This window comes from Populus trichocarpa, chromosome 5, assembly GCF_000002775.5.
Source record: "Populus trichocarpa isolate Nisqually-1 chromosome 5, P.trichocarpa_v4.1, whole genome shotgun sequence".
Taxonomy (NCBI): domain Eukaryota; kingdom Viridiplantae; phylum Streptophyta; class Magnoliopsida; order Malpighiales; family Salicaceae; genus Populus; species Populus trichocarpa.
In genome coordinates, this window is record NC_037289.2 from 10009628 (window position 1) to 10081494 (window position 71867).

At 31.5% G+C, this 71867-nt stretch overlaps 5 protein-coding genes, 1 long non-coding RNA gene and 3 other non-coding genes across 25 annotated transcripts in view; 1 reads left to right on the forward strand and 8 right to left on the reverse strand.

The window, feature by feature from the left end:
* LOC7480481 (oxygen-evolving enhancer protein 1, chloroplastic) overlaps positions 1-905 on the reverse strand; it is a 1743-nt gene extending 838 nt beyond the window's left edge. Inside the window, exons 1-2 of the mRNA XM_002307198.4 lie at positions 562-905; positions 1-43 (exon numbers count right to left, since the gene is read on the reverse strand). The exon at positions 1-43 is cut by the window's left edge and continues 838 nt beyond it. Coding sequence (XP_002307234.1) covers positions 1-43; positions 562-801 — 283 coding nt within the window. The 5' untranslated portion in view covers positions 802-905. The remainder of the gene's footprint in view (positions 44-561) is intronic.
* Positions 906-1093: 188 nt separating this feature from the next.
* TRNAI-AAU (transfer RNA isoleucine (anticodon AAU)) lies at positions 1094-1167 on the reverse strand. Its single transcript has one exon. It is a non-coding gene; the product is annotated as a tRNA-Ile (tRNA).
* A 1701-nt stretch (positions 1168-2868) lies between these two features.
* On the forward strand, positions 2869-26687 carry LOC18099352 (uncharacterized). Of its 12 annotated transcripts, none has more exons than XR_008059174.1 (6): positions 2869-3032; positions 3128-3218; positions 3901-3959; positions 25388-25486; positions 25565-26027; positions 26108-26687. XR_008059174.1 is itself a non-coding variant. In XM_024601026.2 (4 exons), exons 3-4 carry the CDS (start codon positions 13209-13211, stop codon positions 13997-13999), a joined length of 504 nt encoding a protein of 167 aa, XP_024456794.2. In that variant the 5' UTR covers positions 2869-3032; positions 3128-3218; positions 13207-13208; the 3' UTR covers positions 14000-14310. The 12 variants fall into 12 exon arrangements, 1 of the variants encoding a protein (XP_024456794.2); XR_008059175.1 differs by lacking the exons at positions 25388-25486; positions 25565-26027; positions 26108-26687 and adding exons at positions 12222-12447; positions 13207-13355; positions 13643-14310; XR_008059173.1 differs by lacking the exons at positions 25388-25486; positions 25565-26027; positions 26108-26687 and adding exons at positions 12222-12447; positions 13207-13239; positions 13643-14310.
* Positions 3331-3399, reverse strand: LOC112327665 (small nucleolar RNA Z105). The gene has a single exon (XR_002982089.1). It is a non-coding gene; the product is annotated as a small nucleolar RNA Z105 (small nucleolar RNA).
* LOC112327705 (small nucleolar RNA SNOR75) lies at positions 3507-3597 on the reverse strand. Its single transcript, XR_002982126.1, has one exon. It is a non-coding gene; the product is annotated as a small nucleolar RNA SNOR75 (small nucleolar RNA).
* A 4684-nt stretch (positions 26688-31371) lies between the features above and the next one.
* On the reverse strand, positions 31372-34875 carry LOC7492143 (BTB/POZ domain-containing protein At5g66560). Of its 3 annotated transcripts, none has more exons than XM_024600563.2 (5): positions 34274-34875; positions 34108-34177; positions 32713-34017; positions 31853-32451; positions 31372-31694 (listed from the first exon to the last, which is right to left on the reverse strand). In XM_024600563.2, the coding sequence occupies exons 1-4, from the start codon at positions 34309-34311 to the stop codon at positions 31861-31863; spliced, it is 2004 nt and encodes a 667-aa protein (XP_024456331.2). In that variant the 5' UTR covers positions 34312-34875; the 3' UTR covers positions 31372-31694; positions 31853-31860. The 3 variants fall into 3 exon arrangements, with proteins under 3 accessions (XP_024456331.2, XP_024456330.2, XP_024456329.2); XM_024600562.2 differs by having other exon boundaries at positions 31841-32451; XM_024600561.2 differs by having other exon boundaries at positions 31494-32451; positions 34274-34873.
* Positions 34876-40246: 5371 nt separating this feature from the next.
* LOC18099355 (uncharacterized) lies at positions 40247-42127 on the reverse strand. Its single transcript, XR_002981654.2, has 2 exons — positions 41528-42127; positions 40247-40399 (listed from the first exon to the last, which is right to left on the reverse strand). It is a non-coding gene; the product is annotated as an uncharacterized LOC18099355 (long non-coding RNA).
* Positions 42128-43150: 1023 nt separating this feature from the next.
* On the reverse strand, positions 43151-46990 carry LOC7480483 (uncharacterized). Of its 3 annotated transcripts, none has more exons than XM_024601882.2 (7): positions 46614-46990; positions 45747-46003; positions 44777-44989; positions 44482-44572; positions 44018-44288; positions 43584-43937; positions 43151-43424 (listed from the first exon to the last, which is right to left on the reverse strand). In XM_024601882.2, exons 1-6 carry the CDS (start codon positions 46880-46882, stop codon positions 43602-43604), a joined length of 1437 nt encoding a protein of 478 aa, XP_024457650.2. In that variant the 5' UTR covers positions 46883-46990; the 3' UTR covers positions 43151-43424; positions 43584-43601. The 3 variants fall into 3 exon arrangements, with proteins under 3 accessions (XP_024457650.2, XP_024457649.2, XP_024457648.2); XM_024601881.2 differs by having other exon boundaries at positions 43553-43937; positions 46614-46989; XM_024601880.2 differs by having other exon boundaries at positions 43151-43937.
* Positions 46991-53551: 6561 nt separating this feature from the next.
* Positions 53552-57821, reverse strand: LOC7480484 (wall-associated receptor kinase-like 14). 2 transcript variants are annotated; one of them, XM_024602117.2, is made up of 4 exons: positions 57653-57821; positions 56554-57351; positions 55346-55420; positions 53552-55052 (listed from the first exon to the last, which is right to left on the reverse strand). In XM_024602117.2, the coding sequence occupies exons 2-4, from the start codon at positions 57311-57313 to the stop codon at positions 53779-53781; spliced, it is 2109 nt and encodes a 702-aa protein (XP_024457885.1). In that variant the 5' UTR covers positions 57314-57351; positions 57653-57821; the 3' UTR covers positions 53552-53778. The 2 variants fall into 2 exon arrangements, with proteins under 2 accessions (XP_024457885.1, XP_024457886.1); XM_024602118.2 differs by having other exon boundaries at positions 56554-57821.
* Between the last annotated feature and the right edge of the window lie 14046 nt (positions 57822-71867).

Here is a 71867-nt window from a genome sequence, read left to right on the forward strand (position 1 = left end):
CATCATAGGTCAGCCTCTTTGGGACTCCTTCAGCACTTGCTCCCTAAAATATGAAAAGAAAAGAAATAAAAATATCATACCTGGGTTCGGATTTAATCCTCAATGTAACATTGAAACCTTAAATATAAATCTGCAGCAAAGGGATGGTCTCTAATAATCAATCCACACTGACTAATTACGGTGATCTTACCATGTGATTGCTTCCCTTCCCGTTGAGCAAGTACTTTATACGGCTCAAAATCTCTAATGCCATTGTAATGCTATTAAAATGTCAGGGCCAAAGTAAGATGGACATGAGCAATTTTGGGAACCTGGCCTTAAATCTCTCCTATCGAGTTCTCAACAGTTAATCATGCTGTTGAACCACGTACTTTAACAGTTTATGAACAAAAAAACACGCAAAGAAACAGGACAGGGTCAGCTTAATATATCATCATGCATGATATTGATATAGCAGGGCAATCATATTATAGTCCTGGTAGTCTAATATGAATATGATAAACTCTAAATTATATACCCGTTAGAAGTTTAAAAATATCTGATTAAGACATTCATACGTACCGAGACAACAAGAGCAGAAGTAGCAAGAGCAAAGCCAGCGATCTTGCTAGCATCTACACACTTTCGAGCCAAGTCTTTAAGGTCAGATTGCAAAGAGCAGGAAATCCTAGCACTAGCTGGTTCGAAGCCAAAAGCCTTGGAAACACTCTGAGAAGACCTGAGTTGAAGGCTGGTCCTAGAAGGCACACCCACCTTGGTGGGTTGCATCAGTGTAGCTGCTGCTTGTAGTGAGGCAGCCATTTAGTTCCGACTGCTGTCTGTCTGTCTAGCTTGGAACTGTGTATTCAAAAGAAAAAAGAAAAAAACAGAGCGAGTGATCACAAGAAGAAGAAGTGCTTTGTGCTGGTTAAGGTGGTTGGTTTTGGTGTGGGTAAGATAAAGAGATAGGATAAGGCCTTCTCCTATTGGTTGATTGAAGGTAATGCCTCTGGTTTTTTAGTTTGCCACGTGGCAAGTATCAGGTTTGGGATTACTCTTGAGTCTTGACTGGATGGCGATGTTTGTGATTAATCTAAAAGAAAAATATTTAGATTGGCCCATGCAGGTTTCGAACCTGCGACCTTCGCGTTATTAGCACGACGCTCTAACCAGCTGAGCTAATAGGCCTATTTATTAGCTTGTTTCAATATACTCTATTTGATATATTTACCTGTAGCTGAACTTACCTTATATCACTGCAGAGTCCTGGCAAAGCTTTAAAATATGAGCAAGTTCTATACTCTAGTGTTTCAATCCGACCCGAGTTTTAAAATTTTTTTAGGTATTTTAGTTTTAATTAATATTTTTAAATTTTTTTAATATATTAATATCAAAAATAAATTTTAAAAATCAATCATCATCATTATTCTAAATACTTTTTTATAATTATCTTTTTGTGTTCTCAAATTCAATACCTTAACATACTTATCATCATGTCAATCCATAAACAAAACTTCACAAGTAAATCTAAGGTTGTCAATTTCAATCTGCTCCATTTAGAATTACCAATATATCTCGTTTTAATTTAAAAAATAAAACAAACTGAAATAAATTTTATCTCGTTCATAATCTTGATCCATTCCAGAAATTCTGGCTAGAAGTTCTGTTTAAATAGTTTTTTTTTTAATATATACTTTTACTTTAATTTCATCTTTCAACACTTGGTTTATTGGAGATAAGATTTCATAATTTATTGTGGTTTACTTTTTTATGGTTATCCTAGTCTCATGACTCATGTCACGGGTTTGGCGGTTTAACTCAATTAACTCGAGTTTTTTTAATTTATTTTTTAATCGACTTTTTTTTTTCAATTTTTGCATTCAACTTTTTTTTACATTTAGTTAGTTGATTATGAATTATATTTTATCATTTGTTTTGATTTGTTTTTTATAAAATTATTTTAATCTCATGACTCGAACAACGAGTTTTGTGAGTTGACCCGAGTAGACTTAGATCATTTTATAATCTCTTGATCCAAGTGAATCTAATTTGTTGTCGTCTCAATATTTTTTTAATAAAACAATGTTTTTTTTTTTGTGAAACTATAATTTTATCGATGTAAATTATTTTTTAACCCATCAAGTTAATTAAGACAATTCTATTTAAGTTAATTTATCTTTGAATTTCAATTGAAATTATCTTTTTTTGAATTAATATTTTGATTATATATATATGGCACACACTCCATCTTCTGAGAAATATTTATGTTTTGAAAAAAAAAAAAAAAAAAACAGAGTCTTTGTATAAAGAAATGCATGAAAAGGGACATATTTATAAACCTTTCAAATGAGAACGTGCTAAAATATTTCAAAATAAAAACACATTTTTTCAATTAAAAACAAACATAATTCCAACGGAAAAAAAAATCTATAACAACTCAAGAAGGGTTTTACTATCTTGGTGCAACAACAATATTTTGTTCGGAGTTTAAGTAATATTTGAAAACATTATTGAAATTATATTTTTAAAAAATTTAAAATTATTTTTGTTTAAAATTATATTTTTAAATTATTTTAATTTTAATATATTGCTATTAAAAATAAATATTTTTAAAAATAACCATTGCAAAACTTTTTTAATATATTGTTAATTTAATATATTTACTGTTATCAGTAAATTAAAAACCCTGATTTTATTTTTCTTTAACCAGTTTTTTTTTGTATTTTAAAATTTTTTTTGAAAAAATTAAATTTTTATTTATTTAAAATTAATATTTTTTAATATTTTCAAATCATTTTATATAATAATATTAAAATAATTTTTAAAAATTAAAAAAAATATTATTTATAATTCACTTTAAAAAATAACCACAGTAACCACACTACTCTCACTCTCAGACATGCTGTAATATGTAATGCTTTCTCATCTGATAGACAATCTATAATGCTTTACCATCTGATTGTAATTGACTTCATTTCGAAGAAACCATTGCTTTCTCGTCTCTTGCAGCAGAAAACTAGGAAAACCGAATCTGCTTCAAAACATTTTCTCAGGTAAATCACAAAATGATCGCAACAATTTATTTTTCTCCCATGGTCTTGTTTCGGTCTCATCAATTTCAATATCCAAACTCAATATTTTTTTCCAGACTGGAAAAAAACCAGTTTCATCAGCTGAAGGGGGAAGCAGTCACAAGGAGAAGGAAAGCCAGCTCAAAAGTGCTTGAAATGCAATCATAGGTAAAAACCCTCACTGCTTATGAGAGATTAAGATTGCTTTTTCATCATAGCTGCATCATCCTTCCCTCAAGGGATGCAAGAACTAACACAAAATCAAAGGAAAAGCTGGCATTCAGAATGAGTAGGAGGTGTTGAATCATCATACATATAAGATAATTTAAATCTTTCATCATTATTGCCTGCCCTTCATCCTTTCAAACAGAAATATCTCAACCAAAGAAGCAAGATTGGACATTTAGGTAACTATATTAGTAAATTGTTTTCAATAAGAAAAAGAATAAAAATGATTCCTCTCAGACAAATGCCTCGAATTGTCCTCACAATTTGAAAGAATGGAAAAATGATCAGACTCGTCATCTATGTTTCTTCATCACCGAGAAATCATTGAAAAGAAAAGTGTAAACAATAATTAAAAAAAAACAAATGATGATTACAATCGTTAAAAAGAGAAGGAGAGAAAAACGAAGGAAATATGATTGATGGGAAAACGAAGATACGAGGAGGATAAGCTGGCTCCATCACTATGCTCCATCACTATTGGTGGCCTTCGCTTTGTTTTTATAGCTGAAAGAGTACTAGGGTTAGGGTTTTCTTGTTACTTCCTCTTCATCATCTGCTCAAATTACCAGGCTGCCCTCCCAACTTCATCCGTTTGACAAGTCGGTTATGTTTTTCTTTTCAGCAACTTGGCTTGTTAAGTTGCTAGAGAAAAAACAAGGACGCACACACAAGCTATATAAGGTTAGTTTTTTCACATTTCACATTATTTTTTATTTTTATAAATATTAATTAAAATCACTTTGTAAAGTCATATTGATAAAATATAATAAGTGATGCACACAATCTTTATTGATAATTAGTATTAGAGTTTTTACAATAAGAAGTTATTTATATTAGAATTTTTATAAAAGACAATGAATTGTTATAAATCTAAAAAAAATTCTATGTAGTTGGGAAAAAAGAAAATGGTCTTCAATTTTTTTTTCTTTTACTGATGTGATCAATTTATGTTTTATTAACACTAGTTTGTATTTACAGTAATGATTTTCAAAATTCCTATTTTGTTTAGTCTACATAAAACATCTCATTTTATTAGTTAAATTTAGACTTGTTTGTTTGATAGAAAGTAATTTTTTTTTGAAAAATAAATTCCGGGAAAGTGAATTCCTGAAAAGTGAATTATTTTTTGATATTTGATAGTGTCATGAAAAATAAATTGAAAAACACTTTCCAGTATTTGGTTATATCATGAAAAATGAGCTGGAAAATAACTTATTAATGTTTTAATATTTTATTTTAAAAAAAATTATGTAACATATATAGAATATTTAATATAAATATTTAATCACTTACAATAAAAGAATGAGATCTAAAAAGTATAATGATGATTTTTTTATTATATCATATATATATATATATATAGCTTATTTTATAAAATATAACTATATATGTAATATAAATATTTTAAATATAATATTATAAATATATAACCTTGTGAAATATTTCTTAAATAAAACCTATTAATATATTTTTCATTTGTAAACGCTTAAAATAATTTTCTGGCAGCATTAAGAAAGCCAAATTAGTTAATGGTATTAAATAAGAGTTATATATTTAGGTTTTTTTGGTATAAATATTTTTTTTAGAGATAAATAGATACAAAAATATTTTGATGAGTTTTTTGGATAATTTTTTTTTTAAAAAAGAGTATGGACAATTATCCATTTAATATATATCAATTAAGCATTAGGAAATAAATATACACATCTTACATCAAACATTGTCATGCATAAATATTGAGTTTTGATGCTATACACATACATATTAGTTCAAATTAACAATTATAAACATACTAAACCAAGTAAAATAGGTAAACATACTTATCAAATAACAAACATAGATTTTCTTGTCATAGTAAAATCATCTTAGCAATCAGGCCTGTAGTAGTGTTAGTTCACAAAATTTTGAACCCAAATTTTCCTCAAATTATCATATTTTTTCATAAATGCTTTTGCTAACATTTTATTTTGGACCAAGTGATCAAAAGCATCACCAAGAGCGATCTCCTCGAAACCTTTAATTTTCATCACTTCTATATATAGCTCATTAACATTAAGTTGATTTTTTCTTAGGCTTTGAATTACAAACGCTACATCTCCAATTTTTGTAGATAACTTTTCAACACTATCATCTTCATACATTCGATTTCTCTTCTTATGTTGCCTCTTTTGTGCACTTGAGGAAGATGTCTCTTTACCTCTTGAAGTTTCTTCATATTCCCCTTCATTTTCAATTGAAATAGATTGCACTTCAGTGTTCTCTTTCAGGTTGATATCAGCATATGATTTGATATAATTTCTGGTTACCATGTTTTTTCCAACAACAATTATCATTGCTTCATACATATCAAGTTTTTTGTTGAGATACTTGTCATGATTGAGATGTGCCTATTTATAAAGATTAGAATATACAATTTTCAATTCCTTGTATAAAGTTTTGGAAACAAAAGTAAATGTAAAAATTACATAGAATATACTATTTATCATACCTTTACTTCTTCATCATATACATCTTTCGAAACCGTAATCATCTTTAAACAATCATCCCAACCAAAACCACTTTTATTTTTAAGTTTGGTTATTATTCCCAATTCTTTTTTCACAATTTTGAGATGATTGTCCATATGCTTAGGTTCGCATTGCACGTTAAACTTTTAACTAATTTCTGTAGCTACCTTTACAAAAGATTTTGCTTTAAAGGTGGAAGAAGGCTTGTTTCCTTTAAGTGCCTCCTCGACTAATATCTTAAGTAGCATATGAGACATAGGTTTAGACCATGTGAAGTGCTTACCTTTGCATTTTTTATTCTTCGCAGTACTCATTTTTACAAAACAAAATCACAAATTTATACAAAATAAAATCATACAATATTTAGATTGAACTAATTTTATACAAAAAAAAAATACAACTAATATTTAAAAAAGAACACATGAAATACATAAGAAATTATAATAAAGTCAACAAACAATCCAAATATATAACAAAGACAAATCAAACTTAAGAAAGACATAATGAAAACAAACACATATAATTAACACTCAATTACTAGTTTCTTTGAGTGTTATAATCATTCCACATGGTTGATGCAATCATTTCTCTTTTTGTTATTCACTCCCTATTCTCTTCCCTCTCCTCCCGTTGGCTTAAGCTGATTGTTCTTCTAATTGGTTCACTTTTCAAAATATTTCTTCCATAAGAAAGTCATAAGGATCAACTTCTATTATGTGATTATGAATAATACAACATGCAAGCACAACATTCACTTGTGTTTCATAAGACCAAAAAGGTTTTTCATCAATTGATCTAAAACAACTCTTCAAAATACCAAACCCTCGCTCAATAGCGGTTCGTAATGAAGAGTGTCGAAGATTAAATAACTCCTTTTTATTTTCTGGTGAATGTTCTGTAAACTCATTCAAGTGGTATCGAACTCCACGAAAAGGAGAAATGATTCCTTTTCGAATATCATAATCAGCATCACCAAGATAATATTTCCCTACAAATAAAAAATAAAACATATTATTATCTTTATCTAATTAGATAATTTATACGTTTATTGCATATTATAAATATTTAATTTATATATTCTGGAATTTTTAGACTACTAGGTCTTGATAGTGCATCACCTAAAACCCGGGAATCGTGTGCACTTCCTTCCCATCTAGCTAAAACATATATAAACTTCAAATCAAAAGTTATAGATGCTAAAACATTTTGTGTTGTTCACTCTTTCGACCTCGAAACGTTCCTTGAATTTCATCAGGAACATTTGCAGGAACATGGGTACCATCAATTGCTCTCACACAATCCTATATAAACATGAAAAAATAATTTATAACCTTTTCTTCTAAATGTAATTAATTAATGTATAAAAATATTGGTATTGTTCTCATACCTTAAAATAAGGATAAAATCTGCAATTATTCATTATCTCCGCGGGAACTGTATCCCTTGGGTCTTTGATAAGGTGTTTGTATAACTTAAGAACTGTTTTTAATACAATTCTAAAGTAATGATGGATAGTTTCAATAGACCTATAGTATATACTACTAATAAAACAAAATCTTTGGTTTCGACCTATAATTTGTAAGAACACAATTACTTGCTCCCTAATAGACACATTTTGCGTTGATCGTAATAGGTCACGACTTGTGAGAACATCACACAAATTATATAACACAACTGGTTTCATACGAATTTGTTCGACGCAATGTCTTTCACCTTGATTCAAAATGCTATCAATATAGAATTCTCGTTGAGCAATTGCATTTATATGTAGTTCTCTTGGTATATAAATTTTATTTCTTTCTCATTCAATAATAGCTACCCCTGCAGCTATGACAGTTACAGTTGCTCTCATACATATTGCATTAATAATCTTACTATCCATAATAAGAAAGTGAAGTTTTCTGATAATGAAACCTAAAAAGTTTGGAGAAATAAACATTCAAAAAGCATATCAAATACTTACACAATGAATATAAGAAATTATGATAAAACTGACACAATCAATATATTTGGACAACTAGAAATACTTGTAATTCTACATGTCATGTTCAGTCCAATCTGTGGTATCAAGCCATTAATGTATACTAGTGAAAGAGCTTCACTTTTAAATGTTCAGGGGGCTGAAGATAAATTAATATTAGAGAAATTGTTGACTACTCTCTTGTTCATCAAGAGGAAATCCAAACGTATTTGGGTTCAGGATAAAGCAAAGGCATCGACATTAGGTACCTCAAATTTGTCTGGAGATGCTGAACAAGTCTAGTTTCACTAGAAGTATATGTTAAAATGTCTTTGTTGTTGTGTACATTAACTTTTTTTTTTTGTCTAAATCCATGCTTCTTATTAACTGCATATATTTACATATTGTTCATAAAAATAACTTATTAAAAATACCTTTGGCTCAAAATAAATGGCAGAACAAATAATCTTTAAAATCAACTAGATTAATAATAAAAAGAATACAAATTTTAAATCTAGCAGGACTAGCAAATTCTTTTAAATAGATTAATTCTTTTATGATAAAGTATGAACTTGATGGTAAAGACTATGAAAATGAAGAAATTCCAATGTATCCAATTTACAAAGACCCTGTGAGTTTTTGTTTTTTCTATTTTATTTGCATATTGTAAAGACTACAATATGCAAACAAACTAGACAAAAAAAAAACTCATTGTCCGTAAGTTATTAGTTTATTAGTTTATAATTAGTGCTGGTAACATCAATTTCTAATTAGCTTTTAATGAGGAAAAAAAAACCTAGCAAAAACAGAAGAGTTGAAGGTGTCTGAACTATGATCAGCACTAAAAATATGAACAATAAGCATCTAAGATTGAATCAACAAGCAAATTAACAAGCAAGATCCTGAGATCCTATATATAAAAAAAAAGCATGGGATTGTTCTGATTTTTTCCCAAAAACCAAACAAAACATGAAAAACACAACAAATTAATAAGCTCACAAGATTTATGCCACAATCACAACTAAAAATCCAAACAAAGAACAGGAAAAAAAGGCATATAATAAAGAAACATTTGAGGAAAACGATTACCTGAAATAAGATGATTCAATGCTTCAATGGAGAGCTTCGATGTAAATTATTGTAGATAACAAAGAATAAAAAGGAAATTATTATGATGATATTTTGTTCCAATAAAGAGATTTGAAAAAGAGAGATTTACAGTCACGTAGAGTTGATGAAAATATATTTTTAGATAAAAAAGCATTGAACTTGTCTTTTCAATTATTTCTTTGATGGACAAAAAATAAATCAGTAGACGATATGTTATCTACCAATACAAATAATGCATAGTCTACTTTGTTTTTTTATAGCAATAGGCAATGATGTATCATTTGCCCACTAAAAAAAAAGGTGTCCATGCTGATATGCATGTGCCCTATTTTGTTATGGGCCCGTGATGGCCTCCCCATACCCAATCATTCAATTTATTTTTTTCGCTAAAGCTTTTATGGTTTTTTTCTTCCATTTTAATTAAATTCTTTTTAAATAAATTAAAGATATTATTTTATTAAATATCATTCTAGTTTTACTTGATTTTCAAGTAAGATTATATCGTTCATTTGATAATAATAGCTAATACACATTTTCTTTGCCCTTCATATATATATATATATATATAATTGGCTTTTTTATTATTATATAATTAGATAATAAAAAATAAACACTCAAAATTTCTCCACGGTATCGCGTGAGCAATTTATTATCCTTATATTTTTTAATGCATTTATGAAAAAATTATCAAAACATTATTTTTTATTAAAACTTGCTTTTATGATTCTTATAAGTTTTTGTTTATATATATAAAAAATATTATGGTGACAAAAATTTCAAAAAACAAATGTTAATAAGATAAAGAGGTTTTAATTAAAGAAATACCTTTCTTATTTTTATTTCAAATCATTGCTATTTATTCTAATTTATTTTATCTTTTAATCAAATAAAATGTATAGCATAATAAAACTATATTTTTTGTTGAGAAAAAACAGATTACTAAGAAAAGAAAGAATTGCTGGAAAGTGTTTTTCTCTTTTTATTCTTGGAAAACAATTTCCTTTTTACCTACGAACAATGAAACAAATCTCTCCCTTTTTGTCTCTCTTATTAATTTTACAACTGATCTCTTCAAAACATCACTTTGCATGGCTGTAAATCTCCCTTTCTCAAATCTCTTTATTGGAACAAAAAATCATCTTATTTCAGGTAATTATTTTCCTCAAATATTTCTTTATTTTCTGTCTTTTTTTCCTGCATAAATCTCGTGAGCTTGTTAATTTTTAGGAAAAAATCAGAACAATTCCATGCTCTGTTCTGTATAGGATCTCAGATCTTGTTTGTTAATGTGCGTGTTGATTCAATATTTAGCTTTTCTCTATTTTGGTTTCTCAGACACTTCATCCCATCACCACATTTCTCTACAAAACTCCACCACACTTTTTCGATCTTTCTGTCAATAGAATTCAAAACTCAATAACTTAGGACATCATTCTTTCTAGGTATTGCTCTAAGAAGAGAGAGCGTGGCTTCTATCTCTGTTCCATGCCCCAAGACTGTCTTGATTGTTGTTGGTGCGGGATCTAACACTCAAAATCCACTACCAAAGCATAGGATCTCTTTTCCTCGACCACCTAATTCCAATTAGAATTCGTCTCTCTCTTTTGAATCCACAGTCTCTGCTCTTGAGGTCAGTTTATCTGTGTTACTTTTAACTTAGGCTACTCTAGTGAATCCATGTTTGACTTGAAACTGAGGTTTGTGGAACTGAGAAGAACCAATTTTCTGTAATAATTATAGAAGCTGTGAGACTCTTAGGTCTTAATAGAAAGTGCAGCATTGTGTCACTCTGCAAGCTGCCTAGATTTGGCCTGTTTTATTACCGAAATTGAGACTGGTGATGTAATGACTAGAGGCTATTGAGCCTGTGAGTTAATAGGAGCTTCTTAAATCAAAAACCCTGCCTGCCTGAAGATTCATTGATTAGATTGAACCTAGCGAGAAAAAGTCATTTTGCAAAGTCCTTGCTCTGATCTGGGAACATAACTTTCATCTTTTTTATATCTTCATTGCCTTTACTTGATTCGGGTAAGTCTAAGTCAAATTAAGGACTTTGCTTTTCTAGGGAAAAACTCCGAATACGTTTCGCCTATGATTGGATGCCCTGATCCAATCTATCTCATTTGTGAGTCACTCGAACGGACTATTCTATATAATTATTTATAGAAAGAAGTCAGTCTTTGTTCAATCTCTCCTTCGTTCTTAGTTTAGAGTGCACCGCACCGTGAGGAGGTCACGGGTTCGTCTCCAGAATGAGTAATTCTTTCTTTCGGCGGTATCGCATTTAAAAGAATGGATGAGGAGTGATCTTTCCTATATTAATGCTTGTGGTTTTGTGATGCTTTAGCAGGTGTTTCTTGTTTCCGTGTCTTTTGAAGGGATTTCTCTCCATTGTACTCCACATGGTGGATTTTAATCTAAAAAGTTAAACAAATGATTCAGGAACTGTGGTTGTGCATTATTGTCATGCTCTCTTACTTCATGTGCTTATATCTGAGCAGGAGTTCATATGTACGAATGCATGTTTTGATGATTATTAGATTTTGATTCAAAACCTGTTATCTGGTAATTGTTTTTGCTTTTATTTTCAATGACATCTGAACTACATAATTGAACTGAACATGACATGTAGAATTACAAGTATTTCTAGCTATCCAAATATATTAATTGTGTCAGTTTGATCATAATTTCTTATATTGATAGTGTAAATATTTGATATGCTTTTTGAATGTTTATTTCTCCATACTTTTTAGGTTTCATTATCAGAAAACTTCACTTTCTTATCATGGATAGTAAGATTATTCATGCAACATATATGAGAGCAGCTGTAACTGTCATAGCTGCATAAGTAGCTATTATTGAACGAGAAAGAAATAGAGTTTATATACCAAGAGAACCACGTATAAATGCAATTGCTCAACGAGAATTCTATATTGATAGCATTTTGAATTGAGGTGATAGACATTGCGTCGAACAAATTCGTATGAAACTAGTTGTGTTATATAATTTGTGTGATGTTCTCACAAGTCGTAATGTATTACGATCAACTCATAATGTGTCTATTAGGGAGCAAGTAATTGTGTTCTTACAAATTATAGGTCGAAATCAAAAATTTCATTTTATTAGTGGTATATATTATAGGTCTGTTGAAACTATCCATCGTTACTTTAGAATTGTATTAAAAGTCATTTTTAAGTTGTACAAACACTTATCAAAGACCCAGGGGATATAGTTCCTGCGGAGATAATGAATAATCGCAGATTCTATCCTTATTTTAAGGTATGAGAACAATATCAATATTTTTATACATTAATTAATTACATCTAGAAGAAAATGTTATAAATTATTTTTTTCATGTTTATATAGGATTGTGTGGGAGCAATTGATGGTACCCATGTTCCTGCAAATGTTCCTGTTGAAATTCAAGGAAAGTTTCGAGGTCGAAAAGAGGGAACAACACAAAATGTTTTAGCAGCTATAACTTTTGATTTGAAGTTTATAAATGTTTTAGCTGGATGGGAAGGAAGTGCACATGATTTCCGGGTTTTAGGTGATGCACTATCAAGACCTAGTGGACTAAAAATTCCATAAGGTATAAATTAAATATTTACAATATGCAATAAACATGTAAATTGTCTAATTAGATAAAGATAATAATAGGTTTTTATTTTTTATTTGTAGGGAATTATTATCTTGGTGATGCTGGTTATGATATTCGAAAAGGAATCATTACTCCTTTTCGTGGAGTTCGATACCACTTGAATGAGTTTACAAAACATTTACCAGAAAATAAAAAGGAGTTATTTAATTTTCGACACTCTTCATTACGAACTGCTATTGAGCGAGGGTTTGGTATTTTGAAGAGTCGTTTTAGATCAATTGATGGAAAACCTTTTTGGTCTTATGAAACACAAATGAATATTGTGCTTGCATGCTGTATTATTCATAATCACATAATGTGAGTTGATCCTTATGACTTTCTTATGGAAGAAATATGTTCGGAAAGTGAACCAATTAGAAGAACAATCAACTTAAGCCAACGGGAGGAGAGGGAAGAGAATAGGGAGTGGATAACAAAAAGAAAAATGATTGCATCAACCATGTGGAATGATTATAACACTCAAAGAAACTAGTAATTGAGTGTTAATTATATGTGTTTGTTTTTATTATGTCTTTCTTGAGTTTGTATTGTCTTTGTTATATATTTGGATTGTTTATTGACTTTATTATAATTTATTACGTATTTCATATGTTCTTTTTTAAATAGTAGTTGTATTTTTTTGTATAAAATTAGTTCAATCTAAATATTGTATAATTTTATTTTGTATAAATTTGTGATTTTATTTTGTAGAAATGAGTACCGCGAAGAATGAAAAATGCAAAGGTAAGCACTTCACAAGGTCTAAGCCTATGTCTCACATGCTACTTGAGATATTAGTCGATGAGGCACTTAAAGGAAACAAACCTTCTTCCACCTTTAAAGCAGAATCTTTTGTAAAGGTAGCTACAGAAATTAGTCAAACGTTCAACATGCAATGCGAGCCTAAACATGTTGACAATCATCTCAAAACTGTGGAAAAAAAATGGGGATTAACAACCCAACTTAAAAATAAAAGTGGTTTTGGTTAGGATGATTGTTTAAAGATGATTACGGTTTCAAAAGATGTATATGATGAAGAAGTAAATGTATGATAAATAGTATATTTTATGTAATTTTTACATTTACTTTTGTTTCCAAAACTTTATACAAGGAACTGAAAATTGTATATTCTAATCTTTATGAACAGGCACATCCCAATCATGACAAGTATCTCAACAAAAACCTTGATATGTATGAAGCAATGACAATTGTTGTTGAAAAAGACATGGCAACCGGAAATTATATCAAATCATTTGCTGATATCAACCTGGAAGAGAACATTGAAGTGCAATCTATTTCAATTGAAAATGAAGCAGAATATGAAGAAACTTCAAAAGGTAAAGAGACATCTTCCTCTAGTACACAAAAGAGGCAACATAAGAAGAGAAATCAAATGTATGAAGATGATAGTGTTGAAAAGTTGCCTAAAAAGATTGGAGATGTAGCGTTTGCAATTCAAAGCCTAAGCAAAAATCAACTTGATGTTAATGAGATATATACATAAGTGATGAAAGTTGAAGGCTTTGAGGAGTTCGCTCTTGGTGATGCTTTTGATCACTTGGTCCAAAATGAAATGTTGGCAAAAACATTTATGGCAAAAAATGCTAATTTGGGTTCAAAATTTTGTAAACCAGCACTGCTACAGGCCTGATTGCTAAGATGATTTCACTATGATAAGAAAGTTTATGTTTGTTATTTGACAAGTATGTTTACTTGTTTAATTCGGTCTAGCATGTTTATGTTTGTTAATTTGAACTAATATGTATGAGTATTACATCAAAACTTAATATTTATGCATGACTATGTTTGATGTAAGATATTTATATTTATTTCTTAATGCTTATTTGATATATATTAAAGGGATATTAAAGGGATAATTGCCTATACCCGTAAAAAAAAAATCTTTTTCCAAAAAACCCATCAAAATATTTTTGTATTTATTTATCTTTTAAAAAAATCTTCATACCAAAAAAACCCAAATATCTAACTGTTACTTAATACCATAAACTAATTTCGCTTTCTTCATATGAAAAAAAAACATAATTTAAGCTTTTAAAATTGAAAAAAAAATATTAATAGGTTTTATTTATGAAAAAATTCACAAGGCTATATCTCTATAATATTATATGATATATATAGTTATATTTATAAAATAAGCTATATATGAATATAGGATATAATAAAAAAATTCATCTTTACACTTTTTAGATTTTATTCTTTTATTGTAAGTGATTAAATATTTATATTTAATATTTTTCATATATTAGATAAATTTTTTTAAAAAATTAATTCATTAATAAATTATTTTCTAGTTCATTTTCTATAACATAACCAAACACTGGAAAGTGTTTTCCAGTTCATTTTTCATAACACTACCAAACATCGAAAAATAATTCACTTTTCAGGAATTCACTTTCCAGGAAACCACTTTCCAAAAGGAAACTACTTTCCAGCAAACAAACGGGGTCTAAAATAGAATACATTTTCCTCTATGATTTTTTTCTCTATCTTTCTTGCTATCATAACCCCAATCTTTTACAAAACGTTTTTAAAAAATCCATAAAAGCAAAAAAAATAAAAGATAAACGTGTTTTCAATGCATTTTGAGAATGCACACCCTTTTGTAATTTTCAGATTTTTTTCTCTTACTGATGTCTTTTCAAAAATAATTCAAAGAAATATATTTTGAATGCATTCGCATCCATTTCATCTTTCTTAATTAGTTACTAAATTGACGTCAACGTGGTTCTTTTAAAAAAATACAAAAAAAAAGAAAATTAAAAATTAAAATATAGAGCAAAACTGATAAAAAGACTAAAGTGTGAAACAAGAAAAATGAGGAATGAAGATAAATTGGAGCTGCTAGGGGACCAAGTAATTAATTTTTTTTGATAAACATCAAGTGGGCTAAAGTGTAAAACAAGAGAAATGAAGGATCAAAGTGAAATTGAGTTACTTGGGAACCAAGTAATTCAAGAGAAAATGATAAAGTTTGTGGCCTTCAAAGATATGAGTGAATTGTAGAAAAATATGGGGGGTTACCATAAAAATACTATTCATTATCTCTTCCACCCATAACCCTTGCCACCATAATATTTTTTTGATAAAGAATATGAGTTGAAATGTGGAGAAATAAATACTAGAAGAGCATTAGTCATCTTCTCCTACCTTTCCCCACGTAAAAAACTCAAACATTGTTTTTCTTTTTAAAACTGAGATTTCCCCCTTGATATCTCTCACATCTGTCCTCCATTAATGACAAGACCACCATCATTTTCTTCCTCTAGAAGCCCTCACCAAATTAATCAATCAATTGAAACTAACTTCTTCATCATCATTGTCAATTGAAGAGAGAGAGAGAGAGGGAGGGGGAGAGAGAGAGAGCAACCCTAAAAACTTCTCTCTATAATCTCTCTCTCCTCTAACCTCCAAACCATGCAAGACCACTGTTATTCTTCTCCTTTGAAGATGAATACATAACCATATAAGCTCTATAAACTAATAACCTCATTCTGAGCAAATCTACAAGTTACAAAACAAACTAGTAGAGAGAGAAACGACCATCACAGCTTTTCGGTGTCATATCTCCCTCACTAGCATAAGGTGGCCTATACCATCACCACATGATGAAAGAGGGCATCATAGCTCACTCTGTGGATCTGACCACACATCAATCAGACATTGATAGATCATGGAACAACACGAAGAACATGACAACCCACTCCTAGAACATGATTGTTATGCACCTACATTGATTTTCTTCACTTTAGTAGTGTTTGGCCACTATTCTAGCCTCTTTCAGTCATCCTTAGCCACTCTAGAATGTTCATTTTGAACCCCAAACCTCTTTTGAATAATTATATTGTTTTATTATTGATTTTTTTATGTGTTTTATGATGAGGTTTTGATTGGCCATGTTCATTGAATGAATATTTGTGTTGAATAAATATCATGCTTATTTTATGATTTTAAAGTCTATTGTGATGATATTTTAGAATTATACAAAGTATATGAGATTGATTTTGTGTTGAAATGATATTGGCCAAATCTTTTAAATCTTGCATACCCATTCTCATATGTAAAGATTATATGGAATACAATGCTTAAACTTGACATATTTTAGAATTATACAAAGTGCATGTGTTTGTGTTTATTATTTATTGTAATTTTATGCATGATAAATTAAGGCTCTTATGTGTTTATAATGTCTTTGATAGATAATTAACCTTGTTTGATTTTCATTCATTTTATTAGTAACTGCATAATCCTAATAATTCAAAGCATATAAAATATCATCATCATCAAATTTTACATATGACTAAGTCTCTCAAATATCAGGAAAAAACATTCTTTCATGTTTTGATTTTATTTTTAACATTTTTACAAAAAGAAAACAAAAAAAATGTTTGTCAATCATATTTTAGGTTTTATAACAAGTTTATAAAACCTATTAAAAATTGGTCCAAATTAAAAGATTTATTAAGGCAGTGGTTGTTTTTGCGGTCCAACCGTGTTTTTAAAAAAAATTGATTTTTTTTTGCTTTAAATTAATTTTTTTAGTGTTTTTAGACCGTTTTGATATGCTGATATTAAAAATAAATTTCAAGAAATAAAAAAAAATATTATTTTGATGTATTTCTAAGCAAAAAATACTTTGAAAAACAATCTCTACCACAATCTCAAACACTGTCTAAGTCAACATTTCCAAACCTTAAAAAGGAATCAACTTGGTTTTTCCATAACCCAATAAAAAAAATTGTTTTGCTCTTTTTCTAAAATAGAAAGAATCAATATTGGCCTTGTCTATGTAAGGATAAATGGATGAGACAATGGTTGAAATAGGATCTAATCTTAGATCAAGCAAAAAATCCAACAAGATCTCAACCATGGACACAGTGTAATCACTGGGAAATGGGAAATCATACACCTTTTCTTTTCTAGTTGAAAGAATCCACTTATCAAATTAGCTAAGTTCTTTCTTTTGCTCATTATTTAGACCATCAGATGAAAGATACAGATTCTATTTAATGCTGAGAATTTGAAATTTTTGCCATGGTGATGGGCTGTTTAGACAAGCATGAACAATCTCTTTCTTTGTTCCTTTGGGAATAATAAGTAAAAATTTTATGAGATCGCCTCTTAATAAAATAGATCTCCCTCCGAGTGATTTATTTTAATTAATGATTCTACCACTTCTAAGAACACCATGCAAAGAATGGTTTAATGCCTCAAAACAACATCTATTATTCATCAAGGTCTCATACTAGATAATAAGAGATGTCATTTCAAGGAGGTGTTAAAGGTTTGTATTTTCTTTATCTCACATGATGAGTCTTTTATAATTGCAATAAAGGTTTTAAACCTTGAATGAGTAATTTGTCCACTCGATAATAAAAAGGGACGCAATTCTCGATGAGGGAACAAAAAACATAGTCAAACTCCCAGCCCTAACTCAATTTATTATTGATGCAATAAAAAGTTTTTATAGGCCTTCATAGTAGTGGATAAATATCAAAACTTTGGATTTTTCAAGGATAATCTTAATAACACACTCATAAACATTCGTTTGGAACCATTTTAGTATTAGAAGAGCATATGGATGTTGGCTTATAAGATCAATGATATCGTAGTTAAGTTGTTCTCTCAATAGTCTATTCTTTACACCATACAATAAATGACTATTTGGCATTGAGAGAGACATGAGAGCAGTGTTGAAAAACAGTTCTAGCTCATACAAAACACAATGTTGAAGTTCAACTTTGGACAATTAAAGATTCAGCATGGCAAAAGAGGATATGGTATGGGAGACAATATCATTATGTATAGGGTGCCAAAATTGAAGGAACAAAGCTTTTGGATAGGCAACTTCATAAAAAAAATGAAAATAACAGAAAGTTACATGAGTTATAAGGACGTGATAATTTTAATAGCTTCATAAAAAAACTTATGCACATTCTTTATCGTCTCCTAAAAGGTCCAATATCTTAGCAAGCAAATTAAATATTTGATAAGTAACCCTAGAAACTTTCCTTAAATCTTCAAACCTAAATGCTCTTTTAATATGGTTTAAAAGCAATCTAAGAAAATGCAGTTTCCCAACAACACGATGAATATATGTTATGCGACCAAGGCTAATTTAATCTAGGCAACCACTCTTTACGATCAACATCCCAAACATATCTATCATAAAATTTTGAGTAATGAATTTATGCGTCTAAATGAATCTAATTCCTAACAAACCACTTTATAAGCATTGGTTTATCAACACCATGTTTATTTAAAATTGATGGTAAGGCCTTGTTCCTTAAAAAGATAATATTTTTATGCAACAACCAATCAATTTCTAGCTATTTAATACATGGAGATTTTGAAATGGTATGGAATCGGAGAAGGCAATAAAAACTTTATATAGGCAAACTCTTGTTGCATGTAATAAACAAATCATTTTCATCAAAGATAGTTTTAGCCTTGTATTTCTTGGGAAAACGCTTTGAATATCTTTTTTTATTTATGTATTAATTAAGCATTTAGGTTTGCAATACTGCATGGTCTATACATCATAAACCTCAAAACAATATCATAACATACCAGATCACTATTATTGTCAGGTATTTCGATCAAAGTAATTGAATCAATATCATCCAGCTAAACGATACTTTAGTTTAGAGTCAAGTGGTAGGCAAGTGTGTGGAAGGCTCTTTTTTTGGAATCCAATCACCCAAATATCTAGTCAAATGAAATGTGTAAGAAATTGTTTGATTTAGAAACATATGAACATTAAATCTATATTAAAATAGTAAAAAAAAGAAAAAGAAAAGAATACATGCGAGCGATTATACCACCAAAAGGTTTCCCTGATTTTATAAAGGATAACATATCAGCAAGTTTGGTTTGAAAAACTCGCGTAATAATATATGGCTTGTCTTTATGCTTGTAAAACCTGTTTTTTATAAGTTTCCTTTGATTTTCTAGCCAATTCAAATTGCAAATGAATGTGTGAAAAGATTTAAATTCCTATAAGCTCTGCATATAACCATGACATATTAGTAATTATTAATCATATAATATGAGCTACCAATTAAAGAAAGTGGAACAGTAATCTTCCCAACAACAATTCCCTTTACATTTCTTATTAGAACAACTTTATGGATGCCTTTAATTATAAACGTCCAACTTAAGATCTTTTTAATTAGCTCTGATGCGGTCATGTCTATCTTTTCTAACATTAACAAATGCATAAACCAAAAATTATTTGTGAAAATGACCATCCTTGATGATGTTATTATTGTTTCCCACTCTCTTTAAGTGTAATAGGCTCTCATTAAAACTTTAGAGTGTTTCCTCAATGATTGATGATCATGGTAAGTAAACATGATATTATAATGATAGCATCTTCCCTGTAAGAAACAATAAAAGGTACCACAAAGCCATAAACTTCAGGTGATGTTTACATGATGTTGTGGTGATAACAATATACTCCATAAGGAAATAATAGAGGGTACTAAAAGCCATAAACTTTAGGCGGAGTTTAGAAATCCTTGGCAAGAAACCAAAGCAACTTTTTATAATAATGTCACGTTTAAAGTATAAATTTTTAATATCTTTTAAAATAACCCATTAATATCATTCAACGAATGATTATTGTATTGATGAGAATCATTGTCTTTTTTGCTAAAAAAACAAAGTGTATAGTTAGGTTTGTCAACATTCATAAGTCCTTGCTTTGTATTTTAGTAATCTAACCAGCTCATTTGTTTCATCGAGCATTTTTATAAGATCATGACGACCCTTTCATCCAAGGATGATGACAAAATATCTTTAAGGAATGGTGACATATGTTGGCAACCTCATCATATATGTCATAAACATAGAGTTATGGCAATGATTGTTAGTTTTGAAAACATACATGTGAGGATGCTTATTAACTGAATGATCAAGCTACTCTCCCATCGATGTAAAAAAATATATAGAGTTTTAAGCTAGAGTATTGCTTCATCAAAGAGCGTGTCAATGAACTCATGTGTTGGATAAACAATAACCTATGATACCTTGCTATTGAGGGAGCATGGTAAGAAAGATGGTTACTTTTCTGATAAATATACAAGATGTTCTTGAAACCTAAAAAGAGCATTACAGTGATTACACAAACATTTTATCACCAAAATCAACATGTTCATCTGAACTTCCGGGAAAATGATAAAACAAAAACTTTAATGAGAAAAAAGTTAAACAAAACAAAGCAATAAATGATATTGTAGCTAACTAAATAAGTTGTGTGCAAGAGGAAAAGAAGCTAGTGATGGGAAAAACACCCACACTTTTTTTCTTTTGATACACAGCCTACCTATAATTTTAGCGTAAATGAGGAAGCAATAGAGAGTTCTGATTGTTGACAAAACTTAACATGCTTATTTAAAACGAATTAACATGGAGAATGGCTTAATAGATTAACGGCTTAGACACTGGTGTCATTGGGGTTAGAGCATACTCAAATATATGGTAAGTGGTTCTCTAGCAAAACATCATTGAAATAATTATCTCGCTCATGTCCTTGCATAACTGAGTCATACTTATCTAGATAAAAAGAGATAAAAGGCGTCAATAAAGTGCTTGGAGAGGTGTCATGCAACCAGTTTTTCTGGTCTTGAGCATGATTACAGTCATTGACGATGGCTAGTCATATTACGGTTCTGATAAGATCTAAAGGAAATGAGGGGAAAACGTATGAGATTTATGTGCGTCATGAGCACATACACTAAAACATGCAACAAATAGGATGAGAATTCTAAAAATAAAAGCTAATAGGTCTAATGCAACGTTGTCTAAAATGTAAAGAAAGTTAAATAAGAAAACAAAGCAACATTCTCCTATAGATTAAGACAAATTAAACACATGAAAAGAAGAGAGTAACAATGTAAGTGTCTCTTATCAAAGAGAGAAAATACTGTCGCCAATTGACAACAATAAAGAAAAGAAAAAATCTTTAAGCAATGTGAAAAGGTATAAGGATCCCAAAGAAAAAACAAAAACATGCAAGGGATGCTTCTCAAAGCATTAAAGGATGATGAAAAAAAGGAATGCATAATAAGGGATAGAAATTTAAAAGGAAAAAGGATAGAAAAAAATGTTATAAAAAAATTGGACAATAAAAAAAAAAACAGATAAAGGCAAAGTAAAGAAAGTCTCAGGCCTAATAATCATAGTACATAAACAAATAAACTCAAAATCATAAATACATGCCTAGAAAGGAAGGCAAAAGCTAGTTGAAGGGAGACAAAAAACCTAACTAAACCAAAAATATATATGCATGGATTATAAACAATGATCAGGAAATATCTTCAAAGTAAGTGACTTGTATTAAAAAGTATAAGACAATCAGCCTAAGTATATGTGTGAGTATATGTGTGAAGGAGACACAACAAATTGATCATAACATGTTCTCACCCCAACCTTGTCCACAACATGCCTAAAATATACTTTTCACTAAAACAATCGAGGCAACAACCATAACCATTAAGGTAATAGAGCTACCCAACACACATGTAACTTGAAAAAAATGGTTTTCTATGTAATTACTGTTTGTTTTTGTGTTTTAAAAGTACTTTAAAAAAATAATTTTTATTTTATTTTTTTCTTTATTTCAAATTAATATTTTTTTTGTGTTTTCAAATCATTTTGATATACTAATGTCAAAAATAATTTTTAAAAAATAAAAAATATTATTTTAATATATTTATAAGAAAAAATACTTTAAAAAATAACTGATATTATATTTACATTGAAGAAAGATGTCCTTAACCGAAAAGTCCAAGCCAACATATATAACAATCCATGCAAAAGAGCCATCCAACTTCCGTGTATATATAAAATAAATGCAATTAGGTTTCTACCTTGAGGAAAAAAACTAACACGATCGAGAGCAAGCCAGATTCTTTATTTCGAGAGACAACACCGGACAGAGAACAACATAGAAAGTAAAAAAGAGTTGAAAAACTGTCTACACAAACCATAAACAATAATCAGTTGACCGACAAAACACAACTTCACAAACAACTAGGCCAACCTAGCAAAAAGACAAAAGGCCAAGCATAAAGTAGACCCATAAACAAACGAAACACCAAACAAGGTAAAATAACAGTAACAAAACTATACAGCCCTAGAAGACTAATCACCATGACAATTGCCGGGAGAATGCAGAACAACACAATTCCAAAAATAACGAGCAAATAGAGAGGCTTAAATATTTCAAATAAGAGCAAAACCCAACAAAAAAATAGCTTATATATACCCTCTCGTAGAAAGAAGTCGACCTAAATATTCTAAGGAAAAAAATAACAGCAAAACAACAACCAAAACTCTTAAACCATTAACGTCCTAATCAACCTAGATAAAAAAACTAACATGAAAAGCATAGAAACCAGCAATTCAAACAAGAAATACAAGGGGAAATAAACCAAAAATGAAAGAGAGCCTTATATAGAAAACCCAAACGAAACCAAAACCAAGAAAGAGAGAAGAGGTAGAAAAAAACCCAAAGAAGATCGTCCAGAAACAAGCCCACATCCAATCCAAGCAAATCAATTACCCCTACCCTCCTAATGAACATAAGAAGGCCAAGTACATCATAAGTGGGGTATGCATTTAATGCACATTGATGACACACCCCACTCACCGATAAAGGAAAAAAAACCCGCTACTTAACCCTAAAACGCAACCACGATCAACCATGCAAGTTGGTTGTTCCAAGCTCAGCCTCGCCAAAGGATAACCAGACACAGGAAAAAGATCTTAAAAGCCTACAGGAGCCGAGAAGCAAGCCAGGACCAACACTTGAATGTCGAGAGAAGAAAGCAGGGAATGAGAGAAAGATAATGATATTAACTTTTTTAATCCACAGTAGATATAATCACGAGCCATAATGTTTTACTGATGACATTTAGGTTTTTTTCAATAATCAAGGGCTAAATGTTAAATAAACTTTGAATACTTTATGTTACCATCTGTAAATCTTCTTGCCAAGTTCATGTCCTATTCTTTTCATGTTAGATTTACACATGTAAAGAGTTTCATCTCTAATTTTTTTTCATTTCTAAATGTTGTACTTTATTAATTAATTGTCTACCACTAAAAATTATTTCTCATCATCGTTGTAATAAAAAGGAGAAATAATGTATTTTTTTACTTTTAAATCACCTTTAAATATTGATATGTGATTCTATGATAAACTAGCTGATGACACCTCCTACTTCGCTTCACAATATTTATTGAGAGATAGACACAAGGAGGGTAGAAAAAAAACAAGAAAAAAAAACCCACTAAAACATACAATCTACTCTCTCCATCTCCCTCTACACACACACGCACACCACTATGTATTTGTTCTTGCACTGCCATGGGTTGGAACAATCTTTTATATCAAAGCAAAAAATAAAATAAAAAATGCGGGCATTGACAAAGCATTTCACACCATAGAAACATTTATGAATTAATCTATTATCCTTCAATAATTTTAAATAAAAAACTGTAAACTTATAAAAATGATAAGAAATTAGAATTAATAAAAAAAATCTAAATGATTTGAAGTAAGGTTTAAAAAGGTTTCTTTTTAGCTAAAACCTTCGTTACCTAATTAAACAATAGCTTTTTTTTTCTTTTTCTTTTTTGCATTTGACTTAACAAAAATATTTTTAAAAAATAGAAAAAAGTGCATCTTGATATCTTTTATGTCAAGTGCAGCCATTGCTGAAGCACAAAAATTTTTCATAAAGAGTTAATAATTTTATGTGACCATGAAAGAATACACTACCAGAAATTCGCTTAATACCAACGGAATTGCCGACGGAATAATTCCATCGGCAATTTAAGGTCGCCATTACCGACAGCATTTAATCCGTCGGTAATGTCATCGGTACATACCGACGGACACCGACGGACTTACCGATGGAATGTTGAGAATTAAAAAAAAGAGGGTGGTTCACTGACGTGGAGGTCATTGCGGGTATTTTTTACCGACGAAATCACCGAGGGATTCAAAATGTCTGCTTCGTACGGTGACGAGACCGGTTCACCGATGAAAATACCGACGGAATCACCGAGGGATTCAAAATGACAGCTCCGTACGGTGACGTGTCCTATTTACCGTCAGAATAGCCAACGGAATCACAGACGAAATAGTCCGTCGGTGAATCCGTCGGCAAAAGTTAATATATCCCCTCTCACTCGACCCTATCCTCCCCTATTTCTCCTTCTTCTTCTCCTTCTTTTTCCTCGTCTCAACTCTCCCCAACTGCAAACAACCAGCCCCCCTCCCAAAAAAAATCTCCCTCTTCTCAGCACAACAAGTCATATATCTTGAAGTGTTCTTGTCACAACATCTATGTTCTGATTTACCTACAGATTTTTATCAGTTTTTATAAGTAATTCTATCTTTTTAAATTTTAACATTTAAATATCATGGTTTTTATTGTTTTTTTAGTATATGTATTTTGTTAGTAGATGTACATGTTTTATTGTTATTTCTCAAACAAACTTGTAGTATATGAATGTATAATTTTATACTTGTTATGGTTTGTTTTAGATTTTGTAAGATTGTATTTGTTTGTAAATTATTGAAACTTTATTGAAGAATTACATGTGTTGTTTTGAAATAATTAATAGCTTGTTTAATGGGTCCGTTTTAATTTTTATCATCAATGGTATTGCGGAGTTGTAATTTTTGTAAATTGATATATATGTATTAATTTGTATGGACGTTGATAATTGATAATAAATATTTAATATTTATGAGAAGTTGTACTTGGTTTGTTGGATAATCTTGAGGTAAACCAATTTTTTTGCAAATTTATTTACCTAACATAGTTAATTAATACATGTTGTCATCATAATTTTATAGAGATTCGATAGAAGTCATGGATGATTGTTCATGGATGTATCGAGATTCACCCCAAAGATTGCGGAGGATGGATTATTGTTTCAATCACGCGGCAACTAGGTAACATCGAAAACAATACAAGATTTTTTTAGAAAAAAAATTTATGTTTCAACTTCTAATTTCTCGCTATGGAAGTAGGTTGCGTGATTTTTGGTATGAATCACAAAAAAAGGCAAAAAAAAAACACAAGAGATAGGGGTCTCCAAGGCTGGAATGACGTGGCGGTTTGGAGGGATTTCAAACCGATATACATCCTGAAAGATATATGGCCGCACTATCTTGAGCACGTGATGTCTGAGCGGTTCACACGACGCTCACAGTCTGGTGCTGACAACTGGAATCGGCCAATTCATGGCTCGGTGACAACGCACACCGGCGGCTCCGTTCCGTTTGCTGCACATGCGAAACGGATAGTAAGATTAATTTAAATGAAATATATTGTTAGATTAATTTGTTGTTAATTAATCTTTTTTCATTATAGGCTACGTCTCTTGGACGTGAGCCGAGCCTGATAGAGCTGTTTGTGGAGACGCACGTGCGGAGTCAAGACCGCCAAAAAGGGGCACAATAGTTCGTTGACAACCGTGCTCAACACTTCGTGGTATGTTTGTTCAACCATTTTATTTTATAAGTTATTATTTTTATTGAATTGAATATGATGATTACTTTTTTTATTTTCAGGAGACCTATAATAGCCGGTTGAGGGAGAGATATGGGGACGATCCTTTGACCCATCCAGAATTCGATCCGGATTTGTGGATGGAGGTTGGATCGTCTGGTGGACCCGATAAAAATCGAGTTTACGGGCTCTCCAATACTACGGCCGAGAACTTGCGAGTGACCCGTAGTGTTTCAACCGTTGGGAGCTCCCAATCAGTATCGAGCACCCAATCTAAGGAGTTCGTGGCCTTGCAGCAACACACGGCTCAGCTTACCGAAAAATACGACCACCTATCAGCGGCGTATGCACAACTCAAAGCGGATAATGCACAAAAAAAAGCGGAGCATAACCAGCTTCGCGAATTTGTTATGAACATGGCATCACAGAGTGGTGATACATGTGCGCCTCTTTCTTTTTGGCCGTATAACAACCAGCCTCCTCCTCCTCCTCCAGCTCCACCATTATGTTAATTTGTAATGAATATTATTTAACTTTAATAGTTAATTTAACATTTTTTTTAAACACATTCAGTTTGTAATGAATATTATTTAATTTTATTTCTTTTGTTTTTAATGTTTAATAAAAAATTTATTTGCATTACTGGTTTTTTATTACCATTAATTTATATAATTTTATATTATGTATTCTAAATAATTTTTTAAAAACATATTTAAAAATAATCACAGAGGGTTTTACTGACGGAATATATCCGTCGGCATTTGACAGTAGCTACCACCATCACTGATGAATTTACAGATGGATATATTCGGTCGGTATTACAGACTCACCGACAACTTTACCGACGGACTTAATCCGTCGGTATTTTACAGTGCCTGCCACAGTTACCGACGAATGTATAGACGGATATCTTCGGTCGGTATTCCAAACCCTCACCAACAAATTTACCGACGGTATGAATCCGTCGGTATGTCACACTATCACCGATGGGATAAATCTGTCGGTATATTTCAAGCGAGAAACTTTTTTTTTTGCGAGCAATTTCCATCTGTAAAACCATCGGCAAATGTTTTTTTTATTTTTCCAACAGATATAGCGACGGACTCTGGTATTACCGACGAAAGGAAAGCCGACGGACGTATTCCGTCGGTGAGGACGTCGGTAAATAAATTACCGACGAAATCTTAATCACATACCGACGGAATATTTCCGTTGGTAAAACTGTGAAGTCTTGTAGTGATAAAGGTGTTAGTAAATATTAAAATGAATTGTAAACATTAACTAAATACTAAGTCTAGAAGTTAAGAGACCCCCAGACTCACACATTTACTTGGGTCGGGTTTCGAATTAAATTGGGTTAGAGCTAACCTAATATAATATAGTTAAAACCCGATTTGATATAAAAAAAAGAATTTTAAAAAAATATCACTCGTTGATATTATAAAAAACAATGCCACATCCTTTCTCCAAAATAAAAAAAAAAATCAAATGGTATTTAATCAAACAACACTAAAAAAACTTAATGATCGAATAGAATTTTAAAAAATAAAGAAAATATCATGAAGGGTTGCACAAAAACAACGTTTGCTAATATAATAAAAAATGCTATAATATCATAAAAAAATTAAAATTCAAGGGTATCTAATAAAAAAATTTCAAATTATATTTTTACCAATATATATAAATAGTCTTTAAGTGTAATAAAATCTAGAAAAAAAATGAATAACAAAACAGACCCGGGCCTATTTCCTAACTCGTTGAAAAGAGGTTTGGCTCACATGCCAATCCTCTTTTTAAAAATTAGAGGGCAAACAATGCCCTTTATTATTTTTAAAAAAAAAAACATAGACAATATACGTCATCTGCTATTCCAGATTTTAGTGACCATTTGGTCATCGAAAAGTTAGGGTAGATGTATTTTATACCCAAAAACACCTAAAAGACACCTTATAAACCTTAATACACCCATTTATGGCCTTAAAATAATCCAAAAATCAGTTATAAACCTCAAATCAACATGAATTAAAAAAAAACTTCTCAACCCCAGATCTACCAACTCAAGCAATGTTAAGGTAAAAAAACACTTAAGTGGAACTCCACTAACCAAATAAAACCCGTTGACACCAAGATCAATTTTTTTCATGACCGGAATTGGTGTCAATGATGATTTTCTATCTCCTTAATCAAAATTCGGTAACTCTCTTTCCTTTCTAAAACCAAGGGACTAAAATATAAGAAAAAAAGTTTTGAAAAAAAAGGTGAATTTTTGAAAACCAAAGGGACTGAAATTGTATCAATTAGAAAAAGTAGGACCAAAGTTAACTTTTTGGGTTAAAATTGAAATTTGGCAGCTCGTTTCCTTGTGTTTTTCACTTTGGTCCACTAAGTTTGAATCTTTCTATTCCTAAAAAAATTATAGGCAATTAGTAATTAATTTGGTCACAAAAGGATCCAATTCAATAAAAAAAAAATATTTGATAACCAAAATGAAAAACAATTTAGTACTAAAATCTATAGTTATTAATGAGTGCGCGCACAATGTTTCTTGCACACTAAAAACCTATACATATTTTAGTTTATTCTACTAGCGCTGTCCCTGCGCCACGCCACAACTCAAACAATTTTTTTAACTAAAAAATAAATATAGGATTGATAATTTTTTAACACCATCAAGAGAAATTGTAATTGTGAACTAAAAAGATGATGCATACACTTAATAAAATAATTTAAGAAATATATGTGCCAAAAAATGCTAAAAATGTTTTTTTATGCTAACTAAGTATGAGCTGATTAGATTGATTATCTAATTAAATAATATCTCAAATATAATATAATTTATTACATCATGATTAGTTTTGATTATACTTAAGGAAAAAGAACAAAAACAAATTATAAAGTGCATAACAAAAAAAGGGTTTGCTAATATAAACAATGGCACGATCTCATTCAAAAAAAAAATTAAAAAAATAATTTTAGTTAAATGAATTTAGAGAGAAAACAATTATTCAGATCCTTAAAATAGAGCCTAAGGCAATGTGGCCTCACTTCTGTCCAAAACAATGGACAAGTGTGCAGAGGCTTTCAAGTGTAATCAAGAGTGCGAACAATATGGACTGCGGGAAATTCTTTAGTATTATTATTAAATCTAATTAAACAGTTTAAATTTCAAACCTTTTAACCTGATATTTTATTTAGTTTATGTTTCAAATTAAATCGTGAAAGTTGCTTCAAGGTTATCTAATCACTTGATAAGTTTAAAGGTAATCTGAATATGTAAAAACATGGTTTGATTAAAAAAAAATTGAATATAATATTTTTAAAAAAATATATATTGAGATGAAAATATATTAGACTGATTCGGTGTATAATTTTTATGGAATAAAATGCAGAGGCTAGCAATTAAGACACCTATTCTAAAACTTCCACCACTTTATTAATCATTAGAGGACTTATTTAAGCAACTGGAAAAAACCGAAATGCAAGTAACAAGCAGTTAAATCTATTGTTGTTACATATCAGAATCAAAGAAGATCATAACAAAATAAAGAAGATTTATGTCAATCCTAACAGATTTTGACAATTTCAAATAAGTAAGTGTTTAATTAAATCTAAAACTCTTATCAGCTCCACATCAGCAGCTTCTGAGGCATCAATTCAACACTCGGACTTCACAACTTGACTCGTCAGAATGATGACATAGGCTATGAATTTTATTGGGTTTGATAACTTTGTTTTTAAAACTATTTTTTACTTAATTATATAATAATAAAAATAGACCGTTGCAAAATTTAGCACCAACCAAATGTCAAAACTTTTATTTGAGATCACGACAACCCTAGAAAAAGCAAACCAAAACAAATCATGAAAACCAATTCAAAATCAATTAAATGTTGAAGGATCAAATTAAAGAAAAGAAAACCAATAAAAAAAATCAATAAAACACACAATCTTGAATGATGAAATTAAAAGATAAAAATTAAAGGAAAAAAATCAAAGAAAAAAAAATCCTAGGCACGTTGACTTGACTGGCTTAGCCCACCAGGCCTTTCAAAAAAGCACAAACACAAAAGTTTGGGCCATCCCTTTTTTTTATATATATATATATATATATAGGGAGGATTGCATGTCATCACCCTTTATTTTATAAAAAAAATATATAATAGGTGATCCATCACTCAAGGACAGATGATGCATCGCTTACTATTGCTTGTAATTCGGTCAACATTGTGTAGATAAAAAAAAGCAAGGATGAGGGTTTTTTGGTAAAAAAAAATCTATTTTTCTACTCGTTTTTTCATTTAAAAAAACCCTTAGAACCTAAAAAACCAATTTAACAACCTAAAAATCTCTTCAAAAATAAAAAATCAAATAAAAAAATTATCTCTCGACCCAATCTACCTTTTGAGACAAGATTAAGCTTTAAACAAACCTCAATGGGACATCCTCTCATCAATTAAAATTCATTAACATCAAGATTATTATTTTTAATAGTTGGAATGATACACTCTCTTTTATTATATTTTCAAATGACTCTCTTTTTTCTATCAAATTAGAAACTAAAAAATAAATAAAAAATAAAGTTTTAGACCGAAAATAAAATTTCAAAGACGAAAGGGACACCAAAGGAATGAAAATGAAAGTATTTGGAAAAAAGTGAATTTTTTCACATCAATTTCTATTTAGCCACTCGATTTCTTCATTTTTTATACTTGGATCTTCTATTTTTGGATTTTGTCTTCCTTCAACAAATTAGAAGAACTTGATTGTCAATTTGCTAGAAAAACATCCAATTGTAGAGAGAGAAAGTTCAATGATAAAATAAAAATCATTATTAAAATGCTCACATAAAAGCTAAATCTCTTTTAGTTTTTCTCTATAATAATATATTGAAAACTCTTATCGCGGTCACTGCCATAGGCCACCGACGGATGCAAGTTGGTTCGCGAAGGCCTAAAAGACCTATTGGAGGAAATGGGCATAAAAGCTGAGATATCGATAAGAACTATACACACCACGAAAGCCTAATAGCAATGAACGTCCGAATCATAATTTTTCTGTGTCAGAAACACCTCCGCTTCATAATTGCAAATATATGTTTATTTCACTAGCTCTCGTCCTATTTAAATCAGTAATCTATAAAAATGGAGTTGGAAAGTGAAGACATTTCCCAGCAATTCTCCTAGACAAAAAAAAGAATATATATATATATATATAGGCAAAGGCCCATGCGACCCCATGTGATAGGGGTTCGTACCATGTTTCGCAAAATGATTCTTGGACAGAATGCAGAAGACATTGTTCCATACCACAGTCTTCATCATGAATAGAAGGAAATTAGAACACAGCAAGATGCTTGTGTCATCTTCACCTTGACTTCCAGTTCATCACAGAACGTTCCAAGAGAAAAAAAGGGACAAGTAATAGGACAAAAAGGAATAGAATATGTGATGCTTCCAATGATATATGAATGCTATTTCCAACCCTTAACTTCTGGGAGTGACCCACAGATACACAACACAGTTCAAATTACACAAACTTCATAGAAAGAACCTGCAATTTCCACTATCCTCCATGCTTTGCGATGCCCATCACCTTAAAAGATGTGTCAATTTGGACACTCAACGGAATCATTGGTGCAAAAACAGCATCCTTCAAAACAAAAAGAAGTTGCCATCTTTTATAATCACAAGTGGAAGTAACTTACATGTGCTAAAAATAATAATTTATGGACACCCACTACGCAGTGTAATTTGGTCCACTCAACCAAGACAACGTATACTAAATAACAAGACCACCTGTTCCCATACCGAGACATCTACTGTTGATGATGATGATGATGTTGTCTTCCCTTCCTAGCATTTACAACCGCTTGTTCATGAGAATCACAAACTTGGGTCTTAAACTTGCACCCAAACCTCCTCGTCAAGGACCCTCTCCACCCTCCGTTATGCTCACGTGGACCCTCCTTGTCAATCTTCTCAATCACCCTCTTCATATTTGAGCACTCTCTTTCAAGCTGATGTACCCTAGTCCTCATGCTATCCATGTCTAGCCTCAGCCCTTGATTTTCCCTCACCGCTCCCCTCCAAGCGTTACTGTTACCCTCCTGCATTGCCCCTGCTTCTGCTTCTGCTTCTGCTTCTGCCTCTGCCTCTACCTCTACCTCTATCTCCTCCTCCCTCCGTCTTAGCAGGGAGGGCCTTGCAGAATCAGCCTCCACTGCAATCAATGTCCCTGCAATTGCGTGGCGGAGTTGTAACTGCTCAAAAAACAAAACTTGAACCACTGCACGCAATGGAAGCCGCTCATTTTGTGCTGCGTGCGTGCACGCTTCTATTGTGAGCTTTTGGCAATCCATGATTCCACATATCTTCTCTCGCTCCGCCTCTGATGTCCATGGATGTGACTTCAAGAATAAAAAAATAAAAAAACAATAAGCTTTTTTTACTGTGAAGCATAAATTTCCATACAGGGATCATTATAACAGAATATTGAATCATGCATTGTGAAAACAAAACAACCTGACCATCTACTACTATAATTCTTCTTTAGAGAAATGGTGATCTACATTAACACAGCACTAAATCTATCTATAATATGCAAAAATACATGACTGCTCGTAATATTTCATTGCACAATTAAAAATAACGCAATGAACAAAATGTACCTTGAGGTACACATCTACAGCTCGGTAAAGGCCATCATCAAAGAGTCTAGCTTGCTCCGGTAGTGAAATTGCGAGATTGTAGAACCTATCAGACTTTAAATTTGCATCTGATCCAATCTCGGCAAGATAGCCATCAATTAGCTTTCCTACAAGCATTAAAGTGGGTGGTCTCACATTGCCACCTCCACCATCGTCGCCAGCTTCAATCTCACCTGCGTTTCTCTCTTCTTCAAGTCCATCCAAGAAGTGGCCTAGGATTCTCTCCAAGCAATCCACATCATATAAAGTCTCGTTCAAATATGAATAGCTAGGAATCAATAAATCATCTAGTGTTGCTTGCTCTAGTTGTAACCCAATCTTCTTCTCCAATGTGGACTGACACTCTTCAGCTGCATTTAGTATATTAGCAGTTCTTAACAAACCAAATAAGAACCTTGTAGTTGTGGAAGATCTAGAACTTTTGTGCAATGGAAGATGGGAAACAATAGTCTCCAACACTTCCCTTTGTTCACGCTCTGAAGCAATTGAAGATGATGATGAAGAAGATGGCCTCCTATTTGATCTTGATATGCCAGGAATGTGCTTCTTGGCATAGTACATTAAACAGCTCTCTACAATCTCCGGATTCAGATCTCCCACTTTCATAGCCAAAATCAACCGCTTGAACAACTGTAAGCTCAAAAGTGTCAAATCATCAAACCAAGAATCCGCATTATTGCTTTTGGCACCGCTTCCTTTTCTTCTTACCGTGGATCCAATCCCGTTCCATAGGGCCTGACTGGAACCAGCTCTAACATTCTCATTTGCTGCTTCGCTGACCGGCCAGCCAAACAAGGCTGGATCGACAGAGGAAGCTCTCGAAGCAATAGAATCAATGCATCTCTCAGTAATGCCTAAACTCTCAGCGAGTGGCATCACCCGCTCGCAAGATTTTAAGGCCTTAATAGACTCCTTAAGACTTTTAAGCACAGATTGCGAGAAAAACCTCTCTGTCTTGGAAATTAAATTATCTTCTGAATACTCTTCTGTCATTTCAAGAAACTCTCCGGCACAGCGAAGAGGAGCAATGATAGATGAGTTTAAGTCTACCTTCACACCGTAGCAAAACTTTGCAGCCATCTCAAAAGTTTCAGAGCCTCCTGGGAAGTCCAGGAGAGAAATTTGACAAAGGATTTCTTCAATTTCATCTCTTTCTTCTTCTGTTTCTTCTTGGTGGTCATCTCTTTGAGTGGTTGAAGTTGTAGGATTTGTTTCTTGCTCTGTTATTAATTGATGAAGCTTTCTACTTCTTGACGTCAAAGGAAACTAAACCACCAAAAGAGAATACAGAGCCACCAGTGAGCAAGAAAGAAAATGACTTGAACATGGAACATTGCTACGAGGGTTATACTTTACCTTGTGGAGGTGAAAGGTCATGTCCTCTACTTCAATCACAATGTCACTTGGCAGCCCAGTTGTGCAAAACCTGCAAGAAAGAAGCCATGAACAAAAAGTCTATGTTTGAGCAAAAAGAAACACGGGCAAGAGAAGACTAGTTAGCTTTGCAAACTAATCCACTAACCATGCCTGCCCTTTAGAGCTAGGCTTCTCAGCTGCCATTTTAATTTGAAAGAAAATCTGCTTCTTTGAGAGGCTGTTTCTTGAAAACTAGGCTAGATCCATGAGAAGAGAGGGAAAGAGTGTAGAGGGTTTTTGGCATCAAAGTGTGAGAATGAATGATAGGAGAAAATGTTTGTTTAGGGCTAAAGTAAGAGTAGTGTGGGGTTTGTGTGACAAAAAATCATAAAAGTGAATCCCACAGCTCAAAACGGACAAACAAAGGTTGAACAGATTTCTACAAAGGGTTTCAATGACATCATTCTTTTTCTTCTTTCAATCGAGATTTCTTTCGCTTTTTTCATGTTTGAATGAGATCAGGATCTTAACTAATCTAAATTGAAAAATCCCTCTTTCAGTAGTCGAAAGGAAGTCTTTTGGAACAATTTTCTTTCTTACACCTTGTAAAGACCATCATTATAATCATCATCATCATCCTTATCCATTGCCATTGCCATTGCATCTGGGACTTTTTTGCGTAGATTATAGTGTGTGTCTACATATATATTCAATTGTAACCTTCGAGGAGCAATCAGTATAGCTCGATGGCTACACTTTTTCAAGGCATTAGAGAAATGGGGGTTGGCTGAAAATTGAACCCAAGATTATTTCCCTCTTAATGTTTTACAAGAGACACATGCTACTTCACTTGGGTTAATACAAGAGACACAAACTTGAACCCAACTTAATAGTCACCTGCTGTGTCTGTAATTTGATCAATATGCACCTCCCTCTAATAGTTTAAGTAACAATTATAATTTTATTACTCAAGGTTAAAACATGTCATAATTGTATTATTAATGAAAGATTTGAAATGGGTTTGTTTCTTACATTATTATTTTGAATTCAAATACAAAAAAGATACTGAATTTTTTTTAGTATCATGTTTTTGTGATTAAACCTGTTTTTTAAATTGTTTTTCGTCTAAAATAACATTAAATTGATATTTTTTATAGTGTAGTTTGAAAATTTTGATGTATTAATATGAAAAATTAAAAAAAATATTATTTTAATATATTTTCAATTAAAAATCATTACTAAGTTAATATATTTTTACATTTGGAACATATCTGACGGAACTGGAAATAAATAGTTAACAGCAAAGCAAACAGAGAGATGATAATCCTTTAATTTTCTCCTTTTGGAAGCTGATAATATCCTAATCAAAAGTATCAAAGGAGTAGTTAAAAAAGACACAAGAACAGCCACTCTAAGGTGGTCCACTAATTAACACCACCATTACAGTGGTTGCCCATTTAAAGATGGATTAGAGGGAAGGGTTTTGATGCTTAAATTAAAAAATAAAAAATAAAAATGGGGTCAACTTAAGATCCATTCCATGATTTTAGTCCTGCATAAATGGAGACCGTGACCCACATAAAAGAGAAGCAAACAGCTCCACCATTTCAATTGGCTGAGATCTTAATCTCTTGTCGACACCTTGAAAATCAGGAAACATGGGCGCTCACTTTCATTTATGGCATCATATCTACCATCTCACCCTACCTTGCCACCATTTATGACCATATTTATGAGTTGACGAGAATGGGTTGAATGCTGCGGTCTCCCATGAACGGCTAACACTGTAGTAACAAGGAGGACCGGTGTTTCTCAGCCGGTTGTGGTAATTGAATCTCACATTTGTGGCTTCAACCATAGCCGAGAGATGCATGGGTTCTTGATTCCTCGTCTCATTAAACACCATTTGGGTCTTAACATTTTGGATGTGACCTCCTCACATTCTGATAAGAAGAATCAAGATGACACGCTTGAAGCATTTCTGTGTGACATTTATGGGTTTTATTGGAAATAATGGTTTTCACTATTTATTTATTTTGATCATGTTAATTGCCTGCTTGTTTTAATTTTAAAAAATTAAAAAAATATTTTTTCAAATAAAAAAAATCGCTAACACCATGATTTCAAAGAAGATGCATGTATTTTCGGATTTGAGACCAAGCTATCTAAGCTTAGGAACCGAAGGAGGACATGCATTGCATGTTGATGGGCTGAAACTTTCATCGAACTTGACTGATAATTTTGAAATTATAAGGACTTTCATCAACATTAAATACAAATTTGAGCATATTACCTACATAACACAAATTATTGAGAAAAAATATTATTTATTTTTTTCTTTTGGATGTAATTTAAAACAGGGAACTACAAGGGAAGGGAAGAAGAAGATGAAAGGAGGCATCCACGGGCAAAAAGGATGGGAATTGGGATTAGTCATTAGGGAGTCATGTGAATAATTATCAAATAATGAAACGACTTTGGACATAAAATAATAGTGATGGCGATGTCAGAAATAGTTGCCGAACTGAGACTTGTGCTGGATGAAATTTCAAAGGGAGGGAGGGAGGGAGGATAATTGTTTTTGGTAGAAGTGGACTAATGGAGCCCTTTGTTCCTACATGCACGTGCTTTTGTGACTAATCACTCGACAAAGTGCACAAAGGAATGATAGCTAGCTGCTTCATTTTGGGCACACAACTGTTTGTGTTCTCTCTTTATTTTTTCCATCATCATCTTGCACTCAAGGACAACAAGATACAAACAATAAAGAGCCAGATATTTACCAAGGTCAGACTAATGCTTTTTTCTTATATAATTGCTCAAATGTGGGTATCTTGTTGGGTTTTTTTTAGCACATTAAAAAAAAAAACTGGTAAAATACCACAGTGAAAATAAAATTTAGGGATATAGCACACTGTGACGAGTTGCAATTGTTATCTTGTTGGGATTTTTTAGGTTAAATCAGGGATTTTTCCAATTTAAGTATAAAATAAGTTAATTAGCTATGAAATACATGAATTGAGTTGATAATTTCATTATGGTGGTGAAAATTGATGAATTTAAGTTCTCGCCAATTATGTTACCGTTATGATTTTATTGATAAATTATGCACCTTGATTAATCTCACAGTATTGATAAATTAGACTTGTGTTTTGTTGTATTGTTTGACAGGATGTCTGGTAATATTAGAATATTATGCTTCCATGGTGGTACCGTTGTCAATACCAATAATGATATCCTTTACAATGAAGGAAGTCATGAGTTCTTAACTACTACATTAGATATGTCTCTTAGCGAGCTATCAAGAATGTTATGTGATCGATTTAGCTGAAATATACTTCAAATATAAGTTGAAATCACTTGGAGAATGTTACAAACTAGGGTTAGTCAAGCTTGTTATGTTTATGTACCTATATATGGTGAAGGTAGTGTGAATTCAACTTTTAGGTTTGCGAGTATTTATAGGATTAATATGTTGTAGCTCTACTTGAATAGTAGATCCAGACAATGAAACTCTTATAGTATTGAGTTAACCCAGGTTCCAAGTAACACTTAGATTCATACATGTATCACGAGCAGCTAGTCTATCTAGGTTAGGTGCTAATGCAAAGATACAAAAGTCAACATAGAAAATTATTAATATGAAACATCGATTGGGTATAAAATCTGCACCATATTGCTATAAAGAATCCATACCAAGTGATGAAGATGATGATTATCAGATTGATAGAGTTGAGAAAGAGAAGTAAGATGGGGAAGAAGAGGATGTTGAGTTAGTTGAACCTATAATCAATACATGGTTAGTGTTATATGAGAAGTATAGAAAATAATTAACATTAATAAAACAACTTGTACTTGTGGTAAATGAAAATTGTATCAATCATGCTTATACCTCATCGCATGTTCCACTTTACAAAATAATGATTATGTACAATTTGTTAATAATTTCTTCATGTGTCATGTAAAAAAGAATACACCTTATTTTCAACCCTTGCGTGGCACACCAATATCCAATTAGAAGGTGAACAAATAAGGGTCATAGAAAATTCATTCGTCTACATAACAAGATGGATGCTGACAATGCTTATTGTTCTCCCTGAAACTTTTTGAGGACTTTTAGGTTATTCCTAATTAAAGTTGGGGGTGGCATTCTTGTATATTTCTACCAATAACTATGTAAAGCATGTCCAAATGAGAGAAGATAAATTGTTAGTTGTCTACTATTTCTCTAGGTATAATTAATTTAACTACTATGATCCAACGAGATTGTTAGAATTGATTATATTTTAAATTCTAATTAGAACTGTTAATGTTAATTAATTATAGATCTGGTCGTAGGATAATCTTCATATTGGATATCCAGAGAGCTAGGATAATAATATGTTCGACCCTGACACTCAGAAGCCATTATCCATTGGATCTGGTTAATAATAGAATAAAATAATTTTGAATAAAATGTTATTTATATAAATTAAATGCAAAAAATATATTAACTTTGTGGTTTATTATGTTAGATGGTACAAACTAGAATTTTTTTAGTAAATTTCATTCATGTTCATGAGTTTAACAGGACGAGTTCGACTCTTAGAAGCCTCATCGGGTATGAGTTATAAATTTATAACTATTTTTTTATTTGGACATCGATTTTTTACTAATATAAGTATTTAATATGTTTTCATAGGTTATATGGATGACATATACCAAGGATTTGATAATATCAGTTGCATCAATATGCCATGAAAGATCCGATATCTAGTTAGCACATGTCCCACTGCATTACTTCAATATAGTTGTGATGTATTGCCTAATCGAGTAATGCAACAGTTTGATTTATCTCAGCACATACCAGATTATATTGATGTTAGTGATGATTAGTTTCATAATATCAGTCATCAAGGTAAGCGTGAAAGGGATTGGCTGGTGATTCATGTAGTTTACCTTGATCTTTGGGATGATATGAGGGATTAGGTAAAAGGGATTAGGTGTTTGAGGAGTGACATCTGATAATTGATCTAGATACCTACATGGGATGGTATTTTTATATTACATTCTAGTTTATTACACCTACGTGGTGAGTTTCCCGAGGCATCCACACAATCTGATGCATTATACACTCCGATATCTAAGACATAGTTAATTTGTATGCAATATTTTTTAGATATAACATCAATTAAATATTGTTAATGTTATTATAAATGATGAGTGTTAATTACTTTTTAATGTATGTAAATAGATTCATTACATATTACGAAAGGCTCAGAAAGCAGTGGCGGCTATCTGTAAAGATGTTGATGAGATATGATGTATTATGACCTACACTACACTCAATTTATATCATGGTGGACTTCAGAAAGTTGAGGAGGTTGAGAGTCTCGAATCGGCATTAGTGAAATATGAGATCACTTATCATGAAAGTGTTGGAGATGTTAGTCCATCCACGAGCATCCCAAACCTGTTTACGAGCTAGAGTGATATTAGTGTTGACCCCTACACGAGTGCTACAGACTCATCCTCAAGTTGGATGAGTTGGGGTGGTGGTTTAGACTCGTCCACAAGCGCTCCAAACCCGTTCATAAGTTGGGGTGATTTTTAGATGTAGTTAGATTATATAGTATAATGTTATAAGAATTATGAATAGATGATTAGATGTAGTTAGTTTAATTTTAATAAAATGTTATGTGAATCATTGTGTTTAATTGTGATTTTAGGTTGTGAATTATGATTGAAGTTAGATTGGACACGTTGATAGAATTGGTTTGGTTTTTGTTTTTGTTTTTGTTTTTTGTTTTGTATGGAGCTAAAGCCTGGAAGAGTTGCCTTTGAACATCTATTTTGATCGAGTCACAATCATTGTCAATTGTGACATGCGAGTCATAGATAACAATTACGAATCGTGAAACTGTGTTTGATCCCTAAATATTTTCTAGGTTGTACTATTTTACCAATCTCTTTTTAAGGAGAAAAAAAACTCCCTTGTTGTTGTTTACTTTAAGAATTGAGAATATTAGAGGAGGTGCTAATGTTGTTGCTCTTCTTCATCTTCTAAGAACACCTAATCACATATATAGATTTCAGGTTTCTTTATCTTACACATATAGATGCTTTCCATAACCTTAAAAATAACAATTGAAAAGGAAGAGACCATAATCACACTTCACTACATTATTAGCAACTTTTATGTGATAACAAAGCTTAGGCAAATATTGTGCAAAGAAACAAGGTATCCACACCACACCGTGACTCTCTAATATTGCATTCTCTGTCCAGCATCCATCTTAGGAATTCTGAGTGACTGCAATGAAAAAAATAATAATCAAGAGAACTTTTACTTGGATAGATTTTATATCCCCAAGAAAAGTGGAAAAGAAAAGTTGAATTAAAAATTAATTACCACTACACATATATAAACTTTAATTTTACCCCAACTTTGTAGTTTAAAACTTTTTAATGGTGTCCTTCTAATTTTATAAAAGTTTCAATATTACTCATAATCATTAAATAGCCTACTATTTAAATTTGATTTTTGATATTAAAAATAAATTTTAAAAAATAAAAAATATATTTTAATATATTTATGAGAAAAAAATATTTTGAAAAACAATATTTACCGTAATATTAATAAGATTTCAACAATTACAGTAATGAACTGACTTACATGTTGTACCGAAAGAAGAAGTGATTATATATATATATTACTTAAATACAAACAAGAAAATTATATGAGACCTATCCACACACACATAAATAAACTTTAATTTTACCCCAACTTTGTAGTTTAAAACTTTTTAATGTTGTCTTTCTAATTTAATTTTCTGAAAGTTTCAATATTACTCATAATCATTAAATAGCTTACTATTTAAATTTGATTTTTGAGTTCTTGTATATGTTTCTAAATGTTTTTGTAAAATATTATAACATATACTTAGGCATGAAAGGGGAAATAAGCAACAATCAAGATAAAAATACGAAAAAGTTAGCTTTTTGTTTGATAGTTAGTTAATAGATAGTAAAAGGAAAAATTGAAACTTTATAAGAACTATAAGGGTAACATTGAAAACTATTAAACTATAAGGGTCGATGTGAAATATTAATAAATAGATAAGGGTCTATAGTTTCCTTGAATCTGAAACAAAAATCAAGAAATCCCATTACTTGCAAGGGCTGTTACTCCCTAGAAATCTGCAGATAACACAGAATTCATGCCTGCTAACATTAAAAATTAGAGGGGGAGGGATCTTGGGAGCATAACTGATATGGCACTCAAAGTAATGACATCAAAATACTTGAGAAAACCATGCGGATCTAACCACATGACACCGTCTGCCTGATGCCTTGCATCAATTTTTTTTTTAAAAAACCAAGATATTTACAAGAACCCATTTCAGTAGACTGTTCAGTCAGTGCAAAAATCGAGAAATACCTGCAGTGGTAGTAGCTGAAGTTGATACAACTCCAGATGGTGTTTGCTCAGTAGCTGTCTCCTCGGTAGGGACGACAACACCAGGCCATGACTTGCACAGGCAGTGCTTCCCCTTATCTATGCTTGCATAAAGGGTGGCGAGGTGCTCGCCGCATCCACGCCAGGAATATTTTTTGCATTGCTTGCACTCTACTCTGTAGCACATGATTTTAGCAGTCCTGGACTCAGAGCTTGTATTCTATCGATGCTGCTTCACCTCTCTTGTCCACCTTCAGTTATAAAGCAATGATCTTCCTTTGATGTTATCGACCTTTGCATCACAAAATCTTCTTTTTTACTGTAAATTAAACTAATTGTAATCGAAATCATCGATCTGCTTGGTGCCATGCGTGTCGTTCAGACTTGGAGCTTTTGATACTCCAGTCAAGCGGTTGCAAAATTAAAAAAGCTGCCGCATTGTAGCAACCAATGATCCTTTCCCTGATCAGATTGATAACCATTTACAAGTTCTCCTCGTATCATCGTAATTTGTACGTACTAAGTGGACGCACGTGGAAACTTACAACAAGAAGAATTGTTCTTGTCTGTGTCATGCCATAAGATACCTCGTAGAACACAAATTATTATAGTGCCATCAAACCATATTTTAAAAAAAAATATTTTTTTTATTTTAATTTTTTTTTTTTGTATTTATCAATCATTTTAATATACTAATATCAAAAATAAATTTTAAAAAATAAAAATAATATTTTAATATATTTTTAAATAAAAAACATTTTAAAAAAACAACTACTACAACTACCATGAAAACAAACAAAAAACAATTACAAGTTATCCTTTTACCATTGCTCTCGCCACCAACGAAATGAGGGTTTGCTTTGGATTGTGCCAAAAGCTAGCTATCTCCATATTCCAAACTTGAAATTCATAGTTTTGCTCCATATAAATTTTCAGTCATGAGTAATTGCCACCGATGGTCCTCACACCATCATTCCTACCATTACTAGTGACCCTGCATATAATCTGGTTTCACATGATCTGTTTCTTTCAGCCATAATTCCCAACTGCAATATGATGGGATCATGCTTCAATCTGAAATTGGTGCTGAATTAGAAAATATGAAAAATCATAGAGAACCTAATCCAACATATCAGCATCGCTCTGTCACATCTGACCACATACCATGTTCAACTCACTAAGAAAATCATCCAGGATCGAACTTATATTATCCCTAAATAATGCCCCCACCAAATTCAATGTGTATGTGCATGCATGACTAAAAATTCGTGCAACCAGAGCTACAATTCCTCCAACAGAGGAAATGGAACATTGAGCAAAAGGTTCCCAGCAATCATTCATCGCTGACAGCAACCATAGGGTTGACGTGAAAGTTTTAAGAGCAGATATCCTCTTACATAAAGTGTAGAGGACCCAGAAAGAGCTGGCTAAAGAAGTCTCCAAGGTTGATTAAATTGTTGCGGCATCTAAATACATTTACATATCAGCTGTACAGACCATAAAATGGCTAAAACACATGCCACTGGGCCATATGCTCAAAACGTTTTTAACTGTACCAAAAAAAAAACCCAGCAATCATGGAATCAAGCTCCAATCCACAAAATCAACTTTAAACCGGGGCTTAAATAAAGTTCAGCAGGAAGCAGGAACCATGGAGAAATCCCTATCTATGGGGGAGCATTCTGCATGATAATAGTTCCAAGTACAAAGCACCATTTCAACACTGAAATATGGATTCAAACAGTCCATTCCTCCCAGTATTAATAAAGTGCACTATCATGTTAGTACAACTGATACAGGAAAAGATTTTACAAGGTGCTAATAAAGTATTGCTCTCCAAAGTCATATCATGGAAAGAACATAGGGAAGCTACTGCCACCTGCATGAAAATTAGCACATTAACACTAGCTAGAACACCGGTCACCAAGCAGGACCAAGCAAGCAGTCCTCAGGGACCCATGACATAAATATTTGAATGGTTATATTTGTTAACGCTAGAATCTTTACCAGCTTGCATTATGAACATGAAATCACTGACCATTCATACTCAGAACCACTAACAGGTTTTTCCATCCCCTTTGTCTGATGAGGGATCTGGAGTGGGTTTCTTCACTGCGCTTGATGATCCTACCGAACCTGTACTCGTCAAAACTCGCTTAACTCCTCTTCCCGCAACACCAAGGTCTGTGACTCCCAACACCCCATTTGTGTGAGCAGAGGAAATGGTTGGAGAGTCAAAACTTCCACTGCTATTAGCAACAACCAACTGAGAAGAGCTCGTGAGATTTGGAGATGCACTCTTCTCGCCACCTTTTGCCTTGTCAGATACCATTCCAAGGATTTCTGCAAGAATGGACTTTGGGTTCAGGACCAGCTGTTGTAGATCTTCAAGCTGCAAATACAGATGCACAATTTAACTCTGGATGGTTTAAAAGAGATTCTAACACTTGCACAGAGGCTAGCAGCTCTGACCTTCTTTTCCAGCTCTGCAGACAGGCCAGAAAGTGTTTCAATCTCTGCTTCTTTATCTGTCACAGATTTATCAGCCTGCACATTGGACGACTGCTGGACACCCTCATCTAATTCAGAAACAGCTGACGATGTTGCTGATTCTGTGGAACTCTTTACTTCTTTGATGAGCCGCTGCAACCGTGCCTTACAAACTGATATAGCCTCCTGGCAATAAGGTATTGCTTCCTGAGGCTTAGACCCAATCTCCAGACACAAACATATTCGAAAATTTCTGAATTGTACAGTTAAAGCTGTGGCAAGGTAAATAAGAAGATGGAATCCCAAAATTGACAATGTGATTGGCCCAGGCAAAACAAATATGACTCTATCATTACATTTAACAGGACCAGGAGAATAAATAAGCTGATGATATGTCATACTTATAATCTCAAAACAGGGGAGTATCTAAACCTTGATAAGGATACAGTTCTGCTAAATGTCTACTGTCTGGTTCAACAAGCCTTTCTAAAATGGATAGCGCTTTCTGGTAGTCGCTGAGAGATGTTTCTATATCCTCTGCATGATGCACACGCACAAAACATGAATGAAAGAAAGAAAATACAACACCCATTTAAACCAAGCAAGAGGCATTGAGAAGCAAATGTAAATATTGGTAATGTGTGTTTATTTTATTTTTAATAAAACCAATTTTTTTTAATAAAACCAAAAACATCTTCAAATTTGGAAATTCAACTCAAATAAATGCATAAACAGACAGACCTCTTTCCAATGCAACTTCTGCCAGTGCTGATAGAATGTCAACTTTATCCATCGTGTCATCGAGGTGTTTTTCAGCAATTGCTCTGGCAACATCTAGCATTTTCCATGCCAAATCAAGGTCAGACTCTTCTTCATCTGCTTCAGCAAGATCCTCATCGTCACTTCCCTCATCATCATCTTCTTCTTCTTCTTCTTTTTCCTTCCCACTAGAAGCTGTAACAGAATAAAGAGATCATAGCAAGGAATAGTCTGAAATATTTTAACCATTAGATTGATGCTACTATTAGCCCTACTCCACCTAGAGACAGCAGCTCAGGTCCAATCCCAGGCTTGGCCTTCCCACCATTTTAGGGCATACAAAATCATTTGGTCATTTGCCATGAAAACCATCTCAAATACCTTTAGCTCACAATAGATCTTTAATGGATGTGTGTGTGCGTGTGCATAGAGGAGAAAAGAATGTTGAAGGATCAAAAAGCCATTGACAGTAATTTTGCTCAAGCATGTAAACGAACTTGATGCAAATTCATGCATACTGTTTATTGTCAGCATATCAAGTACCTTGCAAGCATGGATTCCATGCTTGTGCGGAGACAAAAATATGCAAAATATATGTTGCAATTCTTTAAGCATCAAAAGAAGCAGAAATATCAAATCCCACCACAAGTAGAATTTTCTTTAAACAAACAATCTCCAAACCATGGAGATAGAGAGAGACCAATTACCTTTAAGCATCAAAAGAACAATATATGGTTGAATTTGTGAAGTTCATGGTTCAGTTTAAATCATTTTCACATATTTAAACCAATTACTGATTAGAGATTGCACCCAACACATCACATAAGTTTAAAGAAAAGAAATTGAATGTTGGTAAATACAAATACACGTTAAAAAAAAAAAGCAACTTATTTACTAGCATGTTCTACTATGACAACTAATGAACAAACATTTTGAGCAACAAAATACTGACCGCCACCAGCTGCACCTTCAGGATGATTAGAACCCCTACCCTCTTCAACATTACTAGAAACAGAAGCAGAGGAAAATTCTCCATTTACAAAATTCCTAGAAGCTCCATCTTTATTATCATCTTGTTTAGATTCACTATCCTTCTTTGGTACCATAGCCAACGGATCAGCCTCCTCCTGCGCTTTATACAACAGTGCACGTCCATATAGATAGTATGCATTCACACATTCAAGTGCCAGCTCACCATGATGCAAAACCCTAAAAGCATAATATATATATATATATATATATATATATATATATATATATGAAGAAATCAGGGACACATGACATAACAAACACTCTCAAAAGCTCCATACAAATTCGAAAAGATATATTAGAGCAAATTCTCACTCCCGCTTTCACAAATATCAAATTCATTCACAAGAAGTTAAAAACTGTAAAACTTCACACTCTAATTATGACTAAAGAAAATTTGTCATTGCTTACTCCTAGAAATTTCATAACTAAAATTCATAAAATCACAGCATCCATTTCTTGCTCTCCTTTAAAGAGAAGGTCCTAATTACATATACCCTAACATACCAAATGCTAAAAATACCTATTTTCATAAACATCAAATTCTTTCAATTAAAGTAGATAATTCCGAAACTTGGCACTCCTAATCACAAAAAAAAATTCAAACACATTCAATCTGTAAAAATTGGAAAATAACCACATTTTTAACGAGGAAAGCTATACCTTACAAAAACCCTAAAATAAAAAGGTACCAAAACCCATCAATAGGGCAGAGATTCGACTACTTAATTGCAAATTTTTCACTGAACAAAAACCAAACTAGACAGTGAAATGAAATGAAAACCCTAACCTGATTTCAAGGGCACGGCTAAAGCATTCTACGGCTTCACTGAAGTCATTTTCTTTAAGCGCGTTAGTTCCTTTCTCTGATAACTCAACAGCGAAATCTAGAGACTTGCGAGGGTCTGAAGTCTCTCCATTGTTGTCGTCGTTGCAGGTGGAGTCGGCGGCTCCGCCTTGAGAGGAGGTGGTGGTGGATCCTTTGATGGTGGCTTCAACAGAGGTTTGGTTTTCTTTGGGGGCAGTTTTCGGTTCGGTTACTGAGGATTCCGAAGCCATGATGTCGATTTAGAAGAGAAACGAGAATGAAAAGGGAGAGAGGATGTTTTGCGTGCTTTTATAGGCAAAGCCCTCCTTTTTTTATGTCGTCCGTGTCGTTGGAAATTGCTGACACCAAACAAACTAGCAAGCACTCTTTTATATATATATATATATATAAAGAGCATTTGTTATCATTTTCCCAACACTACTACATTTTATTTAGTTGATGTGCTTCGAAATAATTAATTATAAATTAATAGCACTGCTAATTTCTTGAATAAAAAGGTCAGATGTTGAATCACATTGTTACTAATATTATGTTTTAATCTATATGTATAATCATGGTGTTTCTTCGATTAAATATTCAATAAAAAAGAAACCTTGTGATTTGAATTCTAATAACAACAACAATAATAATAAATTAAAAAAATCATTATAAAGAAAATATTAATGAAAGCATAATAATACCACTTTAAATTTAATATATTCTAGGTAGTTTCGATGATTATAAAACTTATTAAATTAAGATTATAAAAGATGTTAAAAAAGATCATGTTTTTATTGTGTATATATTCACCGTAAATTCACACAATAAATTTATCATTTTTCCTTTATCATTCAAAACTTAATATCATAATAAATTTGGATCCTGAGTTAACTACAAAATCCTAAATTTCTTTAAGGCATTTTAAGTATCCATTCTTAAAATATTCTAATCAATCATATAATATTTAAAACTTTGAAATTCTTGACCGACACATGTCATATAACCTTTGATCTAAATTTGGTGTTCTTACACCAATAATTAACTTTAAAAATAACAAGCTCTTCACTCCAAGATAAATTTCTTGAATTTTAGTTAATAGAACATCCATATAACTGTATAAACAATCTAAATTCTAATCAAACAATCTTCCCCAAGATGTATACCAACATATTTTTTTAATTCTTCTTACATGGTTATCTCATGTTTGACAAATACCTCTATATGTATGACTGGTATCTTAACTTAATGATCGAGTCCTCATTCTTTATAGCCAACCCGAAGTATTCATTTTAAGCCCCACACATGTGGTTGGCTCCCTTGTTCAATACGTTTTTAATATATCCTTCAAGGGCCAATAAAATTAACTCTACTCATGTGGTAAGCTTTCATGAACACAATTCATTCATACTCATTTCCAACACAAATTCATAAACTAAGTTTCCCACTACGGGGTTGGTTTTCACACAATTATACAATCACATGATAATTTTATAGCTCATCATTCCAAGCTCTACTCGTATGGTTGGCTTCCATATGCATAACACAATTTAAAGTACATGTTTAACAAGACTCCACCAATCTTTAATTATTTCATTACTTTGCATAAACATATTTTTCTTGGAGTATAACTTATAAATGAAACATTGAATTAATGCTAAAAATTAAGAAAGTTGAGGTGATGAGCACTTATATGTTCCTCTTATTGGTCCTGTCCCGCTTGCCTGGGATCCCGTAATCGATGCCTCTCCTATATCACTCAAGGTTTTACATCAAATTCACTATTTAAATATCAAGAATGCACTTCTCAATATTCTTTTAACAATTTGATTATTTTTTACTCATGAATACACATATTCTTACATTATCTCATATTAAACTTAAGGTTCTCAACTTTTCACGTTCCAATATAAACAATGCTATCATGTGATCTTATTTCATGCATGTATACATATTATACTTTTCTTTTCCATATAATAATCACCTATCTTCCTCAATCAACCTAAAAGAATCAAAGAAAACCAATAAAAAGCCAAAACATAGAATCAAGCTACCACAAAAGAGTAGCCAAAACGGTTTCACCGTTTCTTGAATCGATTTAGTTGTTACTCAAAACGACTAGCCCATTTTGGCTTTTGGAAAGTTTCCTTCTTCTTTTTCTCTCTAGTCAAACCTTCATCCTTGAAATCTTGAGTTTTTCTTTCCTTTCAAGATTAACTCATACTCATGCAAATTTTATATTTAACACACTAAATGATAAATTCTTTTAGGACACACACTTAATTACTACATAACCCTTCCTTTCCCCAAAAAACACATGGGGATCAAAATCCCTATTTTCATCCCTAAAGGTTTTCTTTTCCAATCTTTTACCAAATTACACTTAATTTCATTCCCTATTCAGAAACTTTTATCAGGAAATCATAATTTTGTTTCCCTAAAGTTACTCAAAATCTTCGAAATCAAGAAACTCAATCATTCATTAAGATTCAATGTAAATAACTATATATAACTCATTAAAGATGTTCCCTTATCATTAAACATGCATAAATTTGCAACAAAGAATACTCCAAGAACCCTTGTCTTGGTCGAACCTATCTCTCTAAGATGTGGGGTTGTTCTTTCAACAAATCAATCTATTCTTAACAATCAAACCTTATACTTAAGAAATCTAAACATATTTTCATAATAAGCCTAATTTTCCTTAAATTATCTTCAAGAACCTTAATTTAAAGATTTAAGGATTTTATCTTTTTTTTCAATTCTTTATGTTTTTTAACTTGTGATCTCTCTAACTCAAGTTTTCTACAAACTAACACAACCAATTATGTCAAACACACATTCCAATTTTTTAATTCCATAAAAACCCTAGTTTTAAATTTTTAGGGGTTCACACTTTTTCTCTACAACAATACAAAGTTTGGGTGTTTAAAGTACCTTACCAAGTCATGTCAATTTAACCTTGATCAATCTTTTTTCTCCTCTACAATTCCTCTATTTCTTCTTGTTTTTCTTGAACTCCTTATTAAAATCTTTATAGGTTTTCTCTCCTTTTTTATTTATAATTATTTCTCCCGTTTGAAAAAATGTTCTCTATAACCTCACCGCTCTCACCCTAAAGTGATACTTTGGAGGCTATGAGCTTTTTCTTTCATAAAAAAAAAAAATTTTTGGTTCTTATCTTTGTTCCTTTTCTTTTATAACTCTATAATCTCCCTCTTTTGTACGGGAGATAATTTTCCCTTTTTTTTTAGTCCTTAGACTTTTTATTTTTCAATTGTGGTGTTTTCCTCCTAAATTGTTCCTAAAATTCTGCTATTAAGAGTGATTTAGTGATTTTACTGTATTGAATAAAAAGGTAAAGACCTTATTGCCCCATCCAATTCATAAATGACTTTTTGATCATTTAAAAAAGACTATTATATACAATACAAGGTTTAATGATTTTGAAATGAAGTGTGAAATAATCACTTCACTATTGTAATTCATTGTTCCACAGTATTTGGGCTAAGCTCTTTTAGATTTCCTTGAAGTATTTAAATTTAATAATATTGGAGTAGATGTTATCATTTTAAAACTGGCAGTGTTGGCATAAATGACAACAGAGAAAATAGTGTGACCATGGAACAAACGACTGCTAAACCTAAATACATAAGATATCACCATACAAGTGCCCTTTGATGGTGTTGTTATAGCAATAAGGAACAATGTGATAAATTCTGCTAGTGAAAGACCATGAATCCTCCAGTTTTAGATATCCTTTAACTGTGCAAATGCTTTGTACATGCACCAACCATGCATGATGCAACCAAATTCATTAAGAAAAGGAAATGTTTTGTTGTTGAATCAGTTTATGAACGAAGAAAAATCTGAAGAATTCAACAATTAGTACAACTTTTTTTTCTCTGTTTCTGTTTTAATTTGTTAATATTTATTTGTGGAAAACATTCATTTGCTCTCATTCAACAATTAGCACCATGGCTCTAACTATTATAATCAAGGTCACATAATATAATATCCAGTTACACTATAGCCTTCTCAAACTGCCTCTTCTATATGGTTATTATTGTCAAAGATAAAACCTTGCTAACAAAAACTAATTGAGAGGGAAATCATTGTCCACTCTTTACAAATTAATAACAGTATTTTATGCCTTTTTCTTGAATTTTAAATTTAGTTTTTATTTTTAATTTCAATTTCATTCTTCAACATTAGACTTATTAGGGAATGAACTTCATAATTTATTTCGGTTTCTTTTCTATGAGTTACAAAGTAATCTTCATTGGAACAATACTTTTTTCTTTCTTTTTTTTTTGCAATTTCATTCTTTAACATTGGATTTATTGAGGATTGAGCTTTATAATTTATTTGGGTTCACTTCTATGAGGTTATATTAGTTTCAAACTTGGGTCACATGTTTTGTAGGTTTTTCTGGTTGACTCGGTTTTTTATCCTTTTTAGTCATTGATTTTTTGTTTCAATCTGATCCTTCAACATTTGAATTGATTGGAAATTAAATTTCATAATTTGTTTTAATTTGCTTTCTATGAGGTTATTCCAGTCTTATGACCCAAGTCGAGGGTTTGGCAGGTTAACCTAAGTCTTTTTTAGTCCTTTATTTTTTTTATTTTTTTATATTGCATCCTTCAATAATGGATTAATTAGAAATTTGGCTTTATAATTTTTTTTGATTGCTTCCTATTGAGTTATCTCTGTTTCATGATTCAGATTTATAGATCAACCCGAGTTGACTCACTTGTTTTTTCTTTTTTTCTAATTGATTTTTTCAATTTCTTCTTCAATATTGAGTTGATTAAGAATTGAGCTTCAATATTTTTTTTATTTACTTTCTATTAGGTTATCACAGTTTCATAACCTAGGTTGACCCGGGTCAATTCAATATGTTGTTTTCTCAATATTTTTATAAAAGATGTCATCTTGAAATATTTTTAGTCAAACTATGTTTTTTTCAGTTGTCTTTGAATTTTTCAAGTCGTCCGGGTCATATCTGGTCAATCCCTACATGGTTTTAATTTTTTTTTCATTCTTGAAAACATATTAACAATTCATGGATATTTTTTAATGTTTTTTAAAAAATTAATCCGACTCGCATGTTGCCTTGGTGAATTTTTCAGCAATATTATTAAAACTACCCAAGTTTTCTGGGTCAACATGGTGACCCATTAACCCGATCTCTAGACCATGCTTGACTTCAAAGTACATCGGGTTAAAACTGACATAGTGTGGCATAGTCAACCTAGCAAGTGCTCTCACAGCTTGGTTGACCTAGCCGAAACTAAGTCTACCTTTTTAAAATGAAACTAAAAGTGATGTTGATTTAATTTTTTTTATAAAACAAATATCAAAACGACAATGTTTTAGATTGATCTAGGTCAAATCAGGTTAACATACTCAGTCCATATCCTCGGTCAAGTCGAGTTAACTCACTCAACTTATGACCCAAATCATGGCTCTTATCAGGTTAAATAAGCTTTCTTTTGAAATTCATTTTTTTTATTTAATTAAATGATTATAAAAAAAATATTTACATGAAAAACAAAGAATAAAATTATTAAGAAGAAATATATTTCATCAATCTAAACTTTATTTCCTTTTTAATGCATCTCACTATTTTTTAACAAAAGCATTTTTTTTTATTGCAGTCATTTTTTAAAAATATAAACCTATCGTAATCTCAAAAACATGTTTTAGAAGAATATATTAAAATAAGGTCTATCTCAAAAAACAAGTTTCAAAATAATATATTAAAATAATGTCTCAATATTTTGTACATGATTGAAAGAGAAAAAATATAATAAATATAACAAAATCATATAAAAAATCTATCAAAAATTGTAAATAAATTTTATGTTCATTAAATATTCATGAGCTATTTTTTACTTTTTATTTTTGCATATTAGATACACAATAATTGAAAACAAAATTGTTAATGTTTAAATCAAAATCTATAGTACTATTTAAGAAACATGATAAAATTTGATGATAATTTAAATATCATATCTTTTCTTTGTTTGCGTAAGGATGAACGATATGTCATCCACCTTTTTATTTTTTTTAAAAAAAAATTAAAGCAAATGATGCATAGTTTGCTTGCCTATATTCCAACCAGCGGAGATGTGACTAGAAAATCGAGCTCAAGTGTATCGAACCTCAAAAAATCATTTTTAACTTATTTTAACCTAAAAAGCACTCTTATAATCTCAATAGATTAATTTCTCAATTCAAAACAACCTTAAAATCAGTTCAAAAAAACAAAATTAAATAAAAAATATTTTCAGCCCGATCTACTTTTTTCAACAATAAAAAAGCTTAAAAACACCTCAATGGCACTCTTTGTCGAGAGGAACGCATTGACACAAATTTTAGCTTTTTTGTTCATGAAATCTACTCAAGAGATCGCTTTCTCTTTCCTCCGTAGTTTTCCAATGATTCTCTTTTTTTTTTTAAACTAAGAGACTGAAATGTGAATAAAATGGAATTTTAAACCAAAACATATAATTATCAAACTAAAAGGATATTGAAATGCAAAAAAAAAAAAGCCTATATTTTTGCTTCATTATCAATTTTGGTCCTCTCATTTTCAGTTTTTCAATAAACAACAAAATAAAATTATTTTTTTGCAAAATCAAGCATCAATAGAATGTCAAAATATTTTTTTTGATACCACAATAACCTCATAAAAATCAAATCAAAACAAATTACTAATTTCAATTCTCAATCAAGGATAAAAATAAAAAAAAATAGTTTAATGAAAGGAGATATGAAAAAACTTAAAAAGAACAGAAAAAAAGCAAATCACTATTGAAATCCAGAATATGAGATGATGAACAGTGAAATCACCATCTCTTTTAGGTTTCTTTTAATTTAATTTAGTAATCGTGGATGAAAACATTCACTCCATGTTCTTACTGAAGATATATAGAATCTATTTAATATTGACTTTTGTATGTTCTGTTTCAACATTGACAAACGAAAGATGTTTGAAGGAGACGATGACTAGGTAAAGCATACAAGATACGATTTCTGTAAGAGAAATATGTAGCAAGGTAGTTATAGAAAACTGCAAATTCCTAGATTGTATTCACAAGAACGATTTGAATCCAAGCACCCAAAAGAAACAGGTTTGTTGTCAATGAACTACATTATCCAACAGGCTGTTTGTTGATGGTGAGCTCTGTTCACTCAACCAAGGATCCTGCACAGAAACTGGAGAGCTATCCTTCACCTCTTCCAAAGAAGTCAGACTATCTGTTCTCTGTGGAACAAGTAATCTCCGACTAGCTACTGCTGCCTTTTTACCAACAGAGACACCCAGTGATTTCTGACTTCCATGGTCCGAGAAATGAGAGGAAGATGACGGTGATGCCATGTGCATGGTGGGGACCCATGCACTAAGCCTAATCTGTTCAAGCTCTTCTGCAACTTCCATCATAGTAGGCCTCATATCCCTATGAAAAGCAAGGCATCTAAACGCAAGTTCAGCCACGCTATGAATTGATGATAAGGTCCAGGCATCTCTATCCGGGTCAAGATATGGATCTACTATCTCATCCACACAACCTCTTCCAATCCTATCAATGGCAAGTGCAGCCAAATTAACCTCACTGTGTGGGCGAGAAAAATCAACTACTTTCTGTGCAGTTATGATCTCTACGAGAACTACCCCAAAACTGTAAACATCACTTTTATCAGAAAGATGGAAATATTGATGATATTGAGGATCAAGATAGCCTGGAGTTCCTTGCGGGGCGGTTGATATATGAGATGATTCTTCCATGCCAAGTCTGGAAAGACCAAAATCAGCTACCTTTGATCTATAGTTGTAATCCAATAGTATGTTGCTAGATTTTATGTCTCGGTGGTAAATTGGTGGATTCACGACTGAATGGAGATACGCAATGGCATTAGCAGTTTCAGCAGCAACGGTAAGCCTAACAGTCCACGGAAGCCCATTGCCCCTCTCTCGTTGTAGGTGCTGACACAAAGTTCCATTAGGCATAAATTCATAGACTAGGATTGGTTCTCCCTCCTCTAGGCAACAGCCTAAAAGACGAACCAGATTTGGATGGCTTACGGATGAAAGGAGCTTTATTTCATTCATGACTAGATCAAGGCTGTCAGTATCTCTCTGTTTGATCTTTTTTATTGCAACCAAATCATCATTGTGGAGTTTTCCTGAATAAACTGTACCATAGGCTCCAGTTCCTAGCCTTTGTTTCTCTGAGAAGCCATTAGTGGCCCTTTCAATTTCTTTATATTGGAAAAATGGAACACTAGAGTTGCCTGCAGCTTCACATAGAAGGCGCTTTGCACTTGACCGATTTCGCATTGAAGTGGATTTCTTCTTGACAAAGTAACAGAGAAGGGCGAAAACAGCCATCAATGAAGCTCCAGCAATAAGCCCTGAAAATGAAAAGTGAGGAAAGCTGGAGTTACTACAGCAAACACTACAATGGGAGACACATGGATCAAATAGCATTTTGGATTACCATCAAATACATAAATAGACGAGAAGCACGCCCAAAAGAAAAGGATATATATATCAAAATACTTTGAACTATAAAATTAAATGTTCATAAGCCTTCCGAGACCTGAACAGTTTCTTCAGCAATAGCATAGCGATTTATGAATTTCAAGAGCGGGTAAACTAAAGGGGGAAATCTGTGGATGTTACCGTTATGGTACAGAAATTTTACCTCCAAGAAGAACAACTACTCTAGTAGTTCCTCCACAGTGGCCAGACATGTACCTTGAAGCACTGCACTTGGAAACTGGAAAGCCAAAAATAGAATGGTCAGCAAAAATGCCTGTTCCTATGATACAAGCTACCATTTCAAAAAATAAGAAAAAATAAGAAAAGCAAAATGGATTCATTGCATTGTGGTGCTAGGGGTTGTGTGGTAATAAAGAGCAGCTACATGATATAAGAAAAGTCTATAGAAACATACAGAGCGAAACAATTAAAGCTTGTTAGAAACTTTGACTTTCTTGTACATGTGAAATGGATAGAAAAACTCAATCATCGATGGAAGTAAAAACTATGTCCAGATGTTTTGCCAAGTCAAAACAGCACTCATTTTGTGTTACAGCAGATCCGATCAAATAATTTTCTTCCCCTGAATGTTCAAAAGCTATTTGATTTCTGCCACTCACTTTTCCTAACTTTAGAATGATTTGATTTCCATGGCTGCCTAGATTAATAGTCAAGGTAACACAGTGAACTTTCAATACTGCCAAGTGCTAAGGCTCTCTCTAATCACGGAAGATACAGAGCAAATGCATGTGGCCAACATTCTGCTTGGATAGGATGTGAGTGCACTTGGCAGATAGACACACTAATCTATTTCACTCCATTCTTAGGTTTGAGAATTTGGATTTCTTGAGCTCAAGCTTGAGACAAGAGAGTTTTGGTACTCTCTATCTTTCAAAGTTAACCTAACCATTAACAATGCAATATTTTTGGTATGAATTTAATACCCAAAATAAGAAAAAAAACACACAAATTCAGCATAATTCAAAACAACCTAGTCAAAGTCAAGCCGTTAAGAAGGACCAAAGCGGGTGGTGACAAATTCCATGGTCCTTATTCCTTCCGAAGCTATAATTATTCTCATCATCCTTGGATACAAAGATGTAAGAGTTTTATTAGAACAATGTGGCCTCGTAGGAACCATCTCTTTTGCCATTAAACTCCTCAGTCACAGTTTAAGGCTCTTGTACACGACCAAGGACCGAGCATTAGTCCCACATTGAGGTGTCATCCTCCGATTGGCCAACTCACACTCCCACTTGTCCCCAGTCAAAAACCCGTTTAAAAAATAAAAAAATCAAAGTAAACCAAACAGTACACTCATAATAAACAACAAGAATAAATGTAAACAAATATAAAGCCAAGTTGGCTCACCTCTCCGGCAGCCATTCCCGGTGGTAAACCCATCTCCAGCGAACCCGTCATAGCAATGACATCTGAATCCAACAGTCCCATTCTGGAGCTTAACCTCGCTACAATTCGCGTTCTTTGAGCAAAAAGTATCCCGACAATGACCTTCAAGCCACCATTCCAATTCAATTCTTTCATACTGGAAAGAGACAACCGGACTGTCCGACCCAAGAGCAAGAGAAGAGAAAACAGAACTACACTGAGTTGAATTCACACCTTCATAACTCAAAGTATCAATACCTGAGTACGGTAGTGAGTAACAACTCAAGTTGTCATTTTTAGCAGCCTCACAGTTTTTCGAATGCAACTCTCCCTGAAACGGACTTCTTGAAATAACACAACTATTTGAAGGCTTGCTACAGTTTTGAAGTAACAAACTGTTTTGCCAAGAAGGACCATAGTTCAGACCAAAAAGCGGTCTGATTGTTTCAATAGAACGATTACAGTCTGCTGGAAGATTGACCAAGATACCATTTGGGGTTATGTTCTGGACTTGAAATTCACCAATCTTGATCTCACCTTCAGTTGATTCGCAGTTTAACTGGATGGGGCATCCATTTGAGAAACCAAAAGGGTACGGGACAACTCTTGCTGATTTCCCAATCCCACATGAAGAGGCACAATTGCTGCCGGACTTCTGAGCTTTAGTTGTAGGACTTGTGGTAGCAATAAAAATCGTGATGAAGGTGATGAAAAGAAGCAAACTTTCCTGTCGAAGACTCATTTTTTATTGTCTTCGAAGGGAATTGAATCATTACCTTGCTGCAGAACCCACAAAAAAAAATCACAAATTAAACTGCAAACAGCTTGGTCATGAAGAAAGATGAGGGCACAAAGACATCATCAAAGATTCAATCTTTTCTGTTGTTAATTGCTACAAGGAGAGAAATCAGTGACAACTCAATAAAGTAGAGATTAAATGCTGAGGTTTTGGTGCCGTTGGGAAGCCATCTAAATTCAATAAATGTTGGTATAACATAGAAGAAAGAGGTTCATTTATGGCCAGTCCTACAATAATAATAATTGTTTCGTGGGCTTGGTCAATGAATCAACAAAAGCTTACCTTAGCCTTGATTTCCTGTTTCCCTCCCAAATTCTTCTCCAATGCCTGCAGCAGTAACAGCAATTGCCTAGCAATTTCCAATTCTGGCTGTCTTCAAACTGCTTCTTGCTGTTTTTTGACTCGAACAAACACTTTTTTTAAAAAAAAAATTTCTTGAATTTTCTTTCGGGTGGGTGGCTTCTTAAAAAAATAAAAAGCACCCCCATGACATGTCTTGATGGGTTGACCAACATGCCAATGTGCTCCAAACTTGAATGTACCCAAATACCCTTGTGTGGGGCACTAATTTACACCGGGAAAGGATGGGAAACTATTTTGACTTGAGAAAAGAAAAGATGGGCTATGTGTGGACAGCATCTAACTACCTTTGTTTATTTCTGTATATGCTTTGATGAAGGTGGGGAAAGTAGGCAGCCACCACCCATTTCATGCCCCCCAAAACTCAAAGGTTCCACTCCGTATGGGTATATATAAGATTATGATAGAGATTGTGGTTTAAAATGTTTTTTATTTAGAAATATATTTAAAAGTATAAAAAAAATCTATATGAAAACTCTCAAAGTTCGACTCCGGATACATCCCTTGCGCCATTGCTTAGGATTGCTAATGTTTCTTTCTTCTATGCTTTCGAGGTGATTTAAATCTAAACATTTCAACTCTATTTCTAAATGTTTAATCAATAAATATCCCCACCGCGCGCATCCAATCGAGTTAGAGTAAATAAATTAAGTCTTGACTTTCTAGGACAAGATGTTCTTAATGAGTGAGTTCATTGGATGAGACTTTCTAGCTATTATTTGCTATTATTGTAATAAATAAGCAAACGACTTGTTATAGTGTGCTTTAAAGACTTGCACCAGCATGTGATTTTCAGAGTTTATTCTGTCCATTCGAACTATTTATATGATTTCAAGACTTTCTTATTATTATTATTATTATTTGGACGAAAGGAATTCTACGTATTTGTGGATTCCGAACTCAAATGGTGGAACCAACCAAAGATCATTCCTTTACAGAGAAATAATCAAAGCTTAAAAATAAAAATAAAAAAATTAAAGAAAAGGGAAGGGAAGGCTAAAAGTCAACTAAATCCAATGGGGGTTTTTTTAAATAAAGAAACCACGCTAGAACACTACCAAGAAATACTGCTATTTGCATCGAATGTTGCGGAAAACTCGTTGCTGAAAAGCAATAAATTATCTTAAAAATTATCTCAGCAATGTTGGGATTTCTTCTTCTTGTTGTTGGTTTCTTTGTTTGGCAATGCATTTGTACTAATTTACGCCCTAATTAATACATAGAGAATTACAGAGAAAAGGATTTTCTAGCAATTTTATTTTTTTTCCAGTAGTCAAGTCTGCACATTCCTGCTTCAACAGATTATTTGGCATCAGTTACATTTTCTTGCCTGGCGATTTTGAATAAGCCAACAACCAAGAGTGGAAAGATGAATTTTTTCTATCCTGAATTATTAAATAAATATATAAATTTTTTTGAAGATAAATTATTAACTCATATTTATGAATTTTTAAAATTAATAGTTAAGTTTTAATTCAATTACACTATCCAAAATATTAAAAAATAAATTTAAAAGTACATAAAATTAAATTGAAAGTAAAAATAAACTCACTATTGAAGTTACATTCTTTGATGTTTTGTGGAATATAATTCATTTATAATCGAATCTGAATCAATATTGTAACAACTCCTCAACCGGGATAAAATAACAATCTCATGTCAACTGGAAAATAAAGTAATTAAATTTTTTTCCTCTCTCAATTCCTCCATCTTTCACTTGATTCTTTCTTAGATTAGTGTTTTATAAGTTGGACTTTGTAAGTTTACAAGTTTATTCTTTCACATTTTTTTTTCTTGGATTTTTTTTATGTTTTTCCCTTACTTTTCTCTCTTTTTCTCTCGCCTTTTCTTTTCTTTCTTTTTCTATTCTGCTTCTGCTCAGTCGGTAACATATAAAAGGAAGGAAGAGCTGATTTGTTTTTTTTTTTAATGATAAATAATCATTTTACCCTTAATGAGTCGTTTTGCTTTTATTTGACGGTTTTTTTTTTGTTAGCACTACCAAGTTCCATTCATCCTAAAATTTTAACCAGATTGTATTCAATATATTTTAAGATCCCTTGTAAAATTTCAACTCAATCTGATGGTCGGATTGAAAATTATGCCCAATAACGTAAAACTGGTCAAATTATGATTTTTCATCAAATTTCAGAATTTCTTCAAAAATTCTGAAATTTTAACCCAAGTTAAAGCATCATATTAGAAAGCTCTACGCAAATTTTCAATTTTTTTTGATAATTCAATCAAGAATTACGCATTTGTTTTTAACATAAAATTAATAAAAAAATATCGATAAAATCTTGATCTAGGCTATAGCACACCCAAATCTTTAACATGCCTTCGCCCTTGCCAACAACAAAAGATGGACAAGAATAATTGCAATTTTTCTTCTCTCCAGAACCAAACTAATGAAGACTAGATTGAAGACTTATCTTTTTCTTTTTACTTGTCATGTTTTATTTTTTTTCACTTGTCCTGATTGAAGCAAATCCAGGTGAAAATTCTTTATTGATGTTACCTGCCTAAGCAGATCATTGTAATTTACCTGGTAGCCATATTTGACCAAGTAACTTGCATAAAAAAATCCTCCCTATCAGCCTACCCTAGGCTTTTTTTATGTCTTTTTGTTTTTTTGGTTTTTTTTTTTTTTTGAGTTATAAAGGGCCAACATAATTTTTTTTTTTTAAAAAAACCCTCCTTATAAGTCTTCCCTCTGAATCAAATTAATTTCTAATCACTTTTGATAGTGGATGCTTTTAACAAAAATGGAACTTACCATTTTTGTTAAAAGCATCCAATATATATATATATATATATATATATATATATATATATATATATATATATATGATTTTGATTGATTATCTAGAATTGTTTAAGTAAATTGAATTGTTCTTATTTTTTTCATTTCCAGGCTTTCAGATTCATTAGCATATCCCAGCTTGTTCTTTTTCAAGTAAGTGTGGAGCTAAGCTTTGGAGTATTGTTAATTCATGATAATTTGTAGTTGAATCTACCGGATTACTTTGGAGTATTGTGTATTGTTGATGGAAAAAAGATTTAAGTATATATTATACATGGTTGGGTTAATGTAAGTGTGTAATAACATTTTTTAAAATATGAACTAGTAATTAACTAAGTTGTTTTGATAGTTTATTAAATAGTGTTTTAAATTTAGATTAATAAAAATATTAAATTAAATAACATTTTAGAATATTTTTAGAATGTTTGTTGGTGTTATTATGTTAGTTAGATTGATATGAATAATCAATCGTGGATGTATTGTTGTGTTATGGATGGTTGTCTTCGTCTTGAATACATTCCGAGTGTTAAAAGATTTATCAGTTTTGCATTTTCAATTTATAAAAAAAATATCCGAGGAAAAATTAGATATCTTTATGTGAGGTGCAAAAATCAGAAGTTCGTAAAAGATGATGATATTTTTAAAAACTTATTGACAGAAAGATTTTTTACCTTGTTGTGAAAATTGGACTGTACATAGGGAGCCTTATGTCACATAACCAATGTTGGCCAAACCTTCATCGATTAGGATTAGTCATGTTGTAAATGATGTTTATCTAGAAAATCCATATAGGAAGTTTTTTTTGGATGCAATGAGGGTTGGAGATACATACTCTAATGATAGTGTTTCTAATCATGTACAATAGTAGATGAACTTTCAAATTCAGAGGTAACTGATTTTTATAAATTATTGAAAGTTGCGGAAGAACCTTTGTGGATGGGTGTGCCAAGCAATCCAAATCATTTGCTTATGTACAATTATTTAGTATGAAGTCAACTTTAAATTTTCAGACTGCCTTCAATAAATTTACTAATTTTAGAAAAAGTTGTATGTCAGATGCTAAAAACTCGGTTTCAAATTTTATGATGCCAAAAAACTTATGAGGTAACTTGGACTTGGTTATGAGAAATATGATGTGTTTCCTAATTATTGTATGTTGCATTATGGGTTATATGCAATGAAAATAAATTGTGACTTTTGTGTAAGTTCATGATACAAACCTAGAAATCCTACTAGTAAAGGTTTTATTAAAGTAGAGAAGCAAATGTGATACTTTTCATTAAGAATCATTGACACCATGACTTTAGAGACTATTCATGTCTCCATATCATGCATGTCGCACGTGTGTGCGCGGCGTTGCAATGTTGGGATCAAGGAGTCGCCACCTAGTTATTTGGTTCAGGGTCACTAGAAGACTTGGTAGGACTAATCTTATATGAAATTCCAATGTAATGGACTGATTGTAGCTATGAAAGATATTAGCACCTCTATCGCATCTTACCTGAGGTAAGCTGCATTATGTGGTCTGGATATGGTTTAAAGGTGTTAATGGATTCCTAACTAGTGGTCCGTCAATGGCTTAGAACAACGATTTACGCTCATGAAAAAATATGACATTTTGAATTTAGTATGAGCTCATAAGCTCAGGTAAATTCTTATAAAAAGAATCCATGTAAATGCCCTGACAGAGTTTACCTATCCTGGAAGGCGAAAATATTTTCCACAACTTGTATATTGTGATGAAAAATACTATCAATTAAAATTGATGAATATCCAAAATAATTCTGAGAATTTTCTAGTAAACTCTTGGTACTTAAATATCAGCTTACTAGTAGGTCTAGCATTTATATCATAATGTTGACCAATAATTTTCAAGAATTAAAATTTTTAGAGTTATTAAAATATTGGTCAAATATTTAAAAAAATTTACAACCTTATTATAAATTCCAAAGAAAAAACACAAGAACTTTCTAAAATAATGTTGAAAACATTTTTCTCTCATTGTTTAAATAAAATACATTTTTTTGTAAGGATTGGGCCATATGCAACAAGAAAAAATTATTTTTTGGTTTTTTTTAATTTTATTATTATTTATTTATATAAGACCATGTTTGGCAAAACCATCTTTTCTTTCCTTATAAAATTGTCAAAATGGACTTAAGGGTGTGTTTGTCAAACATCTTTTTAAACCAAAAAAATCTTTAACAAAAAGTTGTTCGAACAAACAAATCCTTAAGTATTTGACCTAAAACAAAATTAAACAGTTTGACCTAAAGACACTTGTTCAACCATGAATCGAAAACCAAGGTTTTACCCAAAAACTAAATCAAAACAAAGATTTAAACTGAAACAAAATAAAAGTTGAAAATTAACACAAAACATAAAAATTTTCACAGAAAAAACAGATCAAACACTCAAATCGTAAAGAACACAAAGAACATTCATCAAGAACCTAGCAAACACAAATTTTAATTTAGACAAGTTTTCATGCAATCAAGGGTAGGGTTTTTATTCAAAATCATGCAAGGGTCTATAATCTAGCATTCATTCACCTCAGTTATCAAAGAATCAACACAATTTTGTCAAAATGAGTTTCGGTTCAAAATAAAAACTCTAGGATTAAAACCCCCAGAAACTTGTTATTGATGCAAATAAACCCTATATTATCTACTAGTCAAGTTGCCTAAATGGTTTAGTGCAAAGAATTGGACAAAAGTTGATCCAAATCATAAGGCTAAGGCAATATTCTTTTCAAGAACATGAAGAAATCGAACCCAACAACCAAAAATATCCCAGCCTACTGTTAAACCCCAAAACTGATTTCTTAGGCTTCTGAAACATGTTTTTTTTTGTCCTCACAAATCACATTACCAATACTATGCATAGTTGAATCTAAAAAACTAACAAATAACATCAAATCATCAATAACATGTATGAAGTTCCAAAGTTCGAAACTATCAAAGCTAAACAATAAACATATTTATATTTTATACTATTTGGATTCAAGACTTGACATTTTTAACATATATATGCCAAAACATACTTGTATGAACCATAAACTTGCATTAAAAGACATTATATTGATCAACATGCTTTCAAAATCTTTAACTCACAAATAAAAGCAACTTATTGTTTTATTACAAGAAAAATTCAAACATCAATCATACCTCAAATACATCATCAACATGTTATTGGGCTAAAAACACAAAATCAAACAAGCATCAAAACCAAGAATCATGCATTTAATGTAAGCCTCTCTAACACATTATTGACCAAAACTAAAACAAACTATTATAATGAAAGCTTAAGCAATCTAAAACATGTTTAAAATAAGAACAAAAACAAAACATACTCTGCCGAAAAACATCATATTATTCTAGCACCAAAATCAAACAAAAAAATACAAGATAAGCTCAAATAACATCAAAACAGGTTTAAACATTAAGAAAATATGAATATGTAGGCCACATGGACTCCACCCTTTAACTTTTACATGGTTATACCTTCTCCAAGCTTGCTGGTTATAGACTGTTGTTTTCCTTCTTCTTCTTTTCCTTTTTTTACCTTTCACTATTTTTTCCTTCCAAAGCTTTGTTAGACCTTTTATGTTAGGCTCTTGAACCCTCACACCATGATATTTTCACAGTGTGTTTCTCCATGTTTTTCCTCTCTCTCCTTTTTTTTCATTTTCCCAAGGGTATTTATAGGGTTTTGTTAGGGTTCTTGATAGATTCAAATATAGATTGATCAAAGCTTAACCCTCTAATCAAAATGAGAGGGTTCTGGACAAATGTTAACAGCTAGAACCTTTGTCCTTTAATGGTTTTGGGATTGTGGTTTTGTAACAAATGTTCTTAGGTGGTTTTCTTTTGCTTGGAGATAAAGGCATGCATCCCTCACCTTCTGATTTTGGATGAAAACTTTCTGACCCTTAAAAGAACCCTCTAGGAATTTTTAAGTGTGAACACACGAAAAAGTAGAGTGGTTTTACATAATTGGGTAGCTAAGTCAAGGATGACTGAGTTGACTAATTTCAAGGCTTCGCTAGAGCAACTACAATGTAAATGTCATCGAAGACCACCTAAACTTGGTAGAGAAGCATACTTTGTAATTGGAGCCATTCTTGCTCATTTTGGAGGTCTGTAACTTCACATTTATTCATTTAAAGATGTCAACTCGATCAGTCGAGAATCTGAAAATGCAGTGATAGCAGATCAAGGACAAGATGTTATTGAGTTCGTTGAAGAAAATAGAACGTAAATGTTTGATTGGAGTAGATGATCTTTGTAGAGGAGGTGTTTCGTGGTTGAATGGTGGTGGTTACAACCCTATAGGTGTTTAGAGACGCCATATTCATTCGTTTAAAGGTGCTTACTCGATCAGCCAAAACTGCTGAAGAAGAAGCTAAATAGTAGCTGAACGACGCGTCGTCTAGGTTAAACCCTAAAAATTTGAGTTTTTAATTTGGGATTTGACAAATTTCATTTTAATCAATGTTCTTCCAATTACTTTTAATTGCATCCATAATTGTCTCTCAAACTCTTAATTTCATGCAATTCCACCTCTTTCAAACTCAATCATCAGCTTCAAAGTTTAGCACCATTTTTATCTTGGTTCTTGTTTTTTGAATTATGCACTTTGACCTTTAATTGACCATTAAGCTTTCAATTTTCTTTAATTTGGCCCTTGATTTGGTCAATTTCAGCCTTTGCATCACGTTCCTTTTTAGTTTGGTTCTTGACTTTGGATTTCTTCAATCAAGTCTCTAATTGCTCATCAAACTTCAATATTCTTATAATTAAGCCCTTGATTCATCCAGTTAAACCTCCCTAAAAACCAATTCAACAATGATATATTTAGTAACAAAAGGTTAGAAGTGTTGATAGTGATGATGATAGTGGTGGTGGTGGTGGTGGTGATAGTGATGATGGTGGTGGTGGTGATAGTGATGAGTACAAAATTTTTAGCAACAAAGTTTTATGTTGATGATTATCAACAATGAATAATCCATTGCTAAATCAGTAATGACAAATTTTCATATGATATTTTTCGTTACTGATTCCATTGCTAATTGTTTTGGCAATGGATTTTAGTTTTATCTGCAATGAATTGGGTAGTTGCTAATAGCCTTATTTTTTAGTAGTGGTAATCATGACACATTGAAGATGAATAAATAAAGTGAGATGACTTTTGAGAAAACAATTATGCAAATTATATTATTTGATGGATACTTTTATTTAGAAGTGACTTAATTAAAAATAATAAGAATAGATAAATGAATTAATTAATAATAAGAATAGAAATGACTTAATTAAAAAATATTTATAAAAAACTTGCAAAAGCAAAAACAAAATAGCAACAAAAAGAATAAAGATAAAATTTGATAGAAAAAACTTGAGGATGAAATTTAAGTTTTTTTTAATCATCCCAAACAAAAAAAATAGCAATTTAAAGAATGAGGATTGGATTTGAAAGATTGAAAAATTACAGGGGGTGAAATTAAAAAATATTTGTAATTTGATAAATTATTTATAGACTAAAAAATGGTAGGAGTGAAATTGAAAAAAATGGTAGGGGGCTAGCCCAATAGAAGGCAAACTGAAAAAAATAATAAAGCAAAACTAAAAAAGAAAAAGAGGTTAAAAAATAACAAAACATTAGCTTAAAAAGAGGAGAAGGGGGGAAAACCATACCCGAACGAACTTTCTAAACCTGGTCTAATCTTTTAAACTCACAACTCGTAAAATCCTAGACAAATGTTAAATTAAGAAATTTAATTCTCAATGAGTTTAATTTTGAAGGATGAAATCGTGGAAAGAATATTAATAAAAAAAAACTTGCAAAAGCAAAACAAAATCAACAAAATGAACTAGGATAAGATTTGATAAAAAAAAAAAAACCAAGGATGAAATTTGAAAAATAAACAATTTAAAAAATAAACCCGAATAAAATTAAATTGCAATTTGACAAAATTAAAGAATGAGGAACAAATTTTAAAGATTAAAAAATCATAGAGGATAGATTGAAAAAAAATTATAATTTGATAGATTATTTATAGATTAAAAATGGTATGTAGGTGAAATTAAAAAAAAAATGGTACGGGGTTAACCTAAAGAAAGCAAACCACAAAAAATAACAAAGTAAAATTATTTTAAAAAAGGAAAAAAACCAAGTAAACATGAATGAACCTCGTAAACCTTGTATAATCTTTAAAATTCACAACCTATGAAATCCTAGACCTGGGTTAAATTAAAAAACTTAATTTTCAACTAATTTAATTTTAAAAGATGAGATCATGGAAAAAATATTAAAAAAAAACTTGAAAAAGAAAAAAAAACAAATAGCAAGAAAAAATTGGGGATAAAATTTGATAGAAAAAAACCCAATGATGATGATTTAAAAAACAATTATAAAAAATAATCGCAAATAAAATAAATAGCAATTAAAATAATGATAACCAAATTTGAAAAATTAAAAAATCATAAAGGTGAAACTGAAAAATATTTATAATTTTTTAGCTTATTCTAAAATAATAATAATAATAATAATAATCAAAAGAACAAGGACCAAACGTGAAGAAAAAAAGATTGAAGGGGTTGACGCTAAATTCAAGGAGGAAAAAAAGAAGAAGAAAAAAAAAGAAGAGATTGTTGTCAACACCAAAGCAGAGGCATTTATGGTTGCCCTATTGTGTAGGGGTCCCTTAGATCTTTCAAACGCCGCCCTGGAAAGCGTTGTTCGGTGGTTGGACAGCCCAACATGTGCCTCCTAAACAGTGCGTGGGTCGTCCACACGCTGGCACGTGAATTGCAATCTCCAGCAATGTTTTTAATAATATTTACTATATGTCAATTACATTAACGACCCTAAGTAACCTCCACATTTACAATAAAACCAATGTAAAATTACCAAAAAGCTATGTGAGGGAATTAAGTTGGTTTTGTCTTTAAGAACATCAAAGTAATTACACTACTTTTAAAAAAACAACATGGGGTGAAAGGCATTAGAGTTTTTTATTCTAGGGATAAAATAGTCATTTTACCAATCAAGAAAAATAGACAATTATAAATCTAACCCCATATAATATGTTAAACACAATTGTATCATGGTGGATTAACCAATTTACCCTTAAGATCTAATGAAATGTTTTTTTGTTTAATGATAATTTAGTAATTGCACCGTTACAATGAAAAGTATTACAAGTCTAATTTACTGAGGAGAATTAGTTTTTTTTAATTTAATTTAATTTAATGTTGAAGTTTCATTTTCATTTTCATTTTCATTTTCATTTTCATTTTACCAGTGTAGAAGTTTCATTTTCATGCAACCTTAATGTATGCGGGGAGAACAATGAGATTTGGATAATTTGATAATTACACACCTACACACCTAATTTCAGGTTCTTTGACCTTTGATAGCAGCGTTAAGAATATTAGTTCATTTTATCTATTTATCGCTCCTCATGTCATAGATTGATAGTTGATTTGTATTCCATCGGTTGTTTGTGAGGCACCACGACATGTGGCTTAAGAGTCATTACATTTCAAAAAAAAAAAAAAACAATACGCGTGTAGCCTTCCAAACTATATTATTTAACTTCTACATGTTAAACTAACTCTTGGTCGCATGTCTCATATTTAAAACAAGCTAAAACACAAGACAAATTCAATGTGTTACTAACATAGATCACTATTCACTACAATAGTCATTTCAAAAAAACATTAACTAACTATTGGGATAGTATGGTCTTTTTATAAAATTTATTAGTCATTTTTAAATTGATCGGGGTCAGATCAGATCGGTCTTTTCAACCTTTTAAGAAAATTAGAATAACTAAATTACCTTTAAAAACATAATTTATTTAATTGGGTCTAGGGTCTTTTTTAACTTTTTAAAGCGCATTCAAATAACTACATTACTTTAAAATAAAAAATTATTTAACTAGTATATAGGGGATTTTTTTATATTTTATTAAAAAATAAAAAGTTATTGGTGCATAAGTTCAACGCCCTAGCGTGCTTGTTGCTTCACCATTCTTAAGTGGCGCGTAATGCAAGGTAAATTCCTTATTTTTCTACACACAAATCACTATTCACCATAATAGTATAATTACCATTTTATCATTTCCTAAAAAAATCAATCAACTAGCTATTAGGGGGCACTGCAATCTTTTTGCAAGATCCAATAATCATCTTTAGTTGATCGGGGTTAAATTGGTATTTTTAATTTTTTAAGCACAGTAGAACGACTAAATTATCCTTAGAAGTATAATTTATTTAACTGTTGCCTAGGGTCTTTTTATTTTTTATTTTTTAAGCACAATAAAATGACTCAATTACCTTTAAAAGCAAAATTATTTAACTGGTACGTAGGGTTTTTTTGTGTTTTCATCTTGTTTTTTTTTTTTGTTATTATCAGGTTGACTTAGAGAAAAATTAATATTTTAATAATTATAAAATATGATTAAAAATAAAAAGTTGTTGGAATTCAATGCACTAGCACGTTTGCCGCTATGTTTTTTTTCAAGTGGCAATTGTAGTACGTTACGGTGACCAAAGATGATCGCCACTTATATAGTTGGAATCATCCAAGTAGTACTTCCCCTCTTTTTTTAGATGGTGTGTGTGGCTTACTAACCCTTAATATGGCGTCAGCGACATTGTTTTTCTTTATTTTCTCTCTCCTATTTGTTTTTAACATCTAACCATCCAAATTTTTGAAACAACCCTTCAATGTGCTTTTTCTTCATGTTTAGTCCTTGTTCTTTTGATTACTATTTGTTTTATTTGAAATAATTTATAAAATTAGAATTTCTTTTTAATGTCATCCTCTTTTAATTTTTATCTTTTTTAGTTTTTTTTCTATTAAATTTGATCTTCATTTTTTAATTGCTATTTGTTTTGTTTTGAATCATTTTCTTAATTAATTTATTTTTTCAATCTCATCCCTCAATATTTTATGTTTATTTCAATTTCATCTTTATTCACCTTATTGCTTTTTTTTTCTTTGCAAATATTTTAGATTGAAATGTTTATTTTTTTTTAATTCATCATTCAACATTAAATTGGTTGAGAATTGAGTTTCTTGGTTGAATATGAGTCTAGAATTTCACGGGTTGTGGATTTGAAAATTTAACCCAGATTTTAGAGATTTGCACTAGCGTGCTTGGTTTTTCCCTCCTTTCTTTATGTTCATGTTTTCTCAGTTTTACTATTTAATATTTAGTTATTTCTTAAATTTCGCTCTAATTAATCTTTTCATTTTAGTTCCAAATTTAATCCAACCAAAGATCAATTAAGACTCAATCAAGGCCCAATCGGGAAAAGAATAAGGAAAAAAAATAGAAAGACACAGATTGTCCAATCAGGTTAACTCATTGTTGTCATGTCCATTACCAGGTCAGTACAACGTGTCGCCATCTTTTAATTTCATTCTCTATTTTTGTATGATTTAATCCTTTGACAATCTGTTATTTCACATTTAAGCTAGGGCCAAATAGAGGCTACGATGAAAACGGCATGAATTTGTTTTTAACTAGATCATCATTTGAACAAGACAACTATTTTGCTTTTGATTCGCTAGGTCAAACCAGCTTCATCGATTTTTTTTTTTAATTTATCAACAAATATGGTGGCTGATTAATTTGATTTGATACATCAGTCAAGTTTTTCTTTTTTATCTCTATTTCAAATATTTTATCACATGTAGAAAAAATAACAACACTCACATATTTTTTGATATAATAATTGGCTTTTGATCTAGGTAGTAGTGAAGCGCGAGCTCTATCTTCTAGTAAACTCGGAAGATGAAGGACTATATTCCTTTCTAGAACACCACAACTATTTCTTACAAGATTATAATTTATATATAAATCGTTTGCTATAATCAATTAAAACCTAGTGGTAGACCTATCCATTGCATATTGGTCAAATATCACAAATCATTGCGTGTGTACAGTGTGTTGCTTACTTGCTTTCAATCGAATATGATAGATTTGTTCAAAGGAAAAAGAAGAATTATTTGAGTTTTGGTATTATTTAAGTTCTCTCTCTCTCTCTCTCTCTCTCTCTATATATATATATATATATATATATATATATATATATATATATATATATATATCAACCAGAACATATAAGGCGTTATATAGGTTCATTGGTCACTAGAAAGCTGATGAGGGGTATATTAGTTTTTTTCAATATTTTTTTATAATAAAAATATTTTTATACTCCCAAGATCAATAAAATTTAGAACTTTTGGCCAATCCTGTTTGTCTTTTCACAAAATTTAAAACATTAAAAACACCTTTTTACCCCAAGGTCAAAAAATACTTGAGTTGTTGTCTAAGGTTTTTTTTTTTATCTTTCCCTTCTTAGGCTACAATTAAAATACTCCATTACCCTTAGAAAAGACAAAAAATAAGTTATGCTTTTAGGGGTGTTTAAGTCCTTTCACATTAGTTTATTTGTTATTTTCATATTTTGATAATTTTACATTGCTTTTTTAATTTTAAAACCGCAAAAATTGCTGGTGCATTTTTATTATATGCCAGCACGTGGGTGGTGTTCGCGCCTTTTAGACGGCATGTGTGATCTCACCTGGTAGCCAAATCTAGCCTTATGTTGTGTCATTAGAAGTGCCATCGCTTTCTCTTCCTCTTAGTGTGACACGTGATGGTGGATGATGAGTGGTTTGTCGTCGATGGTTGTTTTTTTTTTTTTCTTCCTGTTTTCTCTCTCTTCCATAGAAAGTGCATGTCTATTATCTTTTCTTTTTGTTTTTCAATTTTAGTCCTTATATTTTTTATTGCTTATTTTCATTCCTTTTCCCTTTAGAAAAGTTTTTTATGTTTTCAATTTAATCCTTAAATTACAATTTGTCAGATATTATTTTTTTCAATTCGCTCCTCATTTTCTTGATTTCTCATTTTTACTCTTGGCTCTTTTGTTAAAATTTTATTATTTTATTATTTTATCCTTCAATCAAAGTTTATATTTTTTTATTTTTTTTTCGTTTTATCCCTCATTCTTTTTTTTTTTTTCCATTTGTTTAAGATTTTGTTTCTTTTCAACTTAACCATCCAATTTAAATTATTTTGATGCCCTTAAATTTATTTTTTATTTTGATTTTCACTCTCATTCTTTTAATTATAATTTTTTATGTTGTTGATTTTTTTCTCGGTTACATCCTTTGATGTTTGACTTGTTTGGGATTGGGTTTCATGATTTTTTTATTTATCGTGCTTCTGATTTAATAACACGAGTCAAAAGTTTTAAGAGTTAGGAATCCTTTTTTCCTCATTTTCTTTTATTATTTTTTTTCATTCTACTTTTG

Coding starts and splice junctions, on each gene's coding strand:
- LOC18099352 (XM_024601026.2), top strand. CDS start 13,209: ATGAGTACCGCGAAGAATGAAAAATGCAAAGGTAAGCACTTCACAAGG. Junction 13,356..13,642: donor AAGCAGAATCTTTTGTAAAG/GTAGCTACAGAA, acceptor CTTTATGAACAG/GCACATCCCAATCATGACAA.
- LOC7492143 (XM_024600563.2), bottom strand. CDS start 34,311: ATGGCAGCTGAGAAGCCTAGCTCTAAAGGGCAGGCATG. Junction 34,178..34,273: donor AGCTCTAAAGGGCAGGCATG/GTTAGTGGATTA, acceptor TCTTTCTTGCAG/GTTTTGCACAACTGGGCTGC. Junction 34,018..34,107: donor TGACCTTTCACCTCCACAAG/GTAAAGTATAAC, acceptor TTGGTGGTTTAG/TTTCCTTTGACGTCAAGAAG.
- LOC7480483 (XM_024601882.2), bottom strand. CDS start 46,882: ATGGCTTCGGAATCCTCAGTAACCGAACCGAAAACTGCCCCCAAAGAA. Junction 44,289..44,481: donor AGTAGACATTTAGCAGAACT/GTATCCTTATCA, acceptor TGTACAATTCAG/AAATTTTCGAATATGTTTGT. Junction 43,938..44,017: donor CTGCAGAGCTGGAAAAGAAG/GTCAGAGCTGCT, acceptor CTGTATTTGCAG/CTTGAAGATCTACAACAGCT.
- LOC7480484 (XM_024602117.2), bottom strand. CDS start 57,313: ATGAGTCTTCGACAGGAAAGTTTGCTTCTTTTCATCACCTTCATCACG. Junction 55,421..56,553: donor CGGGAATGGCTGCCGGAGAG/GTGAGCCAACTT, acceptor TTGGCTTTCCAG/TTTCCAAGTGCAGTGCTTCA. Junction 55,053..55,345: donor AGTAGTTGTTCTTCTTGGAG/GTAAAATTTCTG, acceptor TTTCATTTTCAG/GGCTTATTGCTGGAGCTTCA.